Source organism: Electrona antarctica (assembly GCF_951216825.1).
Source record: "Electrona antarctica genome assembly, chromosome: 17".
Taxonomy (NCBI): domain Eukaryota; kingdom Metazoa; phylum Chordata; class Actinopteri; order Myctophiformes; family Myctophidae; genus Electrona; species Electrona antarctica.
Window position 1 is genome coordinate 19,153,340 of NC_136798.1, and position 72,089 is coordinate 19,225,428.

General features: G+C 42.5%; 2 protein-coding genes across 3 annotated transcripts; both read left to right on the forward strand.

Annotated features, from left to right (window-relative positions):
* The first annotated feature begins 1,418 nt into the window (after positions 1 to 1,418).
* On the forward strand, positions 1,419 to 19,430 carry chga (chromogranin A). 2 transcript variants are annotated; one of them, XM_079526024.1, is made up of 9 exons: positions 1,419 to 1,685; positions 2,193 to 2,227; positions 6,945 to 7,038; positions 10,192 to 10,260; positions 12,779 to 12,859; positions 14,365 to 14,676; positions 16,106 to 16,385; positions 17,511 to 17,685; positions 18,981 to 19,430. In XM_079526024.1, the coding sequence occupies exons 1-9, from the start codon at positions 1,640 to 1,642 to the stop codon at positions 19,062 to 19,064; spliced, it is 1,176 nt and encodes a 391-aa protein (XP_079382150.1). In that variant the 5' UTR covers positions 1,419 to 1,639; the 3' UTR covers positions 19,065 to 19,430. The 2 variants fall into 2 exon arrangements, with proteins under 2 accessions (XP_079382150.1, XP_079382149.1); XM_079526023.1 differs by having other exon boundaries at positions 2,178 to 2,227; positions 18,981 to 19,429.
* Positions 19,431 to 22,924: 3,494 nt separating this feature from the next.
* stx7l (syntaxin 7-like) lies at positions 22,925 to 37,796 on the forward strand. Its single transcript, XM_079525763.1, has 11 exons — positions 22,925 to 23,013; positions 25,658 to 25,706; positions 27,640 to 27,733; positions 27,897 to 27,966; positions 30,107 to 30,197; positions 31,386 to 31,523; positions 32,321 to 32,367; positions 32,918 to 33,008; positions 33,612 to 33,684; positions 33,889 to 33,971; positions 35,071 to 37,796. Exons 3-11 carry the CDS (start codon positions 27,649 to 27,651, stop codon positions 35,161 to 35,163), a joined length of 771 nt encoding a protein of 256 aa, XP_079381889.1. The 5' UTR covers positions 22,925 to 23,013; positions 25,658 to 25,706; positions 27,640 to 27,648; the 3' UTR covers positions 35,164 to 37,796.
* Positions 37,797 to 72,089: the final 34,293 nt, after the last annotated feature.

Consider the following 72,089-nt stretch of genomic DNA (forward strand, 5'->3'; position numbering starts at 1 on the left):
TTATCAGTTTAAGTATTGTCACAGCATTGACAGTTCAGTTGTATCTTACCTATATGTCACCTAGCAACACAACTATCAGCAAATACAATTTATATACACCTTTGTAATCTGACATAAATCTTTGACTCTCACAGCCCCAAATATTCCTGTATTAAAATAAAATGATTGGTGATGATGTGTGATATGGATATATCTTCTTTGTTCCGAGTCTTGGCTTTAAGTTGTTTAGCATTCTCTATTTTTAGTGTCAGATACAAGGACATTACACAGGAGGTCATTCCGGAGAATGAAATGTGGGAATCTGTTTTACAGCATAGAAAACCAGGCCAGATATCATAGCTGCAAATCCCTCTACACATAATTATTCTGAATCATTTTGTCCTTACATCCTTCATTAGCTATAAAAATATGAAGCCACAAATCTATAGTCATCTAATCTATAGTCATAATATGACTGAATGAAAGAAGCATGACAATATTATTGTCATGCTTCTTTCAGACAACCGTTTTAAATTGTTATTGCTGGGTAGATTATTGCTATATAGGCTACTTTAACCAGATATTAGAAAACAATAAAACATGCAGTTGTCACTATTGCTTTAGCACTAATTGCTTTACACTTAAGCATTTTATAGCCTTCATATAGAATGCTAAATCTTTTCACCTCTAATGGCACTGCAGGGATGTTGTTATATCACACTAAAGTAAATAATTTGTATCCTATTTGCATCAGATAACACCCATAGTTAGTAATTTGATTTATTATTTTTATTTGTATTTATTTGTATTATTGATTGAATACATTATTAGCAGTATGCAAATAGTAGTAGGCTAGTGGTACGATTATAGTCTACAATGGTGCTGAAAGGATAACACAAAAAGCCCTAAAGGGCTTCATTGTTTTAATTGTGGTCAGCAATATACTGTACTTAGCCTATACTGTGTATAAGTAGTATACATATAGGGCGGTTAAAGTGGTTAATGTATTTTTGTGTAGTAATAATCAATCTACAAAGTAACTGAGACAAAAGGTTTCATAGTGGAAGAAGAAGTAGAAGTAGCCTATTGAAAATTTTACATACTCAACTGAAGTACTAAATACCACAAAATTGTACTTAAGTTCTTACAGTAGGCCTACTTAGTTTCTCAGTTACTTTCCACCACTGCCTGTACACGCCCGGTGTTATCCGGTGTCATCACTATCACATAGCCCTGGCGCTCTTAAATCCTCCGTATAGGCTACAATGGCACCAAAATGGACCCGTATGGCATTTTGTAGGCTACAATCTCAGAGGTTAAACGAACACCGTCGATTCTAATAGTGTGAAGACGATGATGTAATTTCCTCTCTGTCCAAGCCAGGCGTTCAGTATAAAAGCGTGCTGCGGGCTTGCAGCGATGCGTTCGTGTGGTGTGAACATAGGACCGCGTCCATCCATGCAGAGGGACCACCGTGCTCTCCAGAAATAACGAAAGGCGGCCAAGTTTTGTTCAGCATGCATCCATAAAACAAAACACCATCTGCAGCACTCGAAGGAGGCGGAATCAAACCTTCTGGGGAGGCGGAAAAAAACAAGGCTTTGCCCAATTTTCTCATATTGCTGGAGAGCTTGGTTGGATGTGTCTATAATTTGCGAAGATGATCGTGAGAGGATTGTTGTTTTTAACAACATTATCTAACTGCGGTAAGAAAAAGGCTCGACCCTGCATGCCCTGTTACATTTAAAGTTGAATGAGTAAAATGGCTGTTGAACTGTTTGTACGTGTCTCATGATGTCCTTCCTCGATTCAGAACCAAGGACAGCGGCAAGTATTATTTATTTATTATTATTTATTTGCGTGCGTGCGTGCGTGCATGCGTGCGTGTGTGTGTGTGTGCGCGCGCGCATGTGTGTGTGTGCGCGCGCGCGCGCGCGAGAGAGACGTCTGTCTGTCACATGGGAGCCTTGCGGTGTTAGAATCGAATGCAGGGCAAAAAAACACTCACCTGCAGTTTTAGCGCAGTTAGCAAGTCCTAATTCAATGGTTCTTTTAAAGTTGTGAGTTAGATTATTTGTTAATTATACAGGTTATTATTATTATTTTTTCTTTATGTCGTTTTAGTCTAATTTTGGATTCAGCTGTTAAGGACAGCTGTGTGACAATATTATGTTGATATGCTTTACCTTATTTTCCAGTTCTATCATTGCCAGTGACTTCAAGTCACCTGGAGAATGAAGACGTCAAAGTAAGCAGCAATTATTTTACACATTGTGCATTACTTATAACAAATGACTGAAACATCATGGTGTGTATGGTTTCGGACACAGGGCGAGCTGCCCTGTGTCCGAAATGGTTGATAAATGACTACTGGCACTGTACTGTACTGTACTGTAACACCCCAAATCATCATATATACATGTGTGTGTGTGTTAGGCTGCACAACAGTGACACTTGGTTGTGAAAACCAACCAAACGCCATTTCGTGCTCAGACAGACCGACCCAGCCAGGGACCCAGTGACACAGCCACAGACAAACATAGCAGCTGTATAGGAGTGGTTGCACCACTCAAAAATACAATATTGTATAAAAGCCAACTTCTCATCGGTCAACTAATTACTTCACCACCCTTTACTCTCAAAAGGTAAACTGGAGCTAGAAATATACACCAGCCAAGCAGTTTGTCCTGTATTACATTTCTCCCCACCAACTAAGGGGCGAGTTCAGTTTGACTTCAGAATCAATAAAGCCCATTCCTAGCTCCAGCACAGCGGAGAGTCATGATCCTTTAGTTGAGACAGGGATCCATTTCACATCCCGAACGACCCATATAGAATTAGATGCTGAGCAGGATGAGAGCCTGGGCTGTTTGTTGAAGACCATTATTAAAGTGGATAGATTTTAGGTTGATACTGCAGATTGAAGATACACTATATGGTTCTCAAACCTTTTCATGCAAGGACTTTTTAATATTTCATCACTTCATTATGTTTAGCTAGCTGTCAGAAAAACACATCTGTCCAGCTTAATGCATTATTCCAATTTTTCTATGTAAATATCCATTGACACTGTAACATGGGGGACAAATATGGGACATTAATGCTATAGAGATGGCCATTAATATAGTTAGTTATCAACCATATTTTCAGAATCATGAAAATGTATCAATTTCCTCTATAATTAAGCTTAACAGGGGGGACATTTATGCTTTACCACATCAGTAATGCAACCTAAAACATTGGAAAAAAGGCAAATTAAACAGTGATACTTATTGTTGTGTAGGGTTTCCTTTCAAAGATCGTTTCTCTAGCCAAATAACTTTCTGAAGTCATTTGGCTAGAGATCTAGCCAGGGAACATTTATGTGGATTTGCATCAGCTTGACAAGGTGAACAGGGGGACAAAATTGATTTCAAGATTTATCACAATTAGTAACATTTGGTGAGAAGCATTAGAACTATACTATATAATAAGATTTCAAAATTTAGATTTTGTTTTAATTTGATTAGATATATTTGTAACTGAAGCTGAAAAAACATGGAGAGGACATGGTGTTTTAGCATACCTCTATTCAAATCAAAGGGATTATTTTATATTTATTTCACTCTGAGGTACAATTATTTTTTTGTTCTATGTTGGAAAACCTTTAATAGTATAAGATAAGCTTTTTGGAATTAGTGTTTTTGCTTAATGTATGATGTATTGCGTGTCTTAAGTACCAGGTCTTATTACTTAACTTAAGACCTGGAGGCGTGATCAATGCCATTTTGCTATTCTGAGTGGCCAAACAGCATTGACCACGCCTCCAGGTCTTAAGTTAAGTCATAAGACCTGGTACTTAAGACACGCATAATACTGCCCATTATGACCTGGGGACACAAATGCCACAGACGAAAAACAGTCTAAGTCCACACTATTGATCCATAATGTATAAATGATAAATAAGGGTTCAGGACAACGAGGCCTTTTCGTGGAGGGGTCAGAATGAAATTTGGACTTAGACTGTTTTTCGTCTGTGGTAATGGCACTGAATACTAGGAATAACCCATAGACTGTTTTTCGTCTGTGGTAATGGCACTGAATACTAGGAATAACCCATATTATATATATATTTACTCATTTTGCTGGGGACCCCCTGGAACATCCCACAAGGGCCCCTGGGGGTCAATCTGCCCCTCACTTTGAGAACCACTGCTGTAGATAGATAAGAGAATAAGCGAGGAGAGGAGTGACAAGTTGGAAATAAGAGATACAGTGTAACCGAGGAATGCATCAAAGACCCAGAGAGAAATAACAAGTAAATAAAATTATAATTAGGCCTTTGAGTGAGTCACTGGGCACTGAACGGAACGGAATTTGATCTCGTCCTATATCTTGGGACTGAGAGTCACATCTTTGGATAAAGCAGTGGTTTTCAACCCTTTTCATTTCAAGGCCCATTATTTATTCTGCATTTGTGCCACGGACCACCGTTTGAAGATATTTAGCCTCTCAGACCCAAGTCTTAGAATATTCTGTTGTCGTCGGATAGGATTTTGTCAACAATTCCATGATGTATTGATGTGGCACCATTAGGAGAGACAACAGGCGTTGATCAAAATAACAGTTATTCTACATTCTCTAATTGTGTAGACGTCTTGTAAAATTATGTAATTTGATGTTTAAAATAGTTTAACTCTTGAGAGCATGAAATGAAACCCGTAAGGGTCAATTTTTTGTTTAATTTTACACTCTCAAGAGTTGAGATCTAAGGGTCCATTTAATAATAATAATAATACAACTTTATTTGTATAGCACCTTTCATGACATAGAATGCAGCTCAAAGTGCTTTACAGAGCAATGGAGAAAGAAAGGAAAGATAAGCAAGGCATAAAACATTAAAAATAATAGCAGTAATGCAATACATGAATAACAAAAATGCAGAAGATCAATTAAAAGCAAGAGTGTAGCAGTGGGTCTTTAGCTGTGCTTTAAAAATGTCTACAGAGACTCCCTGTCGAAGGTACAGTGGGAGTTTGTTCCACGCTGTCGGCCCGTAGAAGCAAAAAGCTGCTTCACTGTATTTTGTAGTTGCCATTTTTTTAGGCACAGCGAGCAGGCCAGCAGTGGAAGACCTGAGGGGGCGGTTTGGAACATATTTAGGCAGGCAGTCATGTAGGTAGGCTTTGGTTACCAACTCTCCATCATTTTGCTGGGGGACCACCTGGAACCCCATCAAGGACCACAGGTGGTCCCTGGACCACTGTGGAATAATGGATTATTGGAGTGAATTGATACACAAACATTGGACATTCAACATGCAGGCTCCAAATCCCTTTCTGGAGCAGAGCCCACTTGAAATATCCTAAAAGCATTCACGGCCCACACACGGGCCCTGGGCATTTTCATGTTTATTTTAACGATCAATCAATGTGATTGTGCTTGGATAAATGAATTAACATAGTGGATGGATTTGTTTTTACGTCGGGATACCCCGTCCAGGACAGGCTTCAGATGCGACCTCCTCAAATTGGCTCAGATCTGAACCCATTTAATTTGGCGTTAGGAACCCGTTGCGACCGCATGCCCTTGCTGACGTCGACCCCAGGCAGGGTTCGAACCCACAACCTTCCGCATGAAAGGCATATGCTTTAACCACTACAACGTTTTTATTTATCGTGGCATCGCAATGAAATATAATTTGTGAAGCTTTAAAGAAAAAAAATATATATTAATTTAAAATCATTAAAATCTTAGTATTTTGCCAATTATTTAAGGGCCCGCACGTGCAATACCCTCACGGCCCACCAATGGGAATAGCTGTTCTAGGTGTTGTGCACAGAGCCATATAAGGAGAGTTCCGTCACTCCCGTTCACTTAATTGGGCAAGTTTCGTACAGCGCCTTCTATTGGTGATTAGTGACAAAGCCCTGAAGCGGACGTTTACAGAATGCACTGGAGCTTATGAGCGTTTGTCACTATTTCGAGTTACATTAACCACATGACCGGCATTGTTTCTGACCCCTTATTGGCGCAACTCTCCAATAGAAGGCTCTGGTTGTACAGACACATGAAGAGCAAGGAGAGTGCTATTACAACACTCTGTAATGCCTCATATACCTGTATATTCATTCATTCCATCTTACAACGCAGTCAACGCTGTCCCGAGCCAAAAACATTGCCAAGCTTGTAGATCTGCTACAGGATCTTCAGTGCCGGACCAAGAATAAATTAGTTTCTGGGTTTAAGACAAACTGCATCACAGTGTGCTGCGTTTTAATATAGCACTATAGCTGGAAACCTGTACAGGAGACAAAAAATTAAATACAAATATATTAAATTGAACAATCAGAGTCAGGACCGATGTTCCATGTTAGTGATTTGAACTCGCTTTCCTGTCTGTCTACTCTCTGAATAGAGCAAAAAGGCAATAACTAACAAGTAAGACACCCTGAGGGCGAGAAGCGATCGACCTCGCCCGCGAGCACGCATCCGCCTTGGTGACGGCAGATGGCAGACTGCTGGGCGAGCGCTGGCGCTTTGGCATGGGGGGGTCAGATCAACATATGGAATGAATTCTGTACTGGCCATATATGGAGTGTGTCTTGAGTGTACAGGGCTTGATGAGGTCAGATCAACATATGGAATGTCAGAACAGGAAGGACGGGTGGGGAGGATCAACATATGGAATGTCAGAACAGGTCTGCTCCATATATGGAGATCTAAGGGTTTGAGGTCAGATGTAGAGTTGCTGTATGATGTACAGTATGGTTATCCAGGGTTAGATGAGGTCAGTGTCGTGATCTTCATATATGGAGATGGTGGCGGGATGTCACAAGGCGTGACCATATATGGAGGTGTGATGTCATGAGCCCGACCAACTGACCGGAGAGGTTTTCATAGTAAATGCAACCTACTGTCGCAATAAACAATAACTAATTAGTAACCCAGTAGCTAACAGTCCTGTGTTCTTTCTGTCTGCCCAGGTGATGAAATGCATAGTGGAGGCATTGGCTGATGTGTTGTCAAGACCGCACCCCTTGCCTGTCAGTCAGGAGTGCTTGGTTTTGCTGAGAACAGGTAAGAGCTTGACACTAGGGAATGAATCCCTGCTTTAGTCCTATAACCTTCCACCAGAAAATCAATTCTACATCCTCCACCCAACCCTGTTGTTGTTTTGAAAAATAGATGAATTCCTTCTTTTGGACAGCAACACGCTTGTTTGATGCTTTGGTTCCAGACTAGTCTTACATTGCGTCAGGAGAGGGTGTTAATCCGATGGACATCTCAGCCATGTTGTTGGACTCATGATTTAAAATAAGCCACAGTATGTTTCATACATAATCCCCCCCATTTCAGAGTGCCATCGTCATGGTTAATGTGCAGTGATTTTGCAAAAGGCTGCAAATAATCTGCAGTAATCTCCAGTGATGAACATTTATTTCAGCTCCTTTTTCCACAGGAAATGTATAAATATATATCTGAGAGTGTACACATGTAAGTAAGTCAGAGAGGCTTGTCGACATCAGCAGAGAAAGTAGGTGTCTATATCCTTATCCAATGCACTAGACCATACCCCTAGTGGGAAATGGTGCACTTACTGTACTATTACCATTACCACTTACTCAGTATACTTACTGCACGACTTAGTTACCCAAGCCGTGCTACTCATATATTATACACTGAATTGACGGTAGGCCTACCCGGGATCGAACCGAGGAGGACCTCGTGCTCCGCTGACTGAGCGGTTACACTTTCAGAATTAAATGAACACGAGGATTTTACTGTGGCTTGTGTGTCTCTATGGGCTGTCGCTGTGCTTGGGTTGAAAGCACCTTGAGGCATACAGTAGTGTGAGTGCATGGCTGCTATAAGTCAGAATAAACGAGAATAAATGCCAGCGAGCGAGTGCCGTTATTGTCAACATCGTTCTGCTGCTACGGCAATTTAAGACATGCAGTTGTGGAGCTATTGAATCCACAAAGGCAGCACGACATGGTCTTCACACCACCCTGAACAAAATAATGAGGTCCTCTAATTGGAACCAATATTTTCACCGCAAGTCGGGTAGAAACCAAAACTGTAACATTTCGGGAAATGGAAAAGACAACCCGTGTTCCAATGGATCCAATTATTATTTAGTTGTTAATACTTTTCATTGATTCAGTATTGATTCAGTATTTATAAAACCCCACAGACAGACTTTCACATAACAAATTGTTTAATAATAGTGAAACTAGCAGATGTGTTGCAAGCTTGCATTTCTGCTACTCTCATATGACAAAGTAAGGCGTTTTCATTTACAAGAAAATACAAATTTTGAAATATGGATAATAGAGGTTTTCAACTAAAACTATGACAAATTATGTTCGTCGACTACCTTTTTTCCCTGATGAAAACTAAAGAAAAACTAAGCTCTGATGACTGAGACAAAGGCCCAAACCAAACCAATGCAACTCCGTGCAACAAAACAGTTTTAAGGACATGTCACACCAATGTAACTGCCATTGGGATCATAATGGTTGCATGCAACTACATGCATGCAACTCGCAACCGTTTGGTTGCAAGGAGTTGCATGGTGAATCATTGGTGTGGTTTGGGCCTAAGACAAAATGTATTTAAAATAGCAGATCTACAAGATCAGCTATTTTCAGCATGCAAATAAAAGTGTAAAAGCAGGCATTACGACCGCATCAAGGCCTGCCGAAATAATTTTTTGTCGACAAAATCAACTGTAGATTTAGTCAGCTAAAGTCTTATGATATGTAGCCGACTAAAACTAGACTAAAACCCAAGACATTTCAGGTGACTAAAATATGACTAAAACTAAATGGAATTTTATTCAAACGACTATGACTGAAACTAAATCAAAATTTCCTGTCAAAATATGTCAACATGTCAACACTGAATGAATGAATGAATGAATGAATGAATGAATGAATGCACGGTGCTCACATCACTATGTTAATGTTGTGAATCACTTAAACGGATGAGAGTCCCCTGCAGAGGGGTGCGTAGGTCACTCACTATATGACTCAACAACACACCGGACCTATTCCATTACGGTGCCATTGTATTACAGTGTCCTCGTTGGAAAGGAAAAATCAATCGTGGCATTACTCACACAGCTATTGTTACCCAACCACTGCTGTGACGGGGTAACTGAACACCACGACAGGAATTGAAAGAAGTGGACACAGTGAGAGTTCAAAGACAAAGGGAGGATGTGAATGGATCATAATGAAATGAGAGAGAGAGAGAGAGTGTGTGTGTGTGTGTGTGTGTGTGTGTGTGTGTGTGTGTGTGTGTGTGTGTGTGTGTGTGTGTGTTAAATGGTGCATTTATATATAGCACCTTTATCCAAAGCACTTTACAATGTGCATTACATTCACACGCCGACTCGCATAGTCAGTCACTGACAGCGGAAGCATCCATGCAAGGCACCGACCTGCAGTTATAGGGGCTCAGTCAGTGCCTCAAGGAAGGACACTTCTGGCACATTATGCCAGGAGGAGCCGGGTACAGACAGAAACAAAAGTATCCACGGAGAATGACCTTGGACTTAATCCACTTAAACCTTCTTCTAGAATCTAGACCTATTCAATTGGATCCGCATGAGTTGGCTCTGTACTTTTCGTCCGGTTTCCCCCCCCTCTAAACCAAATATCTTTGCCAAAAATAGCCGATCCACAAGCTCACAACGCGTCACGTTTGCGACACGTTGTTGGCTTGTCGATTTGATATTTTTGGCTAATAGCCCCCCCAAGTTCAAGTGGTTAGCATGCTGTGCTGCAGATGTGGTTCTCTTTGTGGGTCAGCAGAAAGACTGGGTGCTGCTGTAACTCACTGGAGGCCTCTCCTCTGGGCCAAGTGATTAATTGTGCCTTTGCTTTGAAGGCACTAAATTTCAGGGCAATTAACTCTGACGGAGAGCGAGCAAAGTGCTGAGTTCTGTGAACATGGTCGCTGGATGTGAGACAGCATGCACCTGTGTGTGTGTGTGTGTGTGTGTGTGTGTGTGTGTGCGTGTGCGTGTGCGTGTGCGTGTGCGTGTGCGTGTGTGTGTGTGTGTGCGTGTGCGTGTGTGTGTGTGTGTGTGTGTGTTGGCTCTTTGTGTCATTACATAATTTGCGTGGGCCGGCATGCTTTAACAAGTTGTTTGGCATTCTCCGTTCAATTGCATAATTAACAAATGTATGCGTTCCTTTTATGTTGTGTGTTGTGCATCTGCAGATGACAGGCTGGTTTCCATCCTTCGTCACCATAACTTTCTCAAGGAGCTGCAGGACATTGCTGTTCTGGGTGAGTCACAGATCTCCATAGCCTGAAGGGAGGATATTTGTGCACTGGACATAATGCAGTTCATCATCATCATGGCTATCCTTTTCCGTTACCTTCCAAGTGTATAGGCTTTAATAGAATACTTCACTTGTGTGCTAGTGGTTCTCAAACACTAAATCTGAATAGTCATTCTTATACAGTATTCCCTCATTGTATTTCCTTCTAGCAGGTGAACTTATTGTGAAATTAACCTATTTCCACCTGGTGTCCCTAGTACTGTTTTTTACTTGGCATGTCAGGCATCAAGGGTTAAAGAAATCACACCCGTGTGAACTGAGTGGTGCAGTGACGTCACACACTAACCATAGCAACCATGCTCACCTGTGCGTGGGGCCACGTACAGGTACACGGGTACATACACGGGTACACGGGTACAGACAAAGCTGGTTGTTGGAGTGGTTTGCACCACTCAAAAATAGACAAGAATAGCACATCTAAAAGCTCACAACATGTCACATCACGACACGTGTTCTTGTGGATGTGGATCGGCTATTTTCTTTCTATCTTTTTTAAATAGCGCTTTACAGTAAGTGTTTCAAATGTTACTAATTTCCATGGGGTCCCCCTCGATGACTGCATGTAGAAATGAATACCAGCAAAGTCTCATGTTGTATCCTATAGGATTCTTGTTTTATTTTGTTTCAACAGCAGTGTGGGATGTTTCGGCCCAGAGGCCTTCCTCAGCGTAAATCTATAAAAAAAAAAGTACTGCGTAGGTCTCACTTATAAAGGGGACCTGGGTGCCACGCACAAAGCGTGGACAAATACATCTGTTTACATCATACAATACTGTTACAGATAGTTATTTTCCAACAGGAGGCTTATATTAAAACGAAAAACGAATACAAAATACACACCATATATTGATACTTTTATAAGATCCATATTGGAAGCACTATAAACAAAACCTGACTTTTAATGTCCTGACACAGAGGAGAATAAGTTGTGGATAAAACCAATTTAGACTCACCTGTCTGAGCAGGTTTAGGAGTCAACAAGCTATAGCTCTCTCTTTTTCTCTAGCTCTAACTTTAAGTTAGTGTTCAGCACTTTGTCACTATAACCTTTGGTTTTAAAACGCTCACACCTCCTTCGCTTGTCTTTCAAAAGCACTGTTGGAACTACAGATTATATTTGTTCTAAGTAATTGACTGTAAGGTCCTCTTTAATCCAGAAGGATGATAACTTGAAGAATGTTTGTTTAATTGTTTCCTATAAACACAGGTCGTTAAATTATCTCCATCTCTCTTAAAACATCCAAAAATGACACTGACTCTCTACTGTACTCCAGAGTAAAGGCTATCGAAGCCATTCTAGTATTGACATATAGTTCTTGAACTCCCCCAACTGTTCTGCTGTACCAGAAATAATAAAAAACACATCGTCAATAAACCTGAACCAACATTTTAACCAAAGGTTAAAGGGGGTTGTTATTGTAAATGAAATCTGTCTCAAATGTCCCCATAAATACATTCGCATAGTTATGGGAGCAGGGACTCCTCATACTCACACCTTGACATTGTCCCCCTCGATGACCCCTGGACTCCCTCGGAGTACCACTGTGCTGGCGTACTAGTATTAGAATGTACCGGTTATATATAAATAAGTCGATTTGCTCATGACGTAAAATTCTCCATTCATTGTCAAAGGGAACTTTGTGTAGGACAAAAATAGACACTACGCCGATTTGCTCAGACACATATGATGTAAATTCTCTATTCAATCTACACTAATACCTGAATATAGGAGGGGCTAGCGTCCCATTACACCCGTGTGAAGTGAAGGGCGCTCTTATCATCGTACTGTACATCATCACACATCATCTCATTCTGGCCAATCACAATTTGTGTCCTCACTTTTGTCTTCAATGTTTGTGTGTACACAATGTTTGGGTTTACACAAACACTGAAAATTGTCCATTCATTGTCAATAGAGCGTCGCAGTCCCGCCCCCTCGGGAGACGTGGAAAATAAATCCCCATTAATTTTCCTCATAGACTTTTCAGAAAGTATTTATTTAAAGACGTTTACGCCGCGGACAAAGCCAACTCTTGTCGTGACAAATCATGACAATAAACACAATGTTTTGGGCCAAACAAAGAATTAGAAAGTCGAAAAAAACGGCAGGTTACAACACTTTTGTTGTTTTTCTTCTTTGTAATTATTTGTTTGGTCCAAAATATTGTGTTTGTTGTCATGATTTGTCACGACTTGAGTTGGCTTCGTACGACGCTTAAAAAGGTCTTTAAATAAATACTTTTTGAAATGTCTATGGGGAAAAATGCATTGGGATTCATTTCCTAGGCCTGGCGTCGTCATGAAAGGGGGCGGGACTGCGACGCTCTATACTATAGGATTTAATGTTTGTGTTTTGTGCATAATTTGGGTTACACACACCAAAAACAGAAAGATAATGAACGGATTGAACGCATAGTAACTGAACCACTTGGCTTGAACTTCAGTCCATGATCTTCCCCCAGGCGAGAGAGCTCAGCTGCAAGGTGACATCATTGCATCTGATCATGTGACTCCAGCTCCCCACAGTGCAGATGACGTGCCTGGTGAGTTACCTGGATGATTCATGGAAAGAACAACTGCTGCCAGGGAGCTTGGTTTTGACTTGACATTCAATTGAAGTTTTTCCACTTGAAAATCAGTTATTCTTGGCAAGCGAACGTTACTTCAAATCCCAGCAGGCAGCAGCAGCAGCCAATATAACTTATACAATTGAGGTGGTTGTATTTGTCTTTCTGCACTTCTATTGAGATGTTTAGATCGTGTCAAATGTCATGTCAGGTCCCTAGACACAGGATCTGACACAAATTTTGACCTGATGGTCAAGATTCACTTCATACCCTAAGCAAGAAGACCGGCTCTATTAGCTCAATGGTAAAAACACTTGCGCAGGAAACAGAGTTTAAATCTTGTGTTAAATCCGGCGGAGAAGAGAAAAGTTACATAGTGCCGCTTTAACTGTATATATTTGTGACAGCAATTCACCAAATGTAGTGACTTTGGCTTTTGAGGGGAGATCTGCTTGGCACATTAAAAATGCATGAACTTCTATTGTATCAGCAACGGGAGGCTGTCAGTGTATCAGCAACGGGAGGCTGTCAGCCATTTCATGCGAGTGCCATTTTGGGACTTGTGGAATAAAGTTTGTGAGGTGTACAGTATAATGTGAAACCCTGGTGACTCCCCTGGTTACTTTGGACACGATCAGGCCGTGCATTAGATTGGAACAATGGTCCCACAACCACTCCTTGCCACAGACTCTCCGCAATATCCTCTGGCTGTGACTCCCCTACTGTGAAATATTTATATATTTTTATATAATGTATATATAATTTCTTTCTTATTCTTTCCCTCTGGCCTTCCTGGCGACCCCCACTTTGAAATCCACTGCATTAGAAGAGGCCGGTTTGCCTGTTAGTGCTCACAGTTCCAAGGAGGGAAGCTGAAATGGCTGCACAGACCAATGCAAACAGTCTAGAAATGCATATTCTAATGATACATTATTCCATCTCAAATGCAGTGTTTGGACAATTTCAACACAGATGGTTCCAGACAATATTATTGTCTGGATTTTATATAATGTTGTTGAAAATGTATGAGTCAATGACATTTCCCCAAAAAATGTTCATAACGGGTTTTGTATTTTGAAAAGTGGCAATTAAACCAGCAGTGGCAAAAGTCATCTCTCCTGTACCTGTCATTCCAGGAAACATGCACTGTTAAAGCTACAATCCGTAAGGTTAATATTTTTTCTACCCGTGATTCAAACCCGAGGCTCTCGGGTTCATCATGCATTTGAGACCAAACTTCTGCTACTCTTACAAGACAAAATAAATCCCTGCTTGGCCAAGGACGAATCCCTTAGTAGTGGTCCCCGGACCACTGGTTGAGAACCACTGCTGTAGTATGATCAAGTAGAACGTTAATTTACGGGGAAAAAAAACAGTTTGACAGTTTTCGATTGGCCCACTGTTTAATTTGAAAAACCTTCTCATAGTACCTCCTTGAAGAATAGATGGTGAATTATATCTCCACCCCTCCTTCCTTCCAGATCGATCCATGCTGGATGCGTTGGGCGGACCGGGGGAAAGATCAATCCTGACCCAGAAGAAGAGGACGATGGGGACAGCGAACAAGGAAGATGGGGCGGGCCTGCTTCGTGGTGAAGAGTCACAAGAGGAGCGCAACGAGATAGACAGAAAGAGCCAAGAGAAGAGCGGGAAAGACGAGAGGCCGGATAATCACATATCAAACCCCGTGAACGACTGGAGCGAGAACATATCCGAGGAGAAGAGGGACGAGGAAGAGGAGGAGGAAGATGATGAAGAGAAGCGGGCCATCTCAGTGGAAGAAAACAGCAAGGGTGAGCTGGTCAGCTTGAGTGTAGTCTCGCGTTGCCAGACTGTTGCCTCTCGCAATTTCCAAATGCTTCCAGCATTCGGAGATTGTGGAATAGTTGTCTGGCTACGCGAGACTAGCTTGAGTGTAATATCTGTCAATCGTATGTCGGTTCTCAGTTCTCCATTGCGGTCCTATGTGTTCAATTCATCAACATAGCATACAAAATGTATGCAATAATGCGAAATTGTGATGTGACGGGTTGTGTGCCTTATAGTCTCAAAGAACATTTGGGACCAAAGTTTCTTTTGGCAGTGAGACAAATGGAAGAGATAGGCAGGATGAGAGCTGGAGATGATGGACAGCTTTGTAGAGACGTGAAGTCAAATTTAGTCTGACGCGAGCAGCTTAAAGGGAGTCAGCACTAATGAAAAGATAGAATGCACTTCACCAGAGAAGAAGAAAAATGTGACGGAAGGGGGAAAAAAATCCTTTTAGTTAGCCCCCCCCCCCCCCCCCCCCAACCCAAGCACCGTTGGGCCAAATGATTGATGGGATTGCCTCCATCTAGATGATGAATCCCCCACCCCACACACATCCAATCCCCCCGCCCACCTCTCACCTCCCTCGCGGTGGAACGGCGCCAAGGGGAATGGCAGCATGACAGCACAGCCATAGAATTAAACAAAGTGTACAGTACGAAGAACGTCCCTGGAATTCAAATGAGTCCAACGCATTTTCCCGGGCCGCCTTGCTCATTTGGCAGGGCTCTATAGCCATCACATCACAGTGATTGACATCGAGTGGTCTAACTCTAACCCATCCTTTGTTATCCCCGAAATGCTTAGCAATGTATATAAATTACAGTATATTTTAAAATTTAGAGTCGCCAATTATTCTTACCCCCTTCTTCAATGAAGTTGATATGCCAATTAAGTCGTCCCCACACATTTCTGCGTTACCACTTCTGTTGTACCCACTAATGTTGGCCACCTGAGTGCAGGGGGGGGGGGGGGGGGGGGGGGGGGTTGGTAATGGGTGAATGTGGGTCTTGTCTTTCATAACTCCAGAATGCATATATTATGAATCAGCCATTCGCAGATGGCCGCGCCAGAATCTTAATGTTATTACACCCAGAATTAATGTACTTGCATCCAAGCGTGTGACAGTGCAGTATTAGAGATAGCAGGGAGAATGCAGGCAGGCAAGAGCTAACAGAGGGCAATGCTGCCAGCAGGCAAGAAACACTTCATTATATGGAGTGGAATCTTGCTGATGGTAGAATATTCCAGCGGGAGACCGAGAGAAGTTGGGAGAGAGAGAGAAAGAGAGAGAGAGAGAGAGAGAGAGAGAGAGAGAGAGAGAGAGAGAGAGAGAGAGAGACTGAATGAAAGAGACAGAGAGACCGCATTCAGCATTCTTATTTATTTATTTACTTGCATTATTAATCCCAGGACATGAATCCAGCAAAAAGAGAGATACACCCGAAAGTAAGTCAGAGGATAAAAAGTCTGCTGAAGATATAGAAGAAGAAGAAGAAGAAGAAAAAGAAGAGGAGGTCGAGAAGAAGAGGTTCTCACATGCCAGCTCACAGGAGGAGGAAGAGGAGGAGAAGGAGGAGGCTGACCGGGAGGTGAAGGCTGAGGACGCAGACGGCTTGAAGAAGTGGACCAAGAGGGCCAGGAAGCCGTCGGGGGCCGCCAAGAAGAGAGGAGGCGAAGCGGACGGGGCACAGTAAGGCTTGCAGCTATGCATTATTTCCTTAGTGATGATTCAGTCGATTACTTTTTCTATTCATCGAATAATCAATGTATTCATTTTTTAACAAATGTTATTATTTTTTCTAAATGAGTCAACGTGATTTTTTTTTTTTTTAAATAGTAAATTAGTCTATTTAACAACAGTGTTGTGTTATGAGCTTGTACATCGGCTATTGCCACACATTTTTTTCTTAAAGTTGAAAGAAAGGGGGCACGGTGGTGTAGTCGGTAGCACTGTCTGTCACTGCCTCACAGCTAGAAGGTCCCAGGTTCGATTCCCGCCAGGGATGCTGTGGGTACTGGGGGCATGTTCTCTCCTCCGTGTCATCAGCGTCCATACCCTAGGTGGGGTTGGCAAAAGGGTCTTTCTGTTCTGTGTGGAGTTTGCATGTTCTCCCGTGCTCACTCCTCATGCATTGAAGGAGCCATGAGTTACAAAACTTGTAGGATAAAACTGTATAGAGAAAGAAAAAAGTTGAAAGAAAAACTGAAGAATTAAAGCAGAAATAACATGCAAAATGCATGTTATTATAAAATAATAAAAAAAAAAATGTTTTAACTGTCTATGTCCCTCAAACTTATTTCTAATGGTTTGAGCCTCAATCACCACTCTGATATAACCAGTCCTTGTCATTTCTTTCTGGACTTTGAAAGCAGTTTTAGCTGCAATGCCACAATGTCCTGAGGTGGTGGGGGTGCTGATTATTATTTAATATTTGAGTCATTATAATACTGATGATAGATAAAACAAGGATTGTTTCCATTCCATGCCAGCTTGGAAAATCAACAATGGCGGACATTGTAAACAAAGTGGAAATGCAAATTTGGAACTGAAGACGAGGAGAGGAGGAGGAGGAATTATACAAAGTAGGGTGACATTGATTACATCACGATGAGGACAAAATCAGTTGAGCTGTTCCTGAGAGCAATTTCCATTAAAGCACCCATATGATATGAAAGCCTGCTTGTTCAAAATTGGTTATTTGTGGGGATAGAAAACACATATGGGAGCCCCAAAAACACAAAAGAAATAGAAAAAGTTGAATTTTATGTTAGGTCCTTTAAACTGATTGGTTCATTTAACTGTCTGCACCCGTAGAGCACGGGAGCGCAGCGGCAGCCAGCAGGAGGTGCCCCATCACTCCAAGGAGGTGATGGGAGGACAGGAGGAGCGGACAGAGGAGAGCAGGAGGAGTCCAGAGGTGAAGGAGCTGCAGATGATGGCCAGGAGGGAGGAGGAGGAGGAGGAGGGCAGTGCCAGCAGGAAGTCAGAGGTGGGCTTCTTTCTGGCAAATTCGCCTGTCATCGTTTTATCTCTCCCAATAGCTACCGTGTTGTAGCTTAATTAACCACTTACATCCTATATACTTAATTGACCGGGTTCCCAAGTTCAAAACCTTTAATCCCTATCCGAGTGGATCAAATTAGCATGTTGGGTGTTAAAGATATAATTTGATCAAACTTATGTTTCTTATTAATGTAAATGTTTGCTGAGATAGCGTTTTGATCTCTTGCAGAGACATACAGAATCAATAATAAGTCTATTCAATATTCCTACAATTTCCAATGAACAAGTCAACTAAAATATACTAAAACACAAAGTGGACACCGTACTGTATAACCAGTAAGACGCCCTGAGGGCGAGGAGCGACCTTTTTTTTTAATTGACGTTTTCGGGCCGGGTAAGGCATAAAATGTGTGCTAATTAGTAAGGCCAGGCGAGGCCTCGGGCCAGCCCAGTTAGGGCCGGGCCTTCATTTTCGGGCCTGTTGAGAACTCTAGTTTTCGCCGGCTGCCGGGCGCGGCTGCACTAATAACTTTGGGGCGGGCCCGTCTAGAGTTTGAATGGACAGGTAAAAGTTAAAAGGGAGAGGAAGGACAGGTGGGGAAGGATCAATGTCAGAACAGGTCAGCTCCATATGGAAGGGTTTGAGGTCAGATCTAGAGTTGCTGGCTTATGTCTTCTCCATGTATGGCTATCCAGGGTTTGATGAGGTCAGTGTCGTGATCTTCTTATATGGAGACGGCCATATGTGGAGCGTGTCACGAGGCGTGACGGACTGACTGCCATATATGGTGGCGTGACGGACAGACAGGCAGACGGACTGACTGACCTGTTTTGCAGGTTTTCATAGTAATCTGTTTTCATAGTAATCTGCGACCTACAGTCGCAACCAACCTACAATTTATCCAGCTCTTTATGGAGGACTTGAAGCCAACAAGACCACAGACGAAAAACAGTCTTAAGTCCAAATTTCAGACTGACCCCTCCACGAAAAGGCCTCGTTGTCCTGAACCCTTATCTATCATTTATACATTATGGATCAATAGTGTGGACTTAGACTGTTATTCGTCTGTGGTACTCATTATTGATAATCTAAATAAATCTACAAATAATCTACATAAATCACCAAACAGGGACCTGGGTGGTGCATGTTTTTGTGGTATCAAGCAGCACGCAAAGCAATGTTGGTGCAGCCTTGCCAAAGCAAGAAGAAATGGTGCAAGCGTATACTTCTGAGCAAATATATTCTTTTCATTTACCTTATTCCTCTCATTTTGTCCGCAGGAGCCTGAGATAGAGAGTCTGGCAGCCATCGAGTCGGAGCTGGAAAGCGTTGCCCAGAAACTCCACGAGCTGCGAAGAGGCTGAGAACACTAACAGACTCCCACTCATCTGCTGCTGCCTCCTCTCTCTCTCTCTCTCTCTCTCTCTCTCTCTCTCTCTCTGCCAGCTGCCTCCGTTTGCCACCGATAAGAGTGTGAATAGGAAACAAAGAGTTTCATCCTTCACTGCTATTTCTCGAGGAAGCCGCTCGCATCGCCACTGCTGCAGCCTCCCTTGCAACATGCTGTTCTCCACATTCACGAGCAAAGCCACACTTCGCAGCTAGAAAAAAACATTTGCATACAGTCAGACATGCACACTTCTGCATACAAGGCTCTAATGGAACTTGGTCACTGAAAGACTACAAATTATTTTCCCTCTTCTCTCTCTCTCTCTCTCTCTCTCTCTCTCTCTCTCTCTCTTTCTCTCTCTGTGTGCTTTAGCTTAACGACACACCTTCCCTGCTTTTCAAATAATTTGAACCCTACACACTGACTTATGTGAAAAGTAAAGGCAATTCCAACTGCATACAGTACCATGCTCATAAGGTAGGGTTTTATAGTAATGTAATGTATACATGTACAAAGCTTAATTGATACTTTACAGGGAGCAATGGTTGATTATTAATGGCTATAATTTAATGTGATTAAGCCAATGCAATAATGGGACATTTTAATAGAAAAATGGCTAGACTGTAATCTAAAATGGGATTTATGTAAGAAAACAAATAAATTGGTTAGTTTATCTGAAGTTCTCTGTCTGTTGATTCCGATCATAACTGATTTCTTTTTACTGTTGGTACTTGGTACCTTATTGCAGTGGTGGGGCCAAACCCACCGCCTTTTTGCACCACCAGAATCAAAATTGTAAACGGCTAACTATTTTTATTCTTCTCACAATCCAGTGTGGCTCACGTGATAAATCATGGGTTTATAAACCAAAGGTCATAGGTTCAACTCTAGCTCAGCTCAATATAAAAAGCTAAAACCATCCAACAAAAAATCACAAGGACATCCATATGGACCATATGGACCATACGGACATCTAAGGGTTTGAGGTCAGATCTAGAGTTGCTGGCCAGCTCCATATATGTCTTCTCCATGTATGGCTATCCAGGGTTTGATGAGGTCAGTGTCGTGATCTTCATATGGAGACGGCCATATATGGAGCTTGTCACGAGGCGTGATGGACTGACGGCCATATATGGTGGTGTGACGGACAGACAGGCAGACGGACTGACTGACTGGTTTTGCAGGTTTTCATAGTACCTACAGTCGCAACCAATCATGATAAATCATGGGTTTATAAACCAAAGGTCATATGTTCCATTTTAGCTCAGCTCAATATAAAAAGCTAAAACCATCCAACAAAAAATCACAAGAAAACTATACCTCATCCAAACAACCGCAAAAATGTACCAATACTCATAAGTGGCTCAATTGAAAATAACGGAATAAAAAAATAACTATTCTATTAAATAAAAGATTACTTTGCTTAATATGAAAATGTGTTAAGCTTCTCCCTCTGGAGGTAGGTCACGTGACTGTCCATTCTCCTCCCTCCACTAGAAGAGGTCAAAAAGAGCATGAGGGAGGCTGGCCGCCTTCACGCTCCTCGCGATTCAAACCACACGGACTATGGGCATGGGCACACTTGAGCCGACAGCCGCGGACAGAAGAAGCTGTGTTTTACGTAATTTCCGAGTTTTTAGACAGCTGGTGGATAGAAAAGGAGCTTCTTTTCCATCCACCAGCTGTCTAAAAACTCGGAATACGTTTTATGTCCCCGCCTGAAAACACAATTAACATCCAAGGAGGTAAACAGCCACATAAAACTATCCTGTGCAATTAGGGTTAAAAATCAGTACCATTAAATGGTAAATTTATATAGCGCCTTTATCCAAGGCGCTTTACATAGATTGTGCATTACATTCACCCATTCAGGCATTCACACACACATTCATACACTGATGGCAGCGGAAACCATGCAAGGTACCAACCAGCACATCAGGAGCAATTAGGGGTTCAGTGTCTTGCTCAAGGACACTTCGACACTAACTCTGGGGGAGCCCGGGTTCGAACTGGCGACCTTGCGGTTGCCATCCGGAAACTCTACCCCTGAGCCACGGCCGCCCCTCTATTATTACCACACCCTAATAATTAGACCTATTTGGTCCCGTGGGGGAAATACCATTCACAGCAGCTGATCTCTGACACCCATACACACTGCTGGGACTGGGACTTGACACTCGATCCATTGTCTGCTCCTCTCCTCTAGGCTCTAGAAAGCAAGTGGTTCTCAAACATGTTCATGTCAAGGACTCTCTTAAGAGGTTAGATATATAAAGAACTATACACACATCATATTAGATTATTATCATCTTTACTGTGCTATTGCCATCAATTCAATCAACCAACTGCAATCAACTGCAAACCATTTCACCTGTGGGCAGTGGGGCCACAGGTGTATTGCATAATGCAATTTGCAACTTGCATTCAACTGCATGTGGCATATTATAAAAATGATTCTGTTAATTTAATTGCATATTAAAATAATAACTAGTTTTTGGATAGGGCAGGGGTGGGCAACTTTTATGATGGAGAGGGCCACTATACATTTCACACTCACTCCAGAGGGCCACAATGCATATAGTTGATCTACAAACTCAAACTGTGATGTGTTTTGAGCTCGTAGATCTTCTATTTTTGCAAAATTTTAATTGGAATCCTGAATTATTTTTAGCTACCGGTATTTCTGAATTGGAATCCTGAAAATTTACATTTTTATTTCATTTCAAATACATTCTGTTCTTATGTTAACTTTATGAACTTAAATGCAAAAACATTGGACATAAAAAAGACTAGTACTAGTCATTAAGCAAGTAATTAAAGCGGGTCATGCTTGCATGTTTGGAATTGTAACAGCTGAAATCAATAATAGCCTATATCAGTATTCCGATATTAACCAGCGGGCTGCATTAAGTGAAGGTGGGGGCCACATGTGGACCCCAGGCCGCCAGTAGCCCATGTATGGGATAGGGGATACATTCAAAATATATATATCTTCTCCCTGTGATGTGGCCCCCTCAGTGGTTGTGGCCCTAAGCGACTGCCTATATTGCTTATGGCTAGAACCGGCCCTGCCTCTAGAAAGCAAGTGGTTCTCAAACATGTCAAGGACTCTCAAATTGATACGAATTTGACGGCAGACCCCATATCTGAAAAGATGTAATGCCATAAGAAAGATTTGTATTTTAAAAAAGTATTCAAAATGTGAATGTGTTAAGATTCTTCAAGATGTTGAGGAAACATTGTCAAGACTGGGAATTGATCCTGTGAGTGACCTCCTGTTCCCCAGCCAGGTAATTTATCTGTAAACAAATTTGGAGCACAAAGTGCCTTAACCGGGGATTATCCCTTCATCATTATTTCTGTCAAAGTGGACTGTCACTGTGAATATAAATACAATGTGATAGTTGGTGTTTATAACTTTGGTAAAAATGTTAAACTTTACTCTTCATAACGAGGTCAGTGCATAGGGGTCAGTGCCACTGCCGTCATTCTGTGATTGGCACTTGTCATCATTGCCAATGCCAACATGATTGCCAACGGCAACCAATAACCAGTTACACAGCTCAGCTAGATAATTTTGGCAAGCGACATCATGTGACGGGGACGGGGGTGTGGCGCATGAATGAACCAAGGAGTACATTGAACAAGAGAGGTCAGATAGATATAGATCACGACGTTCAAGCACTGTCTGGGAGGCATGGAGCTGAAGCCAGCGTTTGATGAGAATTAAATTAATGCAATGATTCCGTCCGTCGTTTGTCAAATAATTGGTTCAGGAAGTTATAACATGTTTTCTGATCTTTGTGTGTGCAAAGTAAAGAGGAAAACAATCTATTTAAACATATGTAGCTAAAGAGCACCTGAAGTTATGCAAATGCCAGACTCGATAATAAATAAACGAAAATAAATACTTCGTTTAATACGTAAGTAAAAGTCCAGAATTCAAAATGTACTTGAGTAAAAGTATAAATATTGTAATGGCATCAAAATGTACTTATAAGTTTTAAAGCTCACAATGCATCGCATTGTAGAATCATGTATAGTCGACTACTGTCAAATGACCGAAATGTATTGATGTATTGATTAGGGCAGATTCATTGATTAGGGCAGATGAAGTGCAAATTAATGCAAGTCAAAATAATACTTATACGTACGAGGCCTAGCTACTTACGTAAATGTACTTATTTACTTTACACGACTGTCTACATATGACTTTGCCGTAGTCGATTACCACATGAAATAACGGAAAGAGGTCTGGGTGACAGTAGGTTATCGTTACCAAAAAACAAAAACAATCCTCATGAGCTCTGGAAGCTACTAAACAATCAACTAAGCTATGGTCAGAAACTAAAAACCAGATTTTCGAACATAAACATCAAATCTGACAACACTCTCATCACTGACAACCTTGATGTGGCCAACTACTTGAATATCTTCTTTACAAACATAGCAACAACTCTGGTTAACAAACTGCCCTCCCACTCTGGGCTCTTTGGTGTAGAGCACATTACAACCTTCTACAAAAACCTAGGTGTTTGCAAAGACGATTTTAAACTAGTTATGGTAACAACTGATGAGATAATTAAGAAACTGAGTGCCCTCCAACCCCACAAGGCCACAGGCCATGACAACATTCCCTCCAAATTTCTCAGAGACTCAGCCATCTCTATAGCTCCAATCATCACCCACATAGTAAACCTCTCCATCAAACAGGGACAGGTCCCCCAACATTTCAAACTGGCCAAAGTAACCCCCTTGCACAAGAAAGGGAGTAAATTAGACCCCGGCAACTACCGCCCTATTTCTATTCTTAGTTCCATCTCGAAAGTGATGGAAAAAATAGTCTATGAACAGGTTGAAAAGTATCTTGCCACTAACAAATTATTGTACGAGTTCCAATCTGGCTTCAGAACATCCCACTCCACTGACACATGCCTTCTCTATTTAAGCGACCACATCAAACAAGAGGTGGACGCTGGCAAATACTGCGGCATGGTCATGCTGGACCTCCAAAAGGCTTTTGACACCGTGAACCACTCCATACTGGTTAACAAGCTAAAAGCAATTGGTTTCGATAGCACATCAGTGAGCTGGATGCAATCCTACCTGGAGGGGAGAGAACAGATGGTGGAAGTGAACGGAACACTGTCCCCCCCCCTCCCAGTGAGCTGTGGCGTTCCACAAGGAAGCATACTAGGGCCTCTACTGTTCCTAATATATGTAAACGACATGACTTCAGCCTGTGACTGCAACTTGTTCCTGTTCGCAGATGACTCAGCACTGCTGGTCTCGGACAGGGACAAACTGCAGGTTGAAAATGCCCTCAGCTCTGAACTCGGTAGAATCTGCACCTGGCTCGCTGATAACAAACTATCTTTACACCTGGGAAAAACTGAATCCATTCTCTTTGGCTCTATTAGTAATCTCAGCAAGGCAAATGGCTTCTTGGTTAGAGTGGGTGACAATGTTATCACACGTAAAGATGAAATTACCTACCTAGGTTCCATCCTGGAGGCTAATCTTTCCGGTGATAAAATGGCCACCAACGTAATCAAAAAAGTCAACCATAGAACAAGATTCCTCTACAGGATCTCCTCACTGGTCAACAAAAACACCTTGAAGACCTTAACAGGAGCCCTTGTACAGGGTTTCTTTGACTATGCATGCACCTCCTGGTACCACAGCACCTCAAAGGCCCTTAAAACCAGGCTCCAGACTTCCCAAAACAAACTGGTCAGGCTCCTACTTGATCTAGCCCCCCGAACCCACCTCACCCCTGCCCACTTCGACAGGCTGGAATGGCTTAGGGTCGACGACAGAGTACAGCAACTTGCAATGGGTCTGGTCCACAAGATTCGATACACCACCAAGATACCCATGTACCTGTCTAGATACTTCCTTAATGTTAACGAAGTCCACACCCACAACACCAGAGGGAGTGCAACGAACCATGTACAACCCAGATTCGGCACAAACAAGGGACTAAATTCTTTTCGCTCCTATGCCACCAAAATGTGGAACGCCCTACCAACTGTCATTAAGACATGCGAATCCCTTGACTCCTTCAAAACCGCTCTCAAAGGGCACCTACGGATGGCTGCAATTCGAAACTGGCCCCCGTCAAATCTGAATCCCCCCCCCCCCCGCCCCCCCCTTTTTTCCCCTCACTGTATATATTTCTTTTCCCTTTTTACCTCCTTTTTGATGAATTCCTGTTCTGTCTATAGAAGTGTCTATTTGTACGTCTCTAAATGTTTTGATGATTTGAACATGGTGGACCCTGTTGGAAACAAGTGTAATGCTTAATTGGGTCGTCCACTCACAGTTAACAGCCTTTGTATTGAGTTTGTGCTTGAAATGTACTGTAATTCTGCAAACTGTTAATAAATTCTTCAATCAATCAATCAATCAAGATATATTACTATCATAGATATATGTCCATGATTACTATGACTCTAGCGCCACCTCCTGGGCTCCCCATGACTATTCCCATCATCACATTTGGGTCTTCTTCACGTGACATACTAAGTGTCGGTCCTCTCCTTCTTCAACATACTCCTTGTCCAGAACCAGGAAACGTCGTCTAGCTGTTGTTGCTGCAGCTGCTGCGCCAAAGGTAAATCAAAACGGGCTATTATCATCAATACATGTTCCACACATTTATAGGGTATTTTTGTCAGTTGTACAAATGGCAGCAATTATATCGGCATCCACCACCACGTTGTCACACTTTTTGAGAACGTGGAATAGTTTGTGAACGAGCAGATGACTGAGAAGTTCCAAGTTGCGACTTTCATAATATGACATTTTCTTATCGCACCTGCAAGCACAATTAACGTATTTTACAACAACTCCACATATAGATTGATCAAAAATCACAATGAGGACTTATAACTCCTAGACTAAACTACTATAGGAGGAATAAGAACACAGTGACCTATTCTGTGCTCTCCAGGCTGTGTCAATATACAGTTGCATGATTTCCGCATTGTACCACTCCGCAGGATGTGTGTGTGCATGTGTGTGTGTGTGTGTGTGAGAGTGAGAGAGATATGTATTCTGCTGTGATAGCATATATCGCAGTATACTATACGCAGACATTTTCATAAATGTCTGGCTTAAATTCTGAAAAATAATGTTTTGAAATTTGGAAGATTTAAATTTAAATTTAAATTGAAAATGTATGGCATAATGATAGGTGTGGATGAATCAATGTACATAATTATTTCATATTTGTATGTCAGATTTCTTTAATATACTCTGCGTAATAATACATAGGCCTAATTGTATGCCTTGCATTATAAATAGAAATAGCATTGTAACGTTCCATGACTGTTACAGTAGTTTCACACTGTCTTGCTGTCATATCTTACTGCCTGCTTGTATCTTTCATATTTACTAAGGAACAGTTTTCAAAAGAAATCACTAAATCAAAAAACATTTAACTTAATTAAGAATAATCGTACTGTATTTCAGAGAATCCAACCTGATTTATCGTAGGACAGTGTCACTTAAAATAGCAGATCTACAAAACCTTCTGTATAAATTAATCATGCGACTTTGTCATGACACCCGAGCTACACCAGGCTTTTCACGCGCGTTTACGCACACACGCAAGCCCTGCATACGCACACTTAAAGTAGGACTGGACCAGTGGGGGCGCTGGGGGCACTGGGGGCGTGTTCTCTCCTCTGCGTCATCAGTGCATACCCGAGCTGGGGTTGGCGACAGGGCCTTTCTGTGTGGAGTTTGCAAGTTCTCCCTGTGTCCTCTAGGGTAGGTACCCACTAGGCCACTACCCTCACTAAAAACATGCAGTAAACCTGGTCTCTAAACTACCTCCCCCTGCCCAGCCGGGGCGCCTGATGGAGGGGAAAGGACCTGGTCGGAATAACGTGTTCCTTCCACACGCTACATCCAGCCGGGAAACTCCCCTGTCAGGTGAAAAGCTTGGACTCCTCAAGCATAGAAGGAAGCATGAGGTCAGTCAGACAGAGGAAGAGGAAGTGTAGCGCCCAGGATTACATTAGATAATTGACACTGGGTGAAAAAATGGGTTGCAAAATCGTGGGATAAAAAAAATATATATATATAAAAATGTGTGTGAGATCAGTTTTAGGTGATAAGGTGTAAAGGTTTTTTTGTATTTTTTGTGTACAGCACTAAAGTGGATTCGATTGGAGTATGAATAGGCCTAGGAATGCCCCGATCACGTTTTTTGCTCCAGATCCAATTCAGATTATTTGATGTTGAGTATCTGCCAATAGCGATTTTTCCCGATCCGATATTTATATTTTTATAGAACACTTGTCTTATGCCATATCACAATTGTACAATATCCAAAATCACAGACAATATCCAGTCTAATATCATGATATGGATATTAACATTGATACTAGGGATGTCCCGATTTTGTTTTTGTTCCAGATCCGATTCCTATCTTTTGAAAATGATGTGATCGGCCCCCATTTCCGATCACGTGATCAGATCAGGACAACCCTAAATATACAAGTAGCCAACTAACTGAAGGTCACTGTGTTTTCCACCAGGCATCCACCATGTCCTACCAGGCTGGAACTCAGGAGGAGCCCAGCGCTCTGGCTCAGAACATCAGCTCCAACATCCAGAAAATCACACTGCTGAGTAATACACACACACACACACACACACACACACACACACACACACACACACACACACACACACACACACACACACACACACACACACACACACACACACACAAGCAATTTTATTGTATATCTGTACAAACATTCCAAATATTTCTATGTACCTATCTCACCAGCGGCAGAGATACAGAGAGGCGTGTCTCAGCTGGGAACAGAGCAGGACTCCAGCCAACTGCGACAGACACTGTGAGTTACCATCCCTCGTCATCCTCTCTATTCAGCCTGTCAGTCTGTTAGACTGCAGTGGTTCCCAAACCTTTCAGCTCAAGACCTAACAGTGAAATTTGATGTCTCCTCGGGACGCAAACTACTAGTGAAAATAGCTGATCTACAAGGAAACAACGCAACGCGTTGCAAAATTCTCTCTTTTTTGAGTGGTGCAACCACTCCCTTATGGAGCTATGTGTGTGGGTGGGTGGCTGGGTGGGTCTGAGCACGAAAACAGCATGGTTGTTTTTCACCACCTGTGCGCAACCTAACACACACACAAACACACACGCACATATTAAGTGTATATATGATGATTTCGGGTGTGCCAGTAGTACAGTATCGGCATAAAAAGGAGAAACAGCGCCCTCTGCTGTTTCCTTTGAATTTGCCTCTGGGGGCAGGCCTCAATAGAAATGTGTATAACAAGGAAGTGTACAGAAAGAAGAGACATCGCTGACATCATGGAACGCGCCACGACACTTTCATGGGATGCAAATCTCACACCGGACGTTCCATGAATACATGGCAGTGTGGTTGAACCAGCTCGTGAACAAACATTATTTCTGAACAATTGAGACTTTGTCATATAATCAGTTCAGGAATATAAAAGAAGACATATCACAGGTTGTTTTCTAATCACTTGCTTTACGATGTGCACAGTAAGTACATCACTTTATTGAGCTGAGCATCTAAACAGCAGTAGGTATCGTTTCTCTCTCTGAGGTATCGCAGGATTTGGCTGCCAGACAGGAAACGGTGCTATCTATTTTGTGCTCTTTAGATACCTCTATAAAATTACACAGTGTACACATCGAAAAGCAACACAACGGACAATGTATTATATGTCTTCTGTTATTTTCCAGAAGCGATTACTTTACAAAAGGTCTCAGGCATTCAGAAATAGTGTTTGTTCATGGGCTGGTCACTGGGCTCTCATTGACACCACCAATGCATTCCACCGAACTTCCGGGTGTAGTTTGGCTCACACGGTGCGACGAATCTGCCGTCTGGAATTGCATTATAGCGAAAATGACGTTGGTGACCTTACCTCCTTTCCATATACCTTGGTGTATACCAGGATGTTGGCCCTCAGCCCTTCCTGTGGTGCGCCTGTGTTTTCATTCCCACTATCAACCAGAGTAATATAGTAAGAGAGTGTATATATGATGATTTCGGTTGTGCCAGTAGTACAGTACAGTAGACTGAGTAGAGGGTACTAGCGTTGACTCCCATTGTAACAATGGAATGCGGAAGTGTAACAATGGAATGCGGAAGTGTAACAATGGAATGCGGAAGTGCTCGTTCTATCTCTTTTTTTTTTTAAATTTGTTTTTTTTGTGGCTTTCGCCTTTATTTTATATTTTTTTATGGAGGGACAGACAGTAGGCTGACAGGAAATGGGGAGAGAGATGGGGGAAGACATGCAGTAAAGGCCGTCGGGATCGGGAGTCGAACCCGCGGCACACTGCCAGACTGGATTACCAGCCAAGGTGCCTGGACCGCTGAGCCACGGCCCAGGCCTGCTCGTTCTATCTCAATGGAATAGTTCCATTGTTTGGAACTATAGCCCATAGGCACCCGCATTGTGGAGAGATCAAAGCGTGTCACTACTCTCCTACTCTGCTATCAACAATGTATACACGTTCTGAATGGCGCTGCTGACAGATTTGGTAGCGCAGCTCAGAATCTGTTCTTGAGAGATTAGCTATTTAGTGACCCATAAAATATTATCCGTGACCCACAAATGGGTCCCAACTCACTGTTTAAAGGCTCTGGTTATAATTTAAATGGAAACAAAAAACCATCACAGAACTTCACAGGTTATAGAAAGTTTCAGGTAGGTGACATTTCTGGGTTTCCCTTTGTAGTCGAAAAGGACCAATAGAAAAGGCTAGAATACCCGGCCTAAATCGTGATGATAATTTTTGGGGGGGCTGTGAATTATCTTCAGTTCAAAAAGGTAGAGCCTGCACACCAAAGCAGGTAAAAGGGCTGTGAATATCTCCCAGCTATCAACCTGTCAGTTGATCTTTCAGTCTGTTTAATAACATCATACTGTAAATGCGATCCTGTTAGTGATTCTCTGTTATGTGTCATGTCGGTTTTGGGTTTCCAGACAACAGAAACAGCAGCAAGGCAACCAGCTCGCCAAGGAGACAGACCGACTCATGAAGGTGTTCAGCACATTGCCTGTTGGCCCTGATCAGGTACTGTTCTGGACCCTGACCTCTTTAGTTTAGACATATGCACCTTGTGATTGGTTTGTGTTATTTCATCTCTTTTTTGAAATGGTATATTCCAGGTGTGTCAGGGGATTGATTGAAAAATGTATTAACAGTTTGCAGAATTACAGTACATTTCAAGCACAAACTCAATACAAAGGCTGTTAACTGTGAGTGGACGACCCAATTAAGCATTACACTTGTTTACAACAGGGTCCACCATGTTCAAATCATCAAAACATTTAGAGACGTACAAATAGACACTTCTATATAGACAAAGAACAGAACAGGAATTCATCATAATGGAGGTAAAAAGGGAAAAGAAACATATACAGTGAGGGGAAAAGGGGGGGGGGGGGGGGGGGCGGTGGGGGGGGAAACTGAAAGCAATTTAGTTCATTCCCTCATTGCCATTTGAGAAGCAAGCATGCAGCAGAGTGTTCTCCACAGCTCTCCAACGTTTTATGTTTTGGTGTAGATATGTCTGTAAGTAAACTCAAATGTGATTATGTAAAACTGTTAAAGAAAATGAGTTGAGAAAATGTTTGAACTGAAATGTGTATGTCAATCTAGGTACTTTGTAACTAACTAATTACCATGTGCCATGTTAGCTACAGCCTACAGGAGTTTACATGTTTTCAGTAGTGAACAAATATCAGAATGTTGTTTGTAACCTTACTGTGTCTGTTACTAGTGTAGCAGTTCATTTGTTTGTATCTCATATTTTCATGTTTTCATTTGAGTGTTTTTTCTGAAAACCATGTTTTTGTTTGTTTATGTTTTACAGTCTTACAAAAATCCAAAAATCTACAGTAAAGATTACTCTTCTCAAGAAATGTCTTTATTATTGGAGTTGTACACTATCTGTCTAGCAAGTGTGAGGACAGAATAGGTACCATAACGCTTAATCTAGTAGCAGAACCCTAAGCCAGGGAAACTGATAAACTAGTCATGATGGTCAGTCAGTTCCCTTCCATTTTTTTTTAAATGTTTTGTGGCTTTCGCCTTTATTATTTTATAGAGGGACAGACAGTAGGCTGACAGGAAATGGGGAGAGAGATGGGGGGGGGGGGGGTCAGTTCCCTTCCTGACTACCACTTTACACCTGGTGTCCCTATTTTGGGCATGTCATCATTCATAGGTGATCATTTTCTCTTTTTTTTGTGCTTTTAGCGGCAGAGAAAGATCCAGAAAGAACGTCTGTTGAATGAGTTCTCCAGTGCCCTGAACACCCTGCAGAGAACCCAGCGTCAGGCAGCCGACAAAGAAAGAGAGTTTGTTGCCCGAGTCCGAGCCAGCTCCAGGGTATCGGTGAGTAGACGGTCATATTGACTCCTGAATGTTACATTGAACTCTGAGAGACTCTTGGAGTTATAAATGTATAAATTAACATGGGGATGTATTGTGTACAGTATCTTCACATCACTGAGGACTACTGTATTATTGTGAAAATTGATTTTGTGTCATTGCCGTCAGAGACCTTATTTTCTTCTGGAAATCAACAGTTCTAATTTAAATTAAATGATTATATTGCTTATTAGCAGTACAACCTATTAATATTTATTAGGATTTGAGTTGATTTACCTTCTGAGACTGCACTAAAGGTACCACTAGGTGGAGACTGGAGACTGTCTGTGTGTAATTTCATTTCCACATATCGCACTGCAGTACACACTACTGTTGTATTTGCCTTGATCATGTTCTGTTGATATCTCGGTGCAGACCCATACTGCCTTCACTCGTCTAACATATGCTGGCTGAACTAAAAAGGGAGTAAAAGGGAAGGCAAAGTTTGATAATCTTACGTCTGACACATTCCACTGCCACTGCGTCATACTGTACCAATGTTAATAGAAACTAATGGGGTCAGGTAGCCAGTATCTGCTCTCAGTAGAACCTGGCCAGCTGACTCCTATTGACAAGAACCAAGCTAGGTATGTGCAAGTACAAACTAACAAAACTCACAAATGTACTGTAGAGGGATCAAGACAAAATATGTTCCATTGCACACAAATATGCTAAAAATCTTGTTTTATGTTTTTTTTTAATTATTTTTTACTAAAGAGTTATTAGAATTGTTGAACTGACAGGAATCTTTTAACCAACAGACAGACCAGCCGGAAGATCCCTTTGGAAATGCGTCTTTTCTACAAAGGTTATCATTTACGTTTTTTACAACTATGCATTTGCATCATGAACCTCAAAAGTATTATGGCATGTAAAGTTTCAACTAGAACTAGACTGCACTAGTGACAAGATGAGAATTCTACTACACTGCCTGAAGCAACCGTGTTTGATGGCCGAGTTTCATCAATGTTTGGCATGGGGAGTTTCTTCACCGCCTTAGTTAACCTGACTTCTACTCCTCCGATTTATCATTCCCGTCCCCAAGCCCACAGGAGTCCCTAATGAAGTGACAAAGATAACCTGTCTGTCTTCCCCCAAGCATGGCCAGTTCATTATAGACCACCACGTGGTGGTGGACACTGGTAGCTCAAGCTCCATCTAATATAATTGACTGAATGGTACTGTCTATCATCATATGTGTTGGGCATTCTAATGACTTCCAGGAGAAGACTCAGAAATAAACCACCTCTACTAGATAAAATAAATAAATAATAATAATATATAAAAAAGGACCATTCCCATTAAAATTGGTTGTTGTGTTATTCATTGATCATACAGCTACAGTTTTGTACTTGCAGTGACTCACAGATGCAGGCTCAGAGTGAAGCCATCACAGAAGAGGACCTGATGCTGATCCAGGAGAGAGAGACTTCCATTAGACAACTGGAGGTAAAGAAATACCACTCACGATAATATCAGACACCTGAAGCAGCACATCTGAAAGCTGCATGGAGGGATATTTTTGATTGTCACAAGGACTGCCCCATATAAAGATTTAATGCTGCCGACCAATAGTCCCAATGCACGGCAGTGTTATTCCAATTAAATACGTTGATATACTTTAGTCGACCAGGGTCCAGCAGGCGACCAGGGTCCCGCAGGCGTCTATATTTGGGTCCCCTCCTTTTTTCCCTCTACACTACACACCAAATCACTTCTGCAATGTAGATTGTAGATAGAGGCTAGTTATGGCAAATGCTCCCTTATCTTTTTTTTGTCTATTATGATATTCCCAGATGGTTCATGGGTTTTAAGGGACAGATCAATTTAGTTCAGATTAAACTAGAACAAGAGCCATCAGCTTCAGGGTGCCATGCTGGGTCAACCAGTTTACGTTATTCGCACTCAAGACATGTCATGTTACATACTGTATGACATTCACTGTCTCTGCCACGCTCTCTCCTGTCTGTCATGCAAGGCGCCAAGGCGGTACACATTGAAAATAATCTTTAAAAAACGAAAATTTATCAAGCTTTGTGTTTCTCTATTCAGTCTGACATCACGGATATCAACGACATCTTCAAAGACCTGGGCATGATGGTCCACGAGCAGGGAGATGTTATTGGTAAATACATACGTCGGTCCAAGTGCTCCAAATACAACACATTGAATAACATTCTCACTGTTATTTTAACCGAGTGTGTAAAACTAACTAGAGTTAAACTAACTTCACTGTGCATAATAATATACTGCTACCACCTAGTACCGTATGTGTCCCTTAATGTAACTTAACATGTACTGTATGTGGTTGACTCCCTGTGCCATGCAGACAGTATAGAAGCTAATGTGGAGACTGCTGAAATTAAGGTGCAATCCGCTACTCAGCAACTGGCACAGGCTGCAAGCTACCAGGTAAGAAAGATCACATAATTATAGTTTTGCACGAGAGACAAGAAGAGGGTGAAAGACACTGAAATAGGAAGAGAGGACAGGGGAGAAGACTGGGAAACTTGTAAATGTGTGAATGTAACATACAACACTCGCCCTCCCTTTAGTCTGTAATCTCTTAGCCAATTATTAGTAAACATGCCTCGTTATTTAAGGATTAAGACGATAAAGAAGGTAAATAGAACTGAGAGGGAAGGTGATATGCTGATACTATGGAAGGTGATATGGGCTGTTCCCACCCAATCTGAGACAAACAGCCCATACCCAGCGACAGAAGGACAGAAATATCCATTTGTCTGACATGTGTATTATACATTTTATTGCATACTGTACTCCTCAGGGGTAGAACTACAGTATGAGCTGTACTAAACGATAAACACTCAATGTCTTGCTATGAAACCAAAGTGGATGCTTAAAGCTGCAGTCTATAACTTTCGTGTCCTCCTACCTGGGAATCGAACCTGGGTCCAATACAGAATATACTGTACATTTCTCAGTAGCAAAGCAGGTAGACCACTCGGTCTCACTCATGTTTTTTTTTTATTGCTGGGCTGTTGTAAATGTATAATGTGTACTAAGTAAATGTATTCAATTACCCTTGTTAAGTAGCATTGTGGGGTATTTAACAATGTCCTTCAACTGCTACATCTCAGAGGTAAATCTTATACTTTGTACTGTAATAAAATTATTTGACACAAAGTTGACAACTTTAGTTACTAATTACTTGACAGATTTACGGATGCCTCTATTGTTATTTAATTCACTCAAAACATACATTTTGTAACCGAGGATCATATCGTTTCGAGAAATGAGCCGCAAATCTGCGTTCTCATAGACGGCATAAGCCAGCTAAATTTTCATTTCATTTCCGTTCAGTTTTTCTTTTCTTTTTTCATCGCACCGCAACCAGAGTGTTACGAGTGCATACAGGACACGGTTGTGAACCGTAATCAATTGATATTAATGCAAAACACCCTTCAACCACTGGCAACGTTCTGGCTGAATCCTAAGAACACTATTATGGCAACACTTAATAATTCATTGATGATGTTGTTTCTCCCAGCAAAGTTCCCGTAAGAAGATCTGCATATTGGTCATCGTACTGGCTGTGGTTGGTGTTGTTGTAGGACTCATCATCTGGGGAGCCACCAAATGAAGACCTCCTCCTTCCTCTTCCTCGTCACAAAATTATTATTATTATTATAATAGCAGTGGTTTTCAACCAGTGGTCCGTGGACTGTACTATTTGAGGGGGTTCCAGGTGTTTCCCAGCTAAATGATGGAGAGTTGGTAACCAAATGGACCCTAATTAGATATTTAACCCTTATATGTCTTTAATTCCTGAGAGTGTAAAATGAAACCAAATGGACCCTTATGGGTCTATTTGGTTTGTACATTCTCAAGAGTTAAATTATTGTTAAACATCTGCATTACTTAACTTACAAGAAGTCTACACAATTAGAGAACGTAGAAGAATTCTTAGTTTGATCGTTTGCCTGCTATCTCTCCTAATGGTACCAACTTCAATACAGCATGGAATTGTGGACAATCGTATCCATCCAATCGTATCCACAAAATATAAGTTTTGGAACCGAGAGGCTAAATCTCATCAAATGGTGGTCCGTGGCTCAAATGCAGAATAAATAATGGACCTTGATATGAAAAAGGTTGAAAACCACTGTTATAGAGCACCGAAGTCTGACGTAATTTACACATCCTACCTGGGTCACGTCCCCCCTCCTCATAGACTTGGTTAATATCAAATAAGAACTGTGTTCCAAAAGTAAACCATTGAACCCGCCCGTTTGACTCATATGGATATGACGACGCATCAACTGATGCAGAGAAAACACTGTTACTGCTGACAAATTAGTAACATTTTCACCAGAAACAGATTGTATCAACATGAGTGACTTTCTATCGTAGACGATACAGAGCCACCTTCCCTGACAATATCGCCAAGACCATTTGTTTATTTTTTTCGACCACAATTCTAAGATAACCCAATCTTAGTCTCCATAGAGAAATTACCAGGGGACGAAGGAGTGACATCAGGACTTTGGTACTCTATTCATTCTTCTCAGAAATCTTTTGTACAAAAAAGGAGAGAAGATCTATTAATGGGCTTATGTTTAACCCAGAGCAGTGGTTTTCAACCTTTTTCATATCAAGGCCCATTATTTATTGGGTATTTGGACCACAGACCACCATTTGATGAGATCTAGCCTCTAGTTGGATTTTGTCCACAATTCTGTATTGATTTTGGTACCATTAGAAGAGATAACAGGCAAACGTTGAATTGTGTAGACTTCTTATAAATGAAGTAATGCAGATGTTTAACAATAATGTAACTCTTGAGTGCGTAAAATGAAACCAAATGGACCCGGGAGGGACCATTTGGTTTCATTTTACGCTCAAGAGTTGAAGATCTATAAGGGGTCATTTGGTTACCAACTCTCCATCATTTATCTGGGAACACCTGGAACCCCCTCAAGGCCCATTGGTGTCCCTGGACCACTGGTTGAAAACCACTGACCCAGAGCAATGTCTGACATGTGTATTATTCATTGTATTGCATACTGTACTCCTCAGTATGTACTACAGTATGTACTGTACTAAACCAGTGGTTTTCAACCAGGGGTCCTTGAGGGGGTTCCAGGTGGTCCCCAGCTAAATGATGGAGAGTTGGTAACCAAATTGACCCTTGTAGATCTTTTAACACTTGAGAGTGTAAAATTAAACCAAATGTACGGGTCCATTTGGTTTAATTTTTTCGCTCTCAATAGTTACATTATTGTTAAACATCTGCATCACTTAATTTACAAGGTCTACACAATTAGAGAATGTAGAAGAATTGTTATTTTCATCAACGTTTGCCTGTTATCTCTCCTAATGGTACCAACATCAATACAGCATGGAATTGTGGACAAAATCTTATCCAACGACACCACAATATTCTTTAGTTTTGGGTCTGAGAGGCTAATTCTCATCAAATGGTGGTCCGTGGCTCAAATGCTGAATAAATAATGTACCTTTATATGAAAAGGGTTGAAAACCACTGTACTAAACGATAAACACTCAATGTCTTGCTATGAAACCAAAGTGGATGCTTAAAGCTGCAGTCCGTAACTTTCGCGTCCCCCTACCTGGGAATCGAATCCAGGTCCCCTGCTGCTGCTGAGCTAATGCAAAGAAAGCCTATTTGGCCCGAGGATACATTGAATACCACTTGTCAACCAGAAGTGGTCCTCAGAATATACAGTACATTTCTCAGTAGCAAAGCAGGTAGACCACCCCATTATGGATTGCAGCTTTAACTCTAGTTGACTAGTTTTAATCAATTGATTTGTACGTTTTATTTTCTACAGAGCTTCAAATCGGATATAGACTATGATTGTGCAGTAGATGAAGTTACTGACCTTGTAGCGTTCAGCTCAGTGCCAGCCATGTTTGCTCCACAAACACATTACTTGGTTGTTGTCAGGTAACTGTTAGCCTCGGTACCCAGGCTTTTATTATTGTTCACATGGTAACTGTTGATTCTTTGTCAACTGGTGTTGAGGATATGGATCGTCTCACCATTGATAGAGATTATGAACGGTATTGTTGCATAATTTACAGCCATCTTCCTAAATCTAAATGAAACCGCAATATAATACAACATTCCATCTCTTCTAAATGTAATAGAGGTAGTAGTTAGCAGTATGTTTGAAAATGACAGAGAAGTCCTACTCTGAAGTGCCTTTTATATTAATGAAGTTATGATTTATGCTCGATTTATATTTGAGCGCCATGTTCGTAATTTACACAACCAAGTGTAAATCAGGCTTTACACTCCTATGATAAATGGACTGCTACAGTATGTGTCATATGTAAATACTGCAGAACAAGGTCAAATTGCGTGTTTTGCATGGTTTTGCTCCAGCCGGTGTACAGTAGCTGTTGAGCCACACCGAACACTATAAAGGAGGGCAGGAGAGTAGTTATGTAATGTCACCTAAATACATTAAATGTGATTTGTAGTGCTGTGGTGCTTGCCATCCACCTAGTACTTCATGTGATATAAACTCACAATTTAGATTACTTGCTTTGATTTTTTCCACTGTTATTTGATTTCATATGTTTGTGATTAATATTTGTGCTGCCTAAATGTGTTCTTAATAAACGAATTAGCTGACAGGAACCTGAAGTGGGAGGACCTGATTCACTTAGTTCAAATCATCTGACTTCTTTCCCCCCATAATTTAATGAGTTTAGTGCCGTCTAAACCCTAAAGGTTAGACATAATCTAATGTAATCATACATATTGACAATAGGCAAGAGTATTGTTATTTCTTGCACATTGGCACACTTCTGTCTTAACACACGCACACACCTGTGTGCTTACATTAGTGTTCCTATCCATTAGTGTTCCTATATAGGCCTGTAAATGGCAGTAGCCTAAACTCTCAAAACTCCCTGCACCCCACTTTGAGAACTGAGCACTTACTATTTTGGGCATGTCATTATATTCTTCCCCCGAATATATCGAACAGCCAATCTACAAGCTCACAACACGTTCAGATCTGACACCTGGTGCTTATAGATCTGACGCGTAGAGCTTTCTAGATCTCCAATTGTTGCCATGCGGCTCAAGTGGTTACAGAGCCTAATGCCAGACACTCGCCTCTCACCGTTTACATTTGGACAGCGAGGCAGAGATGAGATCATTGTGCTGGCTCCACTTATCTGACTCAGAGTAACAAACTGCTGTGAAGCGAAGAGCAGAGGTTTCCTTCCAAGCGATGTGTTATGGGCGAGAGGGATTAAGCTGTGGTTGAATTTGGTTCACGTCATTATTTGGACAGAGATGGGGTTGGACTCCTCCACATCACCGGGAAGGTGGAATGCTGTGGGGTGGAAGTAACGCACTGCTGCAAAGCAGTGAGCAGAGTTTTCCTATCTGATGGAAGTGTTAAGCCGGGGAGGCTAGCCAGGGGGCAGTCTGATAAAGACGGGGGAAAAGGCAGGGAGGATTGGGTGGGCTAGAGAGATTTATAGCATGGGAGAAGTTGGATGTAGACAGTGTGGGGGGAGTAAATAGATGGGAAGGTAAATCTGCTTGTTCTTTCTTACCTCATGTGAATTAGTGAGGGATGGGGTTGTGCCGCTGTTCAGTAGGGCAGGGAATACTGTAGGTTGAAGTTCAGTTGAGGACAAAGGAGATACAGTAAGCAATATTGATTTAACTACATGAACCCTAGTGTCCCGACTCCCTATTCTGGGGGGGAAAGAATTTGCAATCTACAAAGTTAACTCATTCAGGACGCGTTGCGAACTTGAGTTTGTAGATGGGATAATTTTGGCAAAGACATTTGGTGTAGAGGGAAAAGGAGGACCCTAGTATAGACCCCTGTGGGAAGTATACGGTTTAAGGGGTTAAGGACAGAACAATACTACAGTATAAATACTGTAAGCCAGATAACGGGTGTCATACACTCCTTGGCAGAGAGCAGAATTTGTAGCCTGTGGAGAGACTGGTGAGGGGTGGACGTAGGTCTGTTGGTCTGCTGTGCACAGTAGAAGTAGACACTAGTGGCTATTGATGATGCAGATTTGGTCATCTGAAGAAAGTCTGAGCTCACTGAGGCATTCTGGATCCACCATCAGATCCACGGGAGCAGTAGACAGGATGGAGAGTCGAGTCTGGAGACACAGGAAGAAAGTGACAGGTTGCCATGAGTTCTCCTCTCTGCAAACATCTGGCAGCGATGAAGCAATGAGCTGTGCGTTTCCAAATACGTCATTCTAACAGAGAATGTTCCTGGCTAGGGCTGAAGGTGACCGTGACATGTTGATGTTAGTGCTGTCATTCCCCCCCCCCCCCCCCCCCCCAGCAGCAAATTTGGTCCAATATGCTCACTGTACGCATACTGTACTGTTGGGCCAGATCAGTGGTTCTCAAACATCTTCCTGTCAAGGACCCCTCATTTGGTTATAGACCCGCCCCAAAAAAAAGGAAAAGGGTAGGGTACAGGAACCCCCAGGGGTTCCAGGCTTAAGGTTTCTGGGAATGTTCATCATAATTGAACTGTGACCATAATCTTTTACTGAAGTACAATGTGCAATACTGACCCTACAAAATGCAGGTAGACATGTCAATTTGAAATGAATCAAACAAATGCATTGTTTAGTGTAATTTGGCAGCAGTACATCAGAATGAGTGACTTAACAGTTACCTATTATGGGATGGCTGGTGGCTGATGCAGTCACACCTGACAGGAGTCACACTAATTGGACTCAGAGCTGGTTCACCACGATGGAGTTAATGGATCATGCACACAGACACAGGATATCCGTAACGGATTAACGATTGTCCAGAACCGCCACAAAAGCTCTGGTCAGGCTCTGCTAGTCGGACCTAATGAGCCCAAGTCCCCTCATCTGTAGAATATGTACAATATATGGGCACAAAAGGGACACAGACAGACGGTTAATACGGGTGCTATGACAACGGGTATTGCATACTAGGTTGAAGGTTCCCAACTTGCATCGTTCGGTGGCCGGTGGGCACAGGTCTGATAACAATGAAGCAACTTCTCTACAGGACTGATGGAGAACTTCCTGGTCATCCCCAGGGCTCAAGCTGAGGTGTAACGTGTGCGGGAACATATCAGAATCTGTAGAAAGGGCTTTCCCAGCAGAATCCCCTACGCTGACTTCATGCAAAGGTATTAATGATTTCTGCTCAGAAACTTCTAGTGCCATATACTGTATACCCATTAACAACAGGTGCACAACATGACCATGAACCTTATTTACAAAATAGGTACAAAATCTACTGAGGGCCAGTTCATGGACAGAAGCTGCCACGAGTACCGCTTTGGACACACCAAGGTAAACTCCATACTAGTCTACCCTGTCAAAATGATGAAATTGAATAGTTTTTGTTCACCAGCAGAGGGCACTGCTGGACAGCAACATAAGTATGGACCAAAAATACAAGGGTCCAATTAGGATCTATTTTTTACACTAAAAGTTAAATAAACGCTGAGGATTTTACAGAAATATGAATTTACTCTGGAGGAATGGTTTTGATTTGTATTTGTTGCCCATAAACAAATTGGCTTTGGGATAAATAAAGCTTCTTTGTATAATTTTCTTATGTAGAAACGGAAACGATTGAATTATTATAGAACCCTGTCACATTGAGCCCAACTACAGTATGGTAAACTTGGTTATTGAACATGTATCATGTCCCTGTATCATCTTGACTGATCGTGATCCTGTGTGTGTGGGTGTGCGTGCATGCGTGCATGCGTGTGTGTGTGTGTGTGTGTGTGTGTATCACAGATATTAACCAGGATTGTCACATTGCTGCATAAACAGGGAAAATCACATTTCATGAGGCTCTCTCCCTCTGTGTAGACTGCCAGTTGAGCGCCATAGCTGAATGGGTAGAGAGGCCATCTGAGAATCGGAAGCTTGCCCAGTCTACAGTAAGTGTCAAAGTGTCCCTGAGCAAGACACTTAACACCTTAACTGCTCCCGCTGCGCTGTATTAATGTCAGTCACTCACTGCTCCTAACAAATGGTCCAGGTATGTAAACGTAGGCCTGCTAGGCAAAATATAGCAACTAAAGGAGTCACTGTTTATTTAATTGTATTAATATTTTATTGGTGGAAATTCGGTTGTTGACTTCCTGTATCATGTAGTATTTGTCATAAACCACCCCCTGTCATCCTAGGGCACGAGATCTATTTGAATATCACATTCCAGCAGGGGTTTTCCCCCTATGCAGACCGCTACCTTTACAAGTCTGATGCTTTTGGGGCCACCTGGGTGCTGTAAATTCAGCGGTGAGTTGTTGACATGCTTAAAAACCCGGCAGCATTGCCACTGATAGCCTCACCTGGGCCCCTAGCTGCTCCTGTAATCCCCAGCCTGGTCCTGGGCCTTTGGTGGCCCCAGAGGGCAGCATTCCACCTTAGCAGCCAAGGAATGTAAACTTTACTTTGGAGTCCAGCAGCTCCAATCCCTGCTGGAGGAATGCAGGAGTGTTTGCTGTCAAGAGTGTGTTCACTGCGGTGGCCTCTCTGTGAATAGGAATATTTTAAAAAAAAGCTGAAAAAAGAGAGGCTCATAAATAAAGATGAGGTAGGCCTACAGCTGGCACACACGCACGCACGCTTGCACGCACGCACAAATGTAGTTGGCACTAGAACAGAAAAACAGGCTAGCGGGTTGGGTGATTTTTTAGAGTTTGAGGCTTCTGTTATATTCTGGTAAATATTGATGTTTTGCTGAAAAGGAAGTAGCTCTCTTGCCATGTGACAGGATGTTCTCTACACCGAGACAAACCGCCATACGTTCCCAGCATATCGGGGTCAGAATTCTGGCTAATTCAAATTACAGAAAAGCACTAACTATAGTACACCTGTGCATGCATGACTGAATATTGGATCTCTTTTGCGTTGAAGCTAAATATTAAAGGAAATAAACACAGGAATGTGATGTTTTCAGATTTAGATCAAGTTAAAAAGGTTGGCTGTTAAACTGCTGTTATTTCACAGCTGTCTGTATAGACCAACTCTGTGCTCATGGTTGTATCTCTGAGCTTGGCTGGGCAGTAATGGACGAGTGGAAAGACCCTACACTGTAAAATCCAGAGTGACCATTTACGGAAATTAACACGCTGCACTGTACGGTTACTTAAATCACTTGAGTACACTACACTGTACAATCCTGTGTGTCAAGGTCAGTCATTCTGGGCTCAAATCAAGAACCTTTAAAACAGGGGTGCCCACACATTTATGACGTGAGATCTACTTTCAAAATGACCAGCTCAACAAGATCTACCCACTGAAAAAAGAAGTGGACCATTGCTGAAAATAGTTTAAATATATAATGTACCTGGGGGGGCTTTGGAATAGGGAGGGGGAAGAAATTATGATTATATATGTCCCCCCCGTATTTAACTTAAACGCCCAATGCATTCTCAATGGCAATAGCACAAACTTTGGCATGCTACTAGTCCTACATACTTACACCTATAGAAACCCCATTCAAACCTGTTCATCTTACGGTGGACATGTTAGCCTGTAAAGACATTTTGAAATGTTTCATAGTTTTAGATGAAACATTTCAAACATGTTCATCTTACGGTGGACATGTTTGCCTGAAAATAAATCTTTGAAATGTTTCATAGTTTTAGAAATATAGTGCTTTCAAATTTGAGAAATGTATAATGGGGCTCAATGGCAGCTCTATGGCACGTCAAAAAATTACTTTCACCTAGAAACTCTATTCACACATTTTATAATTCAGCTTACTGTGGAGACACATGCTGGAACTTTTTACTTTGAAATGATTTGTAGTTTCTGAGTTATTTAACTTAAACGCTCAATGCATTCTCAATGGCAATAGCACAAACTTTGGCATGCTACTAGTCCTACATACTTACACCTATAGAAACCCCATTCAAACCTGTTCATCTTACGGTGGACATGTTTGCCTGTAAAGAAATTTTGAAATGTTTCATAGTTTTAGATGAAACATTTCAAACATGTTCATCTTACGGTGGACATGTTTGCCTGAAATGGAATCTTTGAAATGATTTGTAGTTTAGGAGTTATTTAACTTAAACGCCCAATGCATTCTCAATGGCAATTACACAAAATTTGGCATGCTACTTGTCCTACATACTTACACCTAGAAACCCCATTCAAACCTATTTAGGTTCATCTTATGGTGGACATGTTTGCCTAAAAATAAATCTTTGAAATGTTTCATAGTTTTAGAAATATATAGTGCAAGGACACTTCGACACCAACTCTGGGGGAGCCCGGGTTCGAACTGGGAACCTTGCAGTTACCATCCAGCCACTCTACCCCCTGAGCCACCGCCGCCCTGTTTTGGTTTGGTTTTACTATAGTGTATGACAGAATGGAGAGAGAAAGCTAAATTCATTGACAAAGTACATTTGGAATTTGTCACCCATCCTACACACCCTGAAGGTCCAGGGAAAGGCCTACATACTCTCCAAGAGTTGGGAAAGAACATAACAAGAGAGTGGAGTGGTAGGCCCTTGGATTGACCAGTGGATGCAATGTACCCCACTTTGAGGTGTCACGTTTTAGGCCTAGATTTAGGGTAGGATTGAACCAGTCTTGGGAGAGTATGTAGGCCTTTCACTGGACCTCCTAGCCACTAAGATGACCACAGGCCCACCACTTAACTCTTTGAGAGTTTCATGGATTTCTATATAGTTTTTAGACTTCTCTATGGCAGAATGGCGTTTTTGAATGATTTATTGAAAATTCTCTGTTGTGAATGTGTGACAACGAAAGACCTTCAGAGAAAGCTTGGCTTGTCTGCTTCCAGGAAAAAAATTAACTGAGTTGATAAAATGTTTAGTTGTGGTGTTGGAAGCCATTTAAAAGAGCCTGCATTTACACTGGGTAGTGTTTCTAGGACAACAAAAAAAGTTATGACCGGTTGAAGTTTTATTTTCTAAATAACTTTTTTTCTGCTGGCCGTACATAGCCATGCAATATCTCATTTTAAAGGGTGAGTTGTCTAGTTCAATTAAAATAAAATAAAAAGTTTCTCACATGTACCACTGTAGATATTTTGCCATCTATAAATAGCATGGTCAGTCATGATCAATCTGACCTATCCAGCTAAAAGTCCCCCTAGCTCTGAAATGGAACATCATATAAACTCAATTCTTTTTTGGGGTAAAATTAGACATTCTAACGCACATTTTGATATATACCATGTTTACATAGTCTTACCAGTACCGTGTCTATTCATGCATGTATCTCAAAAACCTGTTGTGAAGAAACAGTTTTGATAAAAAACTCATCCAAGGACATTGTTTTGATATGACTTTGTGCCCATGATATGTATCAAAATATAGACTTGAATGTATACTGTATTATAACAAAAAAATTGGGTTCTTACCATCTACCGTTACAGAGTAAATCACAGTTGAAACTCGCTTAGTCAAACCATAAACCTCAGACTAGTGAACAAAATAGCCATGACAGGTCTAACTCATTGTAAAAGCTTGTCTTTTATTTTTTATGACTACTAACATAATACAATTATAATAAATATTACAGAAAATAAATAGGCCTACATACAAAACAGTTGTCCCCAAACTCCCCAGTGTCCCCAAACCACTGCATTCCAGTTGTTCTTGACGGTGTGTGTGTGTGTGTGTGTGTAGGCTAAATTTAAAAAAACAACAACAACTGAAATGAATGAATGCATCCGGTTCAGTGTCGGAGAACTCCATCGCAGTCTTGACTCTTCGTCGTCTTCATCATCATCATCATCATCATCATCATCATCATCCTCCGATGCCAGTTCTAAATATATAAAAATAAACATTTAGCTGTAGTCAGCCCGGCCAATAGCCAGTTGGGGGGGGGGGGGGGACGTAGGCTATCTGACATCATCGTCATCATCATCATCACACGGAGACACACTAAACAATGTACAATCATGATTGTATACAATATACAATGAATGCAATTATCATGCAAGCTCAGACGTCAATGAAACGTCATACAGATCTTATATAATACGCTACTGTTAGCTTCACTCCCCGTCCCCCCTCCGATCCTTGTAGCAACGTCATCATAACCACGCGTTGCTTCAGTAAACGATGCATGTTTGTTCTCCGTCTTTGTAGACAGTAAATAAAAGGAGCGAACATTACTCTAAAGATCAGATCGCCTATAAGGCACGCTACAATATAAAATACTTGTACTGCCATGCGTGCATGCCTGCTACGATACATTTGTACTGCACCAACCAACCGATCGACACCAACCCCCCCCTCCAGCCCTTAGCCAGCACCAATGCACCGACCAACACCATTAGCCAGCACCTTCGGTGCTGGCTAATGGCTGGGGGCCATCGTGGTGAGTCATTCTGGCGTCATGATCTGACTAGTAGTAGTAATTATCCAAGCATCTATTTGTAGCGATCATCTTATGATTTCTGATCACTATAGAAGGGCATTTTCTACAATAAGATTACCTCAAAACATTCCGGGTTGATCGTCTTCTTCAATGGTTTCCCGGTATAGCTCATCGGACGACGATGGGGAGACAATGAAAAAAGGAGGGAGGGAGCAGCGAGTCTCGCTGTAAGCACTGGACCAGGGCTACTCCGCCTGGAGAAGGCGACTGGGACGCGTATGGATCAATACTACTACCACAAAACTCGCTCAAATAAATAGTACTGCTTTCAACTTTTTCTGCTAGAAAATCGCTCGGGCGAGACGGCAAACAGGCAAAACAATGAAAACTATGAAGACTCCCTCTGCCCCCACTGTTTACATGGGGTGGGACCAGCTTCCAATGGAAACACGTACACGTGTGTCACGTGACACGGGTTTTCTGGGTAATGTAGTTGGAATATAAGCTCAGGAATTTAAACAGCGCTTCGGAGCATATTAATATGTTTAGATTCATCAAAAACTGTGAAGACGCCAATTGGCGTCATTGATCATTTACGGAATTCTGATGAAGACGCCAATTGGCGTCTTTCATCTTCTAAGGGTTAAAGACCACAATCTGAAGTTTGGTGGTGAAATTACCTGAAACTGAAGCAATTCAGTAAAGGTCAACGCTTCCTCATGGGGTCATTTTAGGGCCTAGGACCTCCAGTAAAGGGTAAAATACTCTTCTTGGTTGTGGGAACAACATATCCAACGATGAGGACCCCAGGCCCAAAGATGTCCCCCTGGCAACTGTTTCAACTTTGGGTTAGCCTACATGTAAAAGTGCCCAAAGTTGAAAGAAGGTTGTCAAATGAACTGAAACTGAAGCAATGGTGTAATTGTGCCCAAATCTGAAGTTAGGTGGTCAAATGACCTGAAACTGAAGCAATTCAGTAAAGGTCAACGCTTCCTCATGGGGTCATTTTAGGGCCTAGGACCTCCAGTAAAGGGTAAAATACTCTTCTTGGTTGTGGGAACAACATATCCAACGATGAGGACCCCAGGCCCAAAGATGTCCCCCTGGCAACTGTTTCAACTTTGGGTCAGCCTACATGTAAAAGTGCCCAAAGTTGAAGGGCAGAGCTTCAACTTCAGCTACCCAGTACCCAAGGTTGAAGCCCTTGAACTTTGGGCAGATCTACAAGCTCTTAGTGCAGCACCGAGTGCCACGCTACGAGCTTGTAGATCTGCTATTTTTCAGTGGGGTACATTGAATCACTGGTCCTGGGTCAATCCAAGGGCCTACCACTCCACTCTCTTGATATGTTGTTCCCCAACTCTTGGAGAGTATTTAGGCCTTTTACTGGAGGTCCCAGCCCCTAAAATGACCCCAGGAGGAAGTGTTGACCTTTACTGAATTGCTTCAGTTTGAGTTCATTTGAGCACCTAAATTCAGATTTGGGCACCATAGCATGTGGTTTTTATGTGGTGGGCCTCGGGTCATCCTAGGGCTAGAACAGGGGTGCCCACACATTTATGACGTGAGATCTACTTTCAAAATGACTAGCTCAACAAGATCTACCCACTGAAAAAAGAAGTGTACCATTGCTGAAAATAGTTTAAATATATAATGTACCTGGGGGGGCTTTGGAATAGGGAGAAATTATGACAGGCAGTTTCTGCTGTCAAAAGATGTCCCCCCCCGTATTTAACTTAAATGCCCAATGCATTCTCAATGGCAATAGCACAAACTTTGGCATGCTACTAGTCCTATACATACTTACACCTATAGAAACCCCATTCAAACCTATTTAGGTTCATCTTACGGTGGACATGTTTGCCTGAAATGGAATCTTTGAAATATTTCATAGTTTTAGAAATATATAGTGCTTTCAAATTTGAGAAATGTATAATGGGGCTCAATGGCAGCTCTATGGCACGTAAAATAAATTACTTTCACCTAGAAACTCCATTCACACTTTTTATAATTCAGCTTACTGTGGAGACACATGCTGGAACTTTTTACTTTGAAATGATTTGTAGTTTCTCAGTTATTTAACTTAAACGCCCAATGCATTCTCAATGGCAATATCACAAACTTTGGCATGCTGCTAGTCCTACATACTTACACCTAGAAACCCCATTCAAACTTATTTAGGTTCATCTTACGGTGGACATGTTTGCCTGAAAAGGAATCTTTGAAATGTTTAATAGTTTTAGAAATATAGTGCTTTCAAATTTGATACATTTATAATGGGGCTCAATGGCAGCTCTATGGCACGTCAAAAAATAACTTTCACCTAGAAACTCCATTCACACATTTTATAATTCAGCTTACTGTGAAGAGAAATGCTGGAACTTTTTACGTTGAAATGATTTGTAGTGTCCGAGTTATTTAACTTAAAAGCCCAATGCATTCTCAATGGTAATAGCACAAACTTTGGCATGCTACTAGTCCTAAAAGATATGGGCTAAAGCTATTAAGGCATGATTACAATGACTATACACCCTTGGTTAACAGGGTTAACGGACTGTGTAATTGTGCACACAGCTCTCTCACAGCTGATACAGTCCACGATTGTTGACACAACTTCTATCAAATCAAGTAGGTACAAAATAGCCTAAACCCAAATCTAGTGGCTTGAATGAAGCAATAATGGACTATATAATCAAGTCTGCCCACAGAAATGGCTGGGCCCCTGAAGTGTGTGTGTGTGTGTGTGTGTGTGTGTGTGTGTGTGTGTGTGTGTGTGTGTGTGTGTGTGTGTGTGTGTGTGTGTGTGTGTGTGTGTGTGTGTGTGTGTGTGTGTGTGTGTGTGTGTGTGTGTGTGTGTGTGTGTCTGTGTCTGTCTGTGTGTGTGTGTCTCTCTCTCTTTGTGGAGTGCCACTAGTTCTTAATTATTTTCAGTTTACCTGCCTGCCACAGTTACTGGTAAAGTGGCTAGTAACGTTAGCTGTAACATTAGCCTTTATTTAGTTATACTGTAAAGCCCTTGCCAGAAATTGCCACCTCCCTGTTTTCCTTCACCGGACACTAGTACGCCATATTTGGTGACATAAGATTCTGTAATACATATGTATTTGCATTTTTATTTGGGTCTAAAGCCCTTGTCAGAATCCCTCTCTTTCTTCTCCTTTATTTTCTGGTCATCCTGGTTCATGTACAGGTGCTCCAACATTAGTAGTAACTTTAGATCAGTACATTTGTGGACACTGCTGCGATGTTAGACCAAAATTTGTGACCCATGAGATTCTGTAACCTGCTCTCCCTGGCTGGCCACTCACCTCAGTGTCGGATTTCACGCTCTCTTCCTCTCTCCACCACAATCTGATAACCTGGAGGGGAATGCTCTGTCTGTTGCTGGGCCAATCCTGTACCTATTGTATATAGTAGGATGTCGGATGGAATGTGGGAGGATGGAGGTGGAAGTATGGATGAAGACTGTGTCGAAACGTTAATCTATAATAAAGCCTTGACGGGGAAAGTTACAGTGTGCAGACATTTATTTTTTATATTGCCTTATCCACTGTTGCACCTGCCGTCCAGTGGATGTGCCAGTTCTATTCTTTCTATTTTCTATAGGATGGAAGTACAGTAGCCTCGTTCATAGCCTTTTCTATCTCCTAGGAGAAAAGTCTGATTACCGTATGCAGTGGTGGTCTATAGGGCGGGACTTCTGTCGTATCTATGTATTTCACAACACAGGTTTCATGCACAAGGAATGTAAGCAGATCTGTAAAGCTTCCAATGTATCTTACTTTGACGATACTAACGCCAAAGTCCACTACTTCCGTTTTAAGACACGGCTAGGTCTCGCCCAGCATGGGATGGAAGTATAGGATGGAAGGGTGGAGGTTATACTGTAGGATGGAAGGAGGGAGGAGGCCTAATGGGAGGAGTGGACATTCGTCTCACAGGTGGTCATGTTTTGCACTGGAAGGATGTGGCAACTGGTCAGACCACACACACACACGCGCGCGCGCGCGCGCGCGCGCGCGCACGCAGGCACTCGTCTCGCACAAGTATCCACCGTGGAAAGGCCTCACCAACGTTCCACTATACTTGTTATTGTGGTGCAGTGGTGGGTATTAAACGTCAGGGTTTTATACCATGGTGAGACCAGAGAAATTAGGCTCAGGGGCAGTAACACTGCAGTTGCAGGCATTTGACTCTCTTTGGCTTTCCATAATGGTGGGGATTTTTATCATGGTACGACCAGAGGAATTTGTCTCTTGGTCGGATATCCCTGTAAGACCGTAGTTAAACGCGCGCGCGCGCACACACACACACACACACACACACACACACACACACACACACACACACACACACACACACACACACACAGAAGCCCAGCTATACAGTAAGTGGAGGAAACATTCGTTGCACTCCCAGATTCCCATCCAACACACGTAGGCTGTTTCCACATTGTCAGTGAACCCAGAGATCCAAAGTCAATTGTTGTTTTCGTTGGGTCTGCCAATTCTATGACACATTCGTTACAAAATGATATAAAGTGAATTTGAAAACACTACTAATAAAGTATGGGTGCAACAATTAGTTGAGCTAATCGATTTAATAGATTATAAAATAATAATAGTACAAATACACGACAGCTTGTAGATCTGACTTCTATTTTTGCATGACACTGTTGTGTATATAGTACCAGTAAGACGCCTGAGGGCGAGAAGCGGTGAGGTCGCCTGCATACATCCGCTTTGTTGACGGCAGACTGGCGCTTTGGCATGGGGGCTCAGATCAACATGGAATGAATTCTGTACTGGCCATTAAGTGTACAGGGTTTGATGAGGTCAGATCAACATAATGGAATGTCAGAACAGGTCAGCTCCATACAGTGTAGGGAGATCTATGGGTGGTAGCGGGGACATTCTATTGAGTGTACAGGGTTTGATGAGGTCAGATCAACATATGGAATGTCAGAACAGGTCAGCTCCATACAGTATATGGAGATCTATGGGTGGTAGCGGGGACATTCTCTTGAGTGTACAGGGTTTGATGAGGGCCCAGGTAGGGTCGGGCCTTCATTTTCGGGCCTGTTGAGAACTCTAGTTTTTTCTGGCTGCCGGGCGCGGCTGCACTAATAACTTTGGGGCAGGCCCGTCTAGAGTTTGAATGGACAGGTGGGCCTATTGAGAACTCTAGTTTTTGCCGGCTGCCGGGCGCGGCTGCACTAATAACTTTGGGGCAGGCCCGTCTAGAGTTTGACATTTTAATGGACAGGTATAAATCAAAAGGGAGATATCGAAGAGGAAGGATGGATGGGGAAGGATCAACATATGGAATGTCAGAACAGGTTCTAAGGGTTTGAGATCCATTAATATAAAAAGATACGAAATATATTAAAAGATTAATCAATAAAGGTTATTTGATTACTCGAAACTGTAATTGATGGAATAATTGCAGAGAAAATAGTCGATAATTGCAGCCCTCACTCAAAGTAATGTTTGCATATGGAAATAAACTCGGAAATGGAAGCGTTGGTATACACAGAAAAAGTAGGGCATTAATATATACTGAGCATACAGTGTATGCTCATAGTTAGGCCTATTCCCGGCATACACGCATCACCCTCTGTCATTGTTGCTGCATTTGAGCCAAACCAAAGATTTGGCCTACCTCAGTGTTGCCAACGCAAGCGTAGGATTATAATTGTCACTGCTTGACTGCTGACTAATGTCACTAAGGTCACAAACTAGGAAGCATTGGTCATGATGTCTAATTTCAAATTAACAAAGACTGGGTAAAATGTATTGTTCAAACAAACAGAATTATGTAAAATTATAAACCAACAGGACTGTGTTTGTTTTAAACTAGTCTCCCGAGACGGACCGCTCAAAGGAAAAGAGGGCGCTGTTTTTCCTTTATTTTTTGACGATGGTTTTAAACAAACTCATATAGTAATGCAAACTCATTAACCACTTTCACCCTTTTTTAAATCCCCAAAATAGCAAAAACGGCAGACCTACAAGCTCACAGTACATTGCATTGCAAGGCGTTGCACGACAAAGTCTATAAGGCAACCACTTAAACCAGAGAGATATATATTCTACACCAAATCTCTTCTCGCCAAAAATAACCGATCTACAAGCTCACAAGTCAACATGTCACATGTACAAGCTTGTAGATCGGCTATCTTTGGCAAATGTTCCCCCTGGGGTTCAAGTGGTTAACAGGGTTGGATGTTCTTTTTCTTTTGCAGTGTAGCTGTCTCACCAGACAACTTGACACCAGTAGGAATGCGGAGGTACTATTTGTAGATCCAGGTTTTGAGTGAGTTATACCTTTTAATAAGCAGCACTGAAAGAGGTTTGACGTCAGAGGACGTCAAAGGTGTGTGTGTGTGTGTGTGTGTGTGTGTGTGTGTGTGTGTGTGTGTGTGTGTGTGTGTGTGTGTGTGTGTGTGTGTGTGTGTGTGTGTGTGTGTGTGTGTGTGTGTGTGTGTGTGTGTGTGTAACAGCTGAGTCAAAGGTTAAGAGGGGTTGATGGGGTGGGTCAGTGCAGGCCGTGGTGAGCGGCACTCAGCAAACACAGCCAGCTGTCTCTAACACACACACACACACACACATGTGTGCGCGCACACACACACACACACACACACACACAGCAGTTTTCTAACAGCCAAAGTGCTAAATAGGGTTAAAGTGATTATGCAGAATTTGATGCTGCATTAATACATTTAGCTGGGACCCCCTCGAACCCCATCAAGATCGACCTCTGAGAGTCACTGTGATATAGAGAAAAGGTGTGTTTGTATGTGTTGGGGGGGAGAAAAAAAAGAGGGAACAAGGATGGGGTGAAGGAGGGAGGGACGTCTTTGGTTTACTCACGCTGTCGTGATACTTTAGTCATGTTTTCACACCGGAGTATTCTCAGACATGTTTCCATCGCACTGTCTATCACATCTCCACCTGCTACAGATTAGTCACACTGACGTTTTGTTTTTCCACAATAGTTCGGTTTGATTAGCCGAGGCGAGACCGCGATAAAAACCGAGACCGGACCAATTAAACTGAGTGTAACAGATTAGACTCAGATAATCCTCCTAGTTTGTTACACGCGAGGCTCATAGAGTAATAAAAGGATAGAGACCGAACCGGAGCGTTAGCCCTGCCCCCCCGCTATTCATTTTAATAGAAGTTGCTCAGTGCCGTTTTGAAGCACCCGGAAGGCCAGAAGACTGCCGGAAGTACAATTATAAGTCAATGGCTCGAGTGAGCAGAAGTTTAGCCTAGCCTAGCCCAGCCCAGGACCTCAAATTTGAGGTCCTGGGATGAGGCACGTTACGCACATGACGTCATGAACGTCCGTCCACCTCCATGAAAGTGCTGCAGTTACACTTTTCGCCAGTAGGTAGTGGCAGCTTCAACATTGGATAGCCTTACTGGGGGCTTGGCGCGGCTTCACAGAATAATTCAGTCGGTATCATGGTTGTCGTTGTCGTCTGTATGTGCCATCATGGCATGTAGTCCCAACTTTGGACTTTGGACTTTTCAATTTAATTTAATTGATTTTGAAAACAATTATCAATTTTGGCGTAACATTTTAACATTAAAAAAAAAGAGCAAAAACAACCGATCTACAAGCTCACAACACGTAGCATCATGATGTGCTGTGAGCTTGTAGATCAGTTATTTTATTTGTGCGTGACCATTGTACAACTTAGTATGAAATAGGGCTTAATAGACTAATCGTTAATCAGACTAATCGATGTTGACTATTACAATTATTTTGCGTCGATTCGTTGACATAAAAACGTATTAAAGGACCACTTCACCACTTTTCAACCTATCTTCATATGATAGGTCCTCACTAATAATCATGACACAATTTCTTTCTACTCAGTCTGTGTCTCATAGGAGGGCTGTGGACATTTCAGAAACCCGCACCAGACATTGCAACTTTAGAAAGCCTGCAGTTTCTATTAGCTTGGATTCCTCATTGATGATGTCACTGCTGGTGGACGGGTTTCTGAACTGCCCACAGCCCTCCTATGAGACACGAAAAAAACGGTGCCATTTTATCATGATTATTAGTGAGGGCCTATTATATGAAGATAGGTTGAAAAGTGCTGAAGTGGTCCTTTAACAATATATAATAATAACGTAGTAGTTGCAGCTCTACTTCCAACATAAAATTGAAGCATGTCCTGGCAGAGTTAAATTATGATTTAGTTCACTTTACTGTAGTAGTATATATATATATTTTTTTACCTCCATGGTTAGTTCAATTGTCTTTACTATTAATTTGGGTATCTGAAAGGGGAATTAAGAAGCATAAATACCACTACGGATAATATGACGAACTATAGCCCAATTTATACTTCATCACACGATCGTGTGACTCGCCGAAAATAACATCTCTACAAAGTGAGACAGTCGGACGTCAAAGTATAAATATTCATTAGTATGCTTGTGGCGGTCTTCAGCTGCTTCTGGTTTGGGCTCACCGTCGATAGTTCAAAGTTGCAGCATCATCAAACAATCCTTTTTTCTAAATGGAACCGACGTTTTTTCTCTTAAACCTTTATTTATCTAGGGCATGTTTGCTGAGCACAGATGCTCTTTTTCATCAAGGCCTAATTACACACGCACGCGCGGTGCACACACAGGCACGCGCGCATACACTAACAGCGGGTCCATAAACTCACAGCCCTCTACTGTTGGCCAATGAGCATGCAGCTCCACCAAAGTACTTTGGGGGTTAAGTTAAGTATACCTAAAAAAAAATCACTTTGATGGTAGTGGTGGTTGAGGTGGAGTGTGTGGAGTGTGAGTGTGTTGCATTCACTTGCCCTACTTTGATTTTACCTGGCTGATCAAGGGATTCAACTTGGCAACCTTGCTTAAACAAGCTTGCTTGTCTAACCTTTAAAAACCATATGGCTGCCTCATTGACTCGTTACAAATGTCATCCAACCAGGAAACCCCACAAAGACCATCAGCTTAGTCTTCTTTTTGGGCCCTTAAAAAATCTCTCTGAGTTGTTTTATACATTACATTCCTTAAAATGCTTTTTCTTTTTGCGTGTTTTCTTTTTCACAGGTTCAATAGTAAACTAGTAGATAGCCTATTTTCACTGAAAGTTTGCCTCGCCCATGTGTTTAGCGTTGTATAAAAGTAATCATGCCGCTAAAAAGGACACTTTTGCAGTTATAATAAAGTAAGTAAAAGTAAGTAAGCCTTGCAGAGCCATGAGGCCCATAGGGGCAGGAGCCTATCTCTATCCTGTTTCTGTAGGGATCGAACCCCAACCTTCCAGTCTCAGGGCGAACACTCTAACCACAAGGCCACTGAGCAGTTATAATAGGATTATATAATACTCATATGCAGCTCAGGTATGGGCTACAGGCATGGAATGTCCATCCATACTCAATTGACTATGGTCTTTGCCGTTCACGGCCAAGCTACACCAGGCGATTTTGCGCGCGTGCGTATGCGTTTACTGCACGCGTTTACTGCGCGTGTACAGTGCGTTTGGATAGGACCAATATATGTCAATGATACCAGCTACACCAGACGCACGGATACCGCGGGCCATCCTACGCGTGCTCTAAAAATAGGATCGGTTCTAATTTTTTTACGTGCGTATGCCCCCATGCGCGCGTATCTATATATCCTCCCGGAAGGTCCCGCACGAATCCGCCATGCGCCACAGATCTGGTGTAGCCGGGGCATTTCGCACGCGTACTTCGTGCGCGCAGTGCGCTTACGTCAAACGCACACATGCCCGGTGTAGCTTGGCCGTAAAGCAGTGTTGACTTTGTCGACTAACGGCCACGCTACACCAGGCTTTTCTCGCGCGTTTCTCGCGCGTTTTTAATTTAGGTCCAGTCCTATTTTTAAAAACGCACGCGCGAGAAAAGCCTGGTGTAGCTTGGCCGCCAAACTATGACGAAAACATGTTTTCACTGACGAAAACTAAATAAATAACTAAACAATAACTAAGCAAAGCCAAGTGTAAAATCTGCCATTACATCATCAACCGAAATACATTTTTGTCGACAAAATCAACTGTAAATTAGTTGACTATAATCATATAATATTTAGCCGACTAAGACTAGACTAAAACTAAAACTTTTCAGATGACTGAAATATGACTGCAGCTAAATTACATTTTTTTCCATAGAATATGACTAAAACTAAATCAAAATTTGCTGTTCAAAATCAACACTGGTTCTAAGCCAATAAGGGCTTGTTGAACACCTCAGCCTGCAGGCAGGCTTTCCTTCAGTGGTGGAAAAAGTAGTACTTTTTTACTTAAGTAAAAGTATCAATACTGCACAGTAGAAATACTGTTACGTAAGTGAAAGTCCGGAATAAAAAATGTGTACAAAAGTATTGGTATCAAAATGTACTTAAAGTACCAAAAGTAGAAAGTACACATTATGCAGACTGTCCCATTTCTCAAGTTTTCAAATCTTTTGAAACATTGTACATCGGCTATTTTCAAATGGCCGAAATGTATATAGGGCTAAAGTGGGTAATGTATGTTTTGTAATAATAATCAAAATCTATAGTTAATTAGGTTTTCATATACTTGTAGTGGAGTAAAAGTACAATATTTGCCTCTGAGGTGTAGAAGTAAAACTACAGAAAATAGGAAACACTCCAGTAAAGTACAAACACCTCAAAATTGTACTTAGAGTCAATGTACTTGGTTACTTTCCCCCACAGCTTCCCTTTCTAAGAGCTGAACCGTTCATTCAGGCCAACGTATGTGTTGCTCTGCTCAGACCAGTCTGAACTGCCTCCTTCACCAGGAACACACTGCAGCCGCTGCCGGCATCAAACGATATTTTTAATCAAGTGGTCAAAAGCAATTGCACAAACATTCTAAAGTAGCTTAGGTCAACAGTGTTCCAGGGCCTGTTCTGTTGGCTGGAATGCAGCGCCGCGCTGCAAACAGGCCCCTCTTTGTATCGCAGGGCAGCCGCCTCACGCCACACCGCACCACTCTGGAATCCTGTTTGTTTTTCTTTTGAATTTCTCAACCTGGAGCACCCCGTGCGTGCGTGCGTGCGTGCGTGCGTGCGTGCGTGCGTGCGTGCGTGCTGCGTGTGTGCAGAGTATTTCAAGGCAGTGTAGCCTAACTCTGTACTGAGCGTGCATCTGTGCATTTTATCAATGCAGACACAGTATGGTTCATTGTACACCCTCTGAGCGAATACGTTTTTTTTATGTGGAACATACAGGAGACATTATAGGTTGCATTTACACAATGATTAGAAGTCAGAAATTAATCAGAAAATAAAGAATTAAAAAATAATAATAATATGCAGTTTGTTCTGTTCAGTAGGTAGATGTACTTAAAGGTTCAATCAAGAGGATCCCAATTTATAACATGCAGATTTATATATATTTTTAAATCTAAGCCAGTGGTTCCCAACCCACAGCCACAGGTAGTCACTCCAGCGTGGGCCCCAACCAAACGAGGAGTGGGTTAATTTCACTATATTTAAATTGACTTGAAAGGATGACAGTACAATGCATTCTTCTAACATGTTTCAGTATCACCACTGGTAATCTATCTCTCATCTACAATAGTGATGCAAATATAATGATATATATAACAGATTAATAATCAGGGGTTCTCTGGGACAGAATGGGCACACAAAGCCTCGTGAAAGTCAATTTGGGAGTATGCGACACCGCAACCACGGGAGCAGCGCATGTTCGCCAACCTTAATGCATGTCCGCCAACCTTAATACATGTTTGCCAACCTTAATGCATGTTCGCCAACCTTAATGCATGTTCGCCAACCTTAATACATGCCAACCGTAACCGTGCATGTTCGGACTAACAGGACTTCAAGTGTATGGGCACTGGGCAGTCCCCGGGGGGGGCTGATCTAAGCTAATAAGAGATTTGCCCTTGTATGCATTTCACTACTTCAAATGGCCGGTGATCCTGATGGCCTGGGATTAGTGAGGCTTTGCAGCAGATGTTGGATTAAAAAACAAAGGAGAAACATGAACTTTCATTCATTTGCGCTTATGGTCAAACCCCTCATTTCTGGTCAATCCCCTTACCTCACCAGTAATCTGCTGTGATCCAGAATACTGTTGCAGACACCCTGCCCCCCATCCACCCCCCCCCCCCCCCCCCCTCCTTTTCATTTTTACTCCCCGATGGCTGACAGAACCGGAGGAATTCATTATTCAGGAAGCAGTTTCACAGAGCACAGACTGTGGGCCAAACAGAACTGGGACATTCTCTTCCCATGTCCTCCTGGGCTGTAAACCACAATTGTTCAGGTCATTATAAACCTGTAATGGGTAATCTGCTCATTGTTTTTGTTTGCTTATGTAAGAGAGTAGCCCTGCCTTTGACTGAGCGGTAGACGTTTCCCATGCGGAAGACCAGACGTGTTTGAATCCAGGTGGTTATACTTTGTGGCTTTGTCCCCGGCCGGGACAGGGGGGGGGGGGGGGCATGGAGGAGTAAGCCTGCCTGAAGCCCATAAGCCCAATATCTCCCTTGGTTGGTTGGTTGGTTGATTGGGGGATTCCCTTTTGGCGAGTCACAGCATCACATCGCGACACGTCGTGAGCTTGCGAGACACCTACTCACTAGCTAGTAGCTACTAATATAAGTGCAAATCAAGCCAGACTCGAGCCCTTGGAAGCATGGTCACACACATAACTGAGTCAGCCACCAGCCCAGGACGTGACCAAAATCTTCCATAATGCTATCCAGCAGTGATGGAAAAAGTACTCACATTTGTTACTTAAGTAACAGTATCAATACTGCAATGTAGAAATACTTTGTTGCAATTAAGTAAAAGTCATAAATTCAAAATGTACTGGCCCATTTCACAAGTTTTCAAATGTATAAAAAATCATTTGAAAATGGCATATCTACAAGCTCACATTTTGCGTCATTGTGAGCTTGTAGATCTGCTATTTTCAAATGGCTGAAAGATATACAGTATAGCGCTGAAGTGGTTATGTATGTTTTGAAATAGCAATCTAAATCTACAAAGTAACTAAAGTTTTCAAATGATTGTAGTGGAGTAAAAGTGCAATATTTGGACCCAAGATATACTGTAGTGGAGTAAAAGTATTGGAAATTCGAAATACTCGGGTAAAGTACTTAGTTAGTTTACAGACTTTCGAGTGATGAAACAGTGAATGATGCAGTTTTCTGTCCGTTTGAACCGTAACCATCACCACCAGAGAGGTTCAACTGGGGTTAAGCACACAGTCCCAGGACAGTATTTTTGTTGCTGTTTTCGCATAGATTATATCCCAACCCCAACCAACCTAGTTTCTATCACAGATTTTTCCTGCCTGTTGGCGCCACTGTTGAAGGGCAACCGACCAGCCTGTGTTGTCGTATTTGGTATGTAAATATCGTATATTTGCCTATCTCCATTGCGCTGGGTTCCTCTCTGTCTTCTCTTCTGGTGCCTGGTAACAGTTGAAACAAAAGATAAAATAGCTGTGCAGACCCACGTCTCTTCATGACCTGCACATGTAGTGCAGGTCAAAACCACCCACGTAAAACAAAATGGAACATCATAACCTGTACTGCACAATTATAACCGTGCTCCTAAGGCAGTTGAGACCCTTCCGGGCACATTTTAACACTTTAATTAACATGCCAGAATGTATTGTACTAGTGCAGTACCCACTGTCAGTGTACTTGGAGGCCAGTATGTCATAGTTAGATAGATAGATAGATAGATAGATAGATAGAATACTTTATTGGCAGTTTAAGAAAATTACATGATTACATATCATTTTAAAAACGCCAAATGGACACAAAAAAGCCTTCGCTTGTTTCCATTGTGGTCCACTTTGTAACATGAAACTATACACAAACATACTGTACAAACAAAACAACCATGGAACATATAATAAACTAGAAAAAGTGCCCTTCTGGGCACAGGTCTCCACCAGGAGGATAGGAGTGTGTGTGTGATGTTTGGCAAAATGTTTAGGAGCAATATAAACGTGTGTGTGTGTGTGTGTGTGTGTGTGTGTCGCGGCTTGGCCTGTTGTAGCGCCACCATGAGGCTGATTTGAAAACGGTCAAGTGGCATTTCTTCCAAAGCCTAGTGGGAATATGCATGCACAGTTTCACCACAATCGGACGCTGCGTTGAGTAGTTGTGGCGATTTGTACAAAACGGGTACAAAGCGGGCTACTCTTGAAAAGTTTAGAAGCCAATCGTAGCCAATGAGGGTGGATTATGAGAAATCAAACAAACCCGCCTTGATCACATGACTATGGAGAGCATGTGTACCGATTTGCGTGAAATTTGGATAAAATCTGAAGGAGTAATATTAGAAAATGTGTTTTACATATGTCGGCCTCCTGGTGGCGCTATAAAGAGCAGATGTGAAAAATTCCAGGCAAAGGTTTTTCCTTGGCCTCTAGGGAGTTGGCATACAAAGTTATTCACAGATCCGTGCAGTTAGAGGTAAAAACACTTTTCGGCCAGTTATAGCGCCACCATGAGGCTGAGTTGAAAATGTCCATGTGGCATTTCTTCCTCGGCCTAGTGGGAATGTGCGTGCACAATTTCACGGAAATCACACGATGTGTTCATAATTTGCAGCATTTTGTTTGAAACTGAGCACTCCTGCAAACTTTGGAAGCCAATCTTAGCCAATCAGGATGGAGTCTGAGAAATCTGAAAGACACGTTTCGTTGAATGGCTCTAGAGAGACTGTGTACCAATTTGCGTGATGTTTGGACAAAATATGTAGGTGTACTGTCCAAAAACTTGTTTTGCACAAAGCGGCCTCCTGGTGGCGCTATAACAGGCCGTTCTGGAAATTTTGGGGCAGAGGTTCATCGTTGGCATCCAGGGAGTGTGTGTGCAAAATGTGGCATCGACCGGGTTAACGGTGCCGGAGATTAGCTGTTCACAGACGGACGGACGGACACACGGACACACGGACACACGGACGGACGGACGGAGTGCAAAACATACTCTCTCCCCATGCCTTCGGCCTGGTGGAGACAATAATCCTTATATATAAGGCTGGGAGCTATATACATAGGACAAGAGGTATCTATTCTATGGAATCGGTTCTCAGACCTTTTCATGTAAAGGACCCCAAAACTAATTTTGGCCACGGACCCCCATCTGAAGATATCTTGGGCCAGGGACCCATACAAGATTTGTGGGCTAAAATGGTTCAAATATAGTCCTATATAGTCCTAAGTTTCTACATTTATTTTTATTTTTGTAATAACCGATGTAGAGTATATAGGATTTACGGCCAAGCTACACCAGGCTTTTCTCGCGCGTTTACCCTAAACGCGCGGCCCGCGCGTGCGTTTTTAGGACTGGACCTAAATTAAACGCACGCGCGGGGGTAAACGCGCGCGCTTTGTGCGCGAAAAGCCTGGTGTAGCGTGGCCGTGAATTGGGTAAACAGATTTTGATTAAGCCATTTTGCTGGAACACCCTCAATAACCTTCCAGTTGACTGACTGACTGACAGACAATTTGTAGATCGATGTCACAACAAATACAAATACCTTGCAGCCACACGTTGCCTTGCAGTAAAACGTTTCTGATTTGTCTGATTATGTCTCAGCCCGGTATAACTGGTCCATTTCCAGTAACCTGAGGAAATGCCATTTCTGGGCAGGCCCTCTAAATACCACATACAGGCAGCCCCTCCTAACACTGCAGGCTAGGCTCCGTCGGTAGAAACGGCCCCTCCGAAATACTTTGCAGGGCGGTGTGTGCTAAATGTTCTGCACCTGCATAAACATGCCGAGCCAGGAGAGCTGCCTGCCTGCCACCCTGCCAGACACACTAAACCACATGGTCCAGAAGACAGCAGAAAAACATACCTGGGAATGGTTACCGTCACAAACCCACGCTACAGTCGGCTACCGTTCGTCCCGTAAAAAGAAACGACTAGAAGTGCCCTCCTCTGCTCTGAGCCCAGGTCTCCGCCAGGCCGGGTTGCTCTGCCTGCCCAGGTCACGCAAACTTTGAAAGGGCAGTCATAGCCTGTTGGAATGGAATCTGAAAAGTCGGACTGATAAATGTTGATGAGTTCGGAGATATCGATTTGAGACGGGCGAAAGAGCGCACAAAAATGTGTGCCAGTTAAGGTCGCAAAGTCATAGACAGTGACGTACTGTATAGGCGAAATTGCCGTTCCCCAATGTGCTTTCTGGTCCTCATACGTCACTGGCTTCCCCTTTGCCTTTTACCATCTATCTTCACACGCGACAGCGCTCTGCGCGCCTCCACGGCCCTCGCATGACATTGATCTGTGCTCTGTCACCAACGGTAGACTCCTTTCACCACCTTCAATGTGCTTGCATTCTTTTATTTACTTTAATTTTGCCAATAGTAACCCCTCCCCCTAGCAAGTACCACCCTAGCATCGCACCTGCTTCCATTTCTGAAAGCCATTACTCACTCCGTCCGTCTAAAAAGTCTGTTTCTCTACAGAAGCGTTAATGTTGTAACCTCGACACAGCATAACATCAGAAATGATCCCAGAACATCCGCATTGTGTTCAATCACAGCGGATGCCGCCACCTAGATTTAAAAAAGGACTTCTTCCTTGGCCTTTTCACGCTGATCGGTTTCACGCTGATTGGTCCAACGGACGGACAGGGGCGAAAACATCTCCGGACGATAAAGAAACTTGTCACTTGTCTGTAGTGAATGTGCAAGGTCAAGGTCACACGGTGGTGTTACGACAGAGAGTCAATAGTCTGGACCAAAACAAGCAGTTTGTTCCAGGAAGGGGTACAATAGATGATAGTGTGTTTTCTATTACACAGTAAAATCCTCATATCAGTGGTAATTGAAGTCAGATAGTGTACAAATGGAACCATTTGTACATTTAACATTTTAATTAAGAATCAGTCCTTTTTTGTAGTATAGAGATTCTTATATACTTAAAAACACAGAAAGAGCTTGATCCCAATCTTAACCACTTAAGCCCTATATATACTGTACTTCGTCATATGAAGATGAATAGCGATCTATAAGCTCAAAAGGCCTCGCATCGTGAAATGTTGTAGATCTGCTATCTATTTTAGTTTTTTATGTTTGACATATTTCTGATCATTTTCGCCTAGATTGACATGCCCAAAAGAGGGAGATAGAGAGAGTGAGGAAGAGAGAGATCAGGGAAAAGGGAATGAAAGACACATTGGCTGTCAAATTAGGGACCCTTGAGGGGGGGTTCCAAATGGACCCCTACAGGTCTGTAACTCTGAGGGTGTACGGATGGACCCGAGTTATGGGGATGACAGGAAATAAAACGGAAATGTGGAAATGTGCTGAGGCAGGGGACAGGTCTCTGAAACAGACTGTATATTCTGGCTACACGGAGGGTCCCCCACCCCTAGTAGCAGGGTCCCCCCACCTCCATACGCAGGGTCCCCCACCCCCATACACAGGGTCCCCCACCCCCATACACAGGGTCCCCCCACCTCCACACGCAGGGTCCCCCACCCCCATACGCAGGGTCCCCCACCCCCATACACAGGGTCCCCCACCCCCATACACAGGGTCCCCCACCTCCATACAAAGGGTCCCCCACCCCCATACACAGGGTCCCCCACCTCCATACGCAGGGTCCCCCACCCCCATACACAGGGTCCCCCACCCCCATACACAGGGTCCCCCACCTCCATACACAGGGTCCCCCACCTCCATACGCAGGGTCCCCCACCCCCATACGCAGGGTCCCCCACCCCCATACACAGGGTCCCCCACCCCCATACACAGGGTCCCCCACCCCCATACACAGGGTCCCCCACACCGGTATGTAGGACAAGGCTGCGTATTCCGGTTATATAACTGTCACAGTGTGCTTTTTAACTGAGAAGTAGGTGAGACCATGCCGAGGGAACCATGTCTATACAGTACTGTATGTGCCGTGTACCAAAAGTAGCATAGCTCCCTCAGACTTTGTTATAGCCAGAGGGCCCCTGCTTTTATACGTGCCACACTCCTCTTCCGCAGCAGCCTTCGGATGACATTTCAACCACATGAACCCTATAGCGTCCCTATTCATGGGGCGGACGAATACTAGATCTGCAAGCTCACAACGTGTCGTGAGTTTATAGTCCATCCATTGATGGTGGACTAAAATAGTGAAAACTGTGTTGGCTCGGCTGATTTGGAGATCTGGATTGTCTTTACATGTTGTCCATGTACCCTGGTTAAGAATGTCTGTTTTGTTCTGCTTAAGCTGTTTAAAAGAGACCCTGTGTTGTGACTCTTTAAGGCCTAAACTGTGTGTACAGTATTAGGCCGTTGATACCGATTTTCCCATAGGTTGTATTTTGTCCATGGCTTGAGTCTGTTGTTTTGGTCATACTTCAAAGTCATACTGCGGAATATTCATTTTGGCGGCGACCAACTGCGATTCCCAGAATTCCGTTTGAAACAAAACCACGGGAGTACCATTGATTGATTTATTGAATACTTTATTAGTCAGAAATGTAAACAGCACGTGGTACAGTCAGACCTTAAGGCTAAAGTCCTGGGGACTTGATTTTCCATGAAAATAACCCTGTCCTGAAGATATTTTGCAACAGCATTGTCAGAAACGGCATATTATCACATACCATATAATGCATAAATACGTTACTGGTACATTTTGGAGGCAGACACTCGCTACTAAATTGGTGTTTGAAAAGAAAAACATTTACACGTATCCGGAATGATTATTGTGAGTAATATATACCAGTGAAGAATGTATCAATCAAACCTTAAATAGTTAGACAGTATGACTTAACTTTAAGCTTGTTATGTTTTGGTGGTAGTTCACGTCCGTCCAGCGAGGGCATGGATACTGGTTGGCATCCACCCTGAGAGTAGGAGGAACGTGTGAAAAAAACCATCTTGTCTGCTGTCGGTTTCGCAGCTAACTGAGCGATGGTTCCTTCCTGCGTCATCACTTCCTCCTCACCCCGCTGTGGAATCCATCTCCTGGAGGATTCCACCATGATTCCACCGTCCACTGGACTCGCACGGGAATGTTCCATGTTATTGTGAACGGCATTGTGGGAACATATTTTCCAACCGGGGCAAGGTATTCTACAAGCTCAAGCTGTGGTCGGCTTTAGCTACTGGCACGGTTTTAACAAAATGTATTTTGACCAGAGGGGATGGAAAGAGCACATTTGGACTTTATTTTGTTTGTTGTTGCAGGCTTTTACAGAGAGAACAAGGAACAATGAGGGTTTTTTTGCCCTTGTTGAGGTTGCATTTAGTTTTACAACAATTTACTGGAGGATCTTTGCCGGATTATTTTTACGGTGTGGTACTGGAGGGGCCGAGCCATCTAGGCGAAGATAGTACAATATGTGTCTCTGTGTGCGTGAGTTCGGGTCTAACCTCGCAAACCACTGGACTGATCATTTTCTTGTGCATTGCTTGAAATATTTCGCCTTTTAAAACTCATACTGGAAGTCAATGGAGGTCAGACTGGGCCGGAACTTTGCTCAGTACTCATCATAGGTTTCATAGGCTTGATGTCAAAGATCCAAATGACTGCCATCCCGCTATTAGACCAGGTGCAACGATTCTGCTACCATTATCATCAACAAATGGGAAGACCAATAAGCATCTTCATCATCTTCATTACAAGCTCATACCAGACGTTGTACCACTACCAACCTTTCCTTCTAACTTACAGATATACAATTATAACCTTCCAGTTCACTGACTGAAATGAATGACAGACAGAGACAGGGTCTCACTAACATTATGTGACAGACAGACAGACAGACAGACAGACAGACAGACAGACAGACAGACAGTATAACCTATAGCATGACCTTCCCCCTTTCTGACAGATGGTAAAGAGGCCGTAGTTACAGACAGACAGACAGACAGGGAGGGAGTGAGGGAGTACTAGCCTGGGAGTACTAGACTGTCCTACTAGCCACTACTGCAAAACTGCATATCTGGAAACAATTAAAGCAGACGGGAAACCCTGGCCAGAACCTTTCCACAAGGCACAGCACTATTCTATCAACCATTTATAAAGAGCAGTTTACTATACTAATGGTCATTTATACAATAACGGTTCCCTATACTAACCACCAATTATAACGTCATTCATCACTATTCTAGTTTTTCTAGTTTTTCTTCAGTGTTTCCACTACGTATACTGCAGTATACACGGTTCCACGGTGAGATCATGACACGCCAATCTACAGTATAATGTTCTGGCAGCGTCCGCAGAGGCCCAGGGTTGAGTCTTGGCAGTGGTGTCAAAGATCACAATTTACAATGTTCAACTTGTTGCATCAAGTGATGACTTGATTTCATCTGCTTTTAACCATTTTCGCTTCAAGGTATAGTACGTGTGTGTGTGTGTGTGTGTGTGTGTGTGTGTGTGTGTGTGTGTGTGTGTGTGTGTGTGTGTGTGTGTGTGTGTGTGTGTGTGTGTGTGTGTGTGTGTGTGTGTGTGTGTGTGTGTGTGTGTGTGTGTGCCCATGTGCACACACGCACATGGGCATGCACATATTGGGGGTCTCAGCTTCCGCTCCACGCAAAAAAGGTTGGGAATCACTGCTCCAATGAGCAATTGCGGGGGTTGTGTCCATGACACTCATTAGCGATGGTTGGTCAGGGTGGGGGTGATAGCGTGGACCACTGTGCGTGACACCCTGTGTCATGTTTCTTACTGTCAGGTCAAAAGAAACAGCTGGTGACTCAATTTGTATCAGAGGAGGCACATGGTTGTCTACTCTCTCCCCAGGCCAACATCAGTGGGGGCTCGCAGCGAAAGGGACCGCAGTACACAGGGGGGGGGGGGGGGGGGGATTGGCAATGACTACATTCGAGAGAAAATGGAAAATATTGAAAGGCTTTGATAGGAAAAAATGAAGGGCAGTATTCCAACAACAACGGGAGCAGTTCACTCTTCTGAGCCAATTGTTCTTCCATTTTGTTGCCATTAGTTGCCCACTAATGACCTGTCCTGAACCCTTCTTTTCCTGCTGAAATCACATATGGGGATGTCATTGTCAGCAGATCAGAGAGTGAACAGTCAACAGCTACTCATTAAGAGAAGCTCAGCGGTGTTCTGCTGACCGCTCTGAACAGTCAGTCACACAGGTTGCATACAGTATGTACAGTAATTGCTCAGTCAGGTCCTTAGAGGTGGGGATTCTGTAGCTGGCAGTTAGCCACAGAAAAAAAAATTACACCTGTGTGAAGTGAGGGGTGCTCTTATGATCGTACATCATCATGACGTAACATGTCGATTCGGTCGTCCACATATGACGTACATCCTCCATTCATTGTCAATGGGAATTGACATTTGTGTAGGACAAATATACCGATTTGCTCGTCCATATATGACGTAAATTCTCCATTCATTGTTTTTGACTATATACAGGTTTAATGTTTGTTTTTCCAACATTAAAAACGTCATTGACAATGGACAGAGTTTAATGTTTCCTAAATGTGGCATGCGCCTGGACCACTTGGCCAGCCGGCGCCCTCTCCATTGTGTATGAGAAAAATACCGATTTGCTCGTCCACATATGATGTACATTTTCCATTCATTGTCAATGGGAATTCAATCTTACTTATTGTCAATGGGAATTAAAAAATACCGTTTTGCTCGTCCACATATCAATGGGAATTTAATGTTTGTGTAAGATGAAACTAACTAACTAACTAATAGCTGAATATTGGAGGGGCTGCCGCCCCTCAAAAAGTCAGAAAACGTTCAGAAAACTACACGGTCAGTAGATAACATTTTAGAAAAAAACAGCCGTCCGGCCTGTAAGAACACAGCGTGTGTGTCGAGTGCTGTTGCCGACAGCAGCAATCAGTCGGTAAGAGAGAGAGAGACATCACTTCTGTTGCTGACAGTCCGTAAATAAACATTCCAGAAAGCAGTCGGTAAATGTCACTGTCAATTCTAGATTTAATGGGCAGGAAAAGGGCGTATGAATTTAAATCCTAGCTGCTTAAAAAGTGTATAATGACTAAAACTGTCCTTGTTTATTTGATATTTAGGCGTGTTAAGGTGATGTCCGACCGGGACAGCTACATAGCTCGGAACACCTGTTTGGGAAACCGAATAACCACAAAGCAAAAATTTCAACTTTTCCCCCCCTTTTTTTCGTCTGATTAAAGTAACATTTACCTTGGCAGTGAATGAGACGGAGGGGCAGCATGTGATTAAAGCTCATGTTTTTATTCAAGGCTTTTACAGGAAACTAATTAGCTGAGGAATGCAGCCGTGTGCCAAGCTAACAGGAGAAACTGACATTCCTGCCGGTCTGACAGCTGAAAAATGTATATTTACAGTACATTCATGTTTTCTTCTGTGTGCAGCCACAGTGTTGGATCCACTTCACTTTCAGTTCAAATAATTAAGTACATAATTACAAGTACATTTTCTTTCACACACATCGGAAAACCTTGGAGAAGGTTTCCATATCCAACCTATTAGGACATAATTGAAGATTAGTACTGTACATTTTGCACTGTAAATAAATTTATTCCAGCTTTTAAGTCCTGGAACACTATAAACCGAGTTGAAAACATGTGTCCCCTCTGTCTGTTTGGCATCACAAGGTGTCCTTACAGTAAACTGGATGAGTAATGAATTAGTCATGCAGTAATAAAGTCTGGATGTGCACAGGAGAGACGGCAACAAAAGTGTCTCAATAATAACCTAGTTTTGTGGAGCAAATATATATTTTTTTACTGTGTAGCTCCTATAGGGCCAAGCTGAGAGAGGGTCTGCGAGTGTGTCCCGGGGCTAATCTCGTGAACGGCGCCAAAGTTCTTGTGCATGCTGCCAGTTGGCCAAGGATGTAACTACATGCATTTTCCTTTTCACATCCTCCGCACAGATATCTTCTTGAAAATCGTTGGTCGGATCGAATAGTCACTCAGCACTGCACCACCCCAGGCCATATGGGACACACACGCCAAATTTGAGGCCATACCGCTTGGTCAGACACACACATGTTTTGTGAATTAATAATTTATAGGTATAATGTAAAAAAATCACACCCGTGTGAAGTGAGGGGTGCTTTGTGTTGCCACAAATTTACGTCATATTTGGCGGACATTTGACCTAATTTCTCCTTTCATTGTCAATGGCAAATATGAGACGTGTGGGGATAAAAGCTGTATATAGGAGGGGTTAGCGCCCCTCACAAATCCCACTGTGGCTGCCAAATGACATCATGGGGGACATGCTGAAAACGGGGGTGAAACATGGATGGATGGATGGATGGATGGATGGATAGATAGATACTGTGTAGATAATGGAAGTCAAAGGCGGTAGGATCAGGTTGAAGACTTGCCCACATATGGAGTCATACGTCACGTCACAGATATGTCATGATGACTGACCTCATAGACTGGCCACATGAACTCTGAGATCCACGTGAAAGCCACGTACGCTACCCCGTCTTGTTTTCTTACATGCAGTCGTTTTCATCCGTATTTCAGTCCATCTCCATTTTTTATTTTCTCCACCTGAAATCACAATGTGGAACAGATACTGAATAGACCCCCCACCTTCAACTGCACTGCAGCAACAGTGTGTGTGGGGTGCTTCACTTACTGTTAATGCCAAACCAAGGACCATGCAGCCTTTGTCCATTATGTCTTCCACTGTGGGAGGTTTTTATTTCACTAACATTTATGTTCATTGTTTTTACTTCTACAAGCACTAGTTACACATACTGTAAGTCTCGCTGACCATCTGTTAAATGCCTACTACAGTAGTACTTGTAATTGTAACAGCGTGTGTGGCGGATGGAGCCTGACTTGCGGTATATTTATTTAGCCATCTCTTGAAGAAGACAACGTGTGTTGGTGTGTTACCGAGCTCTACGCAGGCTAGCTCTGTGTGCAGTCTGTAACCTTATGTTTAGAGTACACAATGTGCCTTAGCATCTGGTGGCCTAAATATGAATAAGTCAGCCAGGTTAGTTTTTAGTGCAGGAAGCCGCATCATTTATGATGCTGAGAACTGGGTCAAGCATTAAATGCTTGACCCATGCTTGACCCAGCCAACATCGGACCAAATTTTGGTCCGATGTTGGCTTGCCACAGGGCTTTGCCCATTTTCACCTGGCCATGTGCTACGGACCTACGGTATATGCGGTCGACAAACGGCAGGTCTAGTTGGGAACTTTGTTTTGATTTGTCTTCCGCTAAGGTTTTGTTTTAACCACTTACAACTTGGCGTCCGTCCCTATGTCATCATAGGCAGACGTTCTTTTTTTTATTCTCCCAATGTACGATTGTAAAGCGCTTTGAGGACCCCTTTTCTGTCACATTACAGTACCCTATCAAATAAAAGCAAATAAGCCATAAAAAATATCTTAAAAAAATAATAAAATTAGATCTTTTAGCGCTCATCTTAGTTTTAATGTAACTGTATAATTGCAATATTACACTTGAGGGTGTTCTTTACCGTCATTAATGCACTTCTGCACTGGCGAGTTCCTGCAGCATCGCAGGCGTGCATTAATGACGTGTAATATCGCTTAAATACAGTACACTGTATTTCAGCGCAGCAGCATCAACGTGTGGGGCGCAGAGGATCTATGTTTAGAGCTTGCACAGGGTTCACCAGGGCCACAGGCTGCAGTGCACGCCTGCACGGGCAACAGCACATATGGAAGTGTGTCGAGGAAACACACCAGCTCCTCCGCAGTTAGACACTCTCACTTCCACGTACATCATCCATGTGTGTGGCAGTAAATCTACAGCAGAGATGAGCTCCTCGTGTTTGTTGAAAGAGTCACAACCCCCTAACTCTTGTCAGAATCTCCAGTCTAAACACATCACACAATGTGAGCTTTAAAGAGACATTTTTCCATTCCCTCCGCCCTTGACAATTGGCCTTCCCCACACCATCCCACACACCCCCGATATAACTGTACGAAAGCCCCTTGCGGGTTCAATCTATTAATAGTTTTTCACCTCTGTCTTTTTATGGGCAGTTGCTGTCCATCTCTCGTCCGGTTCCAGGGTGGTCTGGGAGGGAATGTCATCGTCCTCGTCATCGCCAATTATTATTAAATACGTCTAATTTTTTAACTGTCAAGTTTTGGAGGAAATCACGGGATCTGGAAACCAGACAGTCAATTCACATCCATTTATTTACTAAATATTCCCCATACCCAATTGGCCCATTCATTGTGCAGGTCCTCAAAATGCAGAAGGCAAGTCTAAACACATACGTGGCTTTAAATAGACTGAACAGTGGCCATCCTGTGTTGTTCCCTTGGTCATTTATATCCATCCGCTGACCCCACTTTCAAATCTCTGCAAATCATATCCCTCTCAATCCATTATTCCTCCCCTCTATATACAGTAGGCTTTAAATAGTCCCCGTCCCTCTGTTCCTCTGAGCAATCGATATCCCAGTCACTATCCTCCATTGTTAAAACTCAGCCAGTCCACTTGACATCAAATCCATGGTAATCTTTGACTCCATGGTCTATTTAAGGGCAGGACTAGCATAGAGACAGCCTGCCTTTGACCCATGGACGGACACTGTTTTGCATTATTTAGTGTAGGTGAGTCGATAATGGTTTAAACCCAAACAAACTGATAAAAATCACACCCGTGTGAACTGAGTGGTGTAAGGTATTATATAGCCTGATCTGATCAGCTCTGATCTGATCTTTTTTTGTGCAGAAAAAATGAGCATGGTTGCTACGGTCATCCAGTTCACCCGGGTGTGATTTAATTACGTCAGAAATAATTTTTAACATAGCAACCATGCTAATTTTTTTCTGCACACAAAAGCCAGTTGTAGGAGTGGTTTACACCACTCAAAAATGGTTTTCAATGGATTCTGGTAGTATTTGGCATGCTAAAAATCACACCCGTGTGAAGTGAGGGGTGCTCTTATCATCGTACATCATCATTCTCTATTCATTGTCTGTGGGAATTTGTGAAGGACAAAATAGCGGATTTGCTCATCTACATATGACGTAAATTCTCCATTCATTGTCTATGGCATTTAATGTTTGTGTTAACACAAGCATAGCCTATTTGCTCATACGACATATGACATACATTGTCCATTCATTGTCAATTGCATTTAATGTTTGTGTTAGGACAAGAATCTACACTATAGCTGAATATAGGAGGGGCTAAAATCTAGGATAATCTAATTCAA

Excerpts from the sequence above, each read along its gene's own strand:
- chga (XM_079526023.1), top strand. The coding sequence starts at position 1,640 with ATGATCGTGAGAGGATTGTTGTTTTTAACAACATTATCTAACTGCG. Across the intron at positions 2,228-6,944 it reads TGGAGAATGAAGACGTCAAA|GTGATGAAATGCATAGTGGA; the intron begins GTAAGCAGCAAT and ends CTGTCTGCCCAG. Across the intron at positions 16,386-17,510 it reads GGCGAAGCGGACGGGGCACA|AGCACGGGAGCGCAGCGGCA; the intron begins GTAAGGCTTGCA and ends CTGCACCCGTAG.
- stx7l (XM_079525763.1), top strand. The coding sequence starts at position 27,649 with ATGTCCTACCAGGCTGGAACTCAGGAGGAGCCCAGCGCTCTGGCTCAG. Across the intron at positions 31,524-32,320 it reads GAGCCAGCTCCAGGGTATCG|ACAGACCAGCCGGAAGATCC; the intron begins GTGAGTAGACGG and ends TTTAACCAACAG. Across the intron at positions 33,009-33,611 it reads CTTCCATTAGACAACTGGAG|TCTGACATCACGGATATCAA; the intron begins GTAAAGAAATAC and ends TTCTCTATTCAG.